Below are 72089 nucleotides of genomic sequence, written 5' to 3' on the forward strand. Positions count from 1 at the left end.
TGACCATAAGCGCAAGGCCACGCAGTCGGCTTCCACAAGCTGGCCGGTGGCAACAGTTGAAGACTAGCAGCCAGAAGGGCAGCCTCCTCCCAAACGCCAAAAGGGCGGCAAGACCAACAGGTTGCCTGCCTTCTCGTATGAGCAGAATCTAGATGCACCCTGCAAGTTCCACAGCGGCGCGAAGCCGTCCAACCACACCACTCGGAAATGCCACTGGCTCACCAGGATCGCCAAGGGCGACGGACTCCAGCCTCCTCCGCCTGCTGGCCCACCGCCTCCTCCTCCCCAGCAGCCGGCATTTCGGCCAGTCGGTGCAATACAAGATGAATATCCTAAAGAGCATGGAGCTTATGTCGTGTTTACGAACGTGGCCGACGATAAGCACAGTCGACAGCAGCGGCAACAAGAAGTAAATGCAGTGGCATCAGAGACCCCCGAGTTCATGCATTGGTCTGAAAAGCCCACAGCTGGAGCAGAGCTGACCACCCGGAGGTGATGCCTTCTCCCGGATCGTATGCTCTGGTGTTGGATGCCACCTTTGCCATGGAGAGGCGGCTGCTCGCTTCTCCCAAGTTCTGATAGATGGCGGCAACATCATCAACATCCTGTACAAAGATACTATGGAGAAGTTGGGAATCAAGCAGAGACAGCTCCAGCCCAGTCGAACTGTATTCCATGGCATAGTTCCTGGCCTTTCCTGCTTACCAATCGACAAGACACAGATTGACATCCTCTTTGGAGACAAAGATCACTTTCGTGTGGTTGCCTTGCCCCCCAAACCCTAGGCGCGCCTAGGGTTTGGGGCGCCCCCCTTGTCTTGGGGGGCAAGACACAGGTTGCCTTGCCCCCCAAACCCTAGGCGCATGGGCCCTAGGGGGGAGGCGCCCATCTCACTAAGGGGCTAGTCCCTCTCCACACACAGCCCATAGGGCCCTCCGGGGCAGGTGGACCCTCCCGGTGGACCCCCGGAACCCCTTCGGTGGTCCCGATACAATACCGGTAACCCCTGAATTATTCTGGTGACCGTATGATGACTTCCCATATATAAATATTTATCTCCGGACCATTCCAGAACTCCTCGTGATGTCCGTGATCTCATCCGGGACTCTGAACAACATTCGGTAACCACATACATCTATTTCCTATAACCCTAGCATCATCGAACCTTAAGTGTGTAGACCCTACGGGCTCGGGAGTCATGCAGACATGGCCGAGACCAGGTTGGTGGGACGAACTGGGATCAATGGGCCTCGCTCCTGGCCCACCACCATTGGTCCCGGTTGGTGGCTTGAACCGGGACCAAAGGCTCCCCTTTAGTCCCGGTTCATGCCACCAACCGGGACCAATGAGGTGCCTATATATACCCCCTCGCGCAAGAGCAGAGCACAGTGCTCTGTTTTTTCTGGCCGAGGGGGAGAGGGCTTTGTGGTGCTCTAGCTCACCTCCTATGCACATGAGGTGTTCGATGGAATGCCCGAGCCACACTACTTAAGCTTTCTCTTCTCGAAGCTCGACCTCCAAGCTCCATTTTCCTCGAGATTTGTCTAGATTTAGCGGTCCGTCACGCCCCGTCCCCGTCTTCACCGCCGTCGATCACCCGCGCCGATCTCATCACCGACACCACCGTGGTGAGCCTCTTGTTCTTATCTTCTTTCTGAAAGGAAAAATATTCTTACTTGTATGTTTAGATAGATAATTGTATCATTTTCTTACATTTATTATTGCATCTTATATAGTGCGATGGTTTTGGTATCCGCCCCGTCGGCCCTCGTCCTGTCCATGATTCGGATTTGGTATGTATATTATCTTTATAACTATTGGTTCATTTATTGTTTATGAAAATTATGCCGACCAACGTGACATAGATTTTATTTATCTAGGATGTATGTGAATCGGAAATGCCAACCGACCCTATTGTCGAGAGGTTAAATTTAGTTGAAGAAGAAAACAATTTGTTGAAGGAAAAAATAAAAAAAATTGAGGAGGAGAAGATGATATTGGAGTTGCATGTTGCGGATGTCGTCGATGATCACAAGATCAAGATTGATGCAATGCGCTTGAAGATTAGAAAGATTAGAAAATATGCCATTCATACCGAGGCTTGGTATCATTATGCCGTTGGATCAATTGTTACCTTGGTTGCGATTATGATCGCATTTGTTTTTGCATTGAAATGTTTTACATAGTTTCAATGTATGGTTTAATTAATCAGATGCTCTGGAGAGCTATATGTTGTTAGATGAGAACTATGTATGCACTTTGGTTTTAATGTGATGATGAACTTCTATTAATTTGGACACTTAATTATATATAATGCACGTAGATGAACCAGCAATGGATGTACGGTGACAGACACACCCGCGAGTACATTAAGGGCGTGCATGAGTTTCTCGATGCGGCTGAGGCAAACAAGCAGAATGGTTTTATGTGTTGTCCATGCACTGAATGTGGGAATACGAGGTCTTACTCTAACCGGAAAATCCTTCACTCCCACCTGCTTTACAAGGGTTTGATGCCACACTATATTGTTTGGACGAGGCATGGAGAAATAGGGGTTATGATGGAAGACGGCGAAGAAGAAGAGTATGATGACAACTATGTGCCCCCTCAATACGGTGATGCTGCAACGGGGGGAGCTGGTGAAGATCAAGAGGAACCAGACGATGTGCCCAATGATGCTGCCACGGGTGAAGCTGCTGAAGATAAAGAAAAACCAGACGATGTGCCCGATGATGATGATCTCCGCCGGGTCATTGTCGATGCAAGGACGCAATGCATTAGTCAAAAGGAGAAGCTGAAGTTCGATCGCATGTTAGAGGATCACAAAAAAGGGTTATACCCCAATTGCGAAGATGGCACCACAAAGCTCGGTACCGTACTGGAATTGCTGCAGTGGAAGGCAGAGAATGCTGTGGCTCACAAAGGATTTGAGAAGCTACTGAAAATATTGAAGAAGAAGCTTCCAAAGGATAACGAATTGCCCGACAGTACATACGCAGCAAAGAAGGTCGTATGCCCTCTAGGATTGGAGGTGGAGAAGATACATGCATGCCCTAATGACTGCATCCTCTACCGCAGTGCATACAAGGATCTGAACGCATGCCCGGTATGCGGTGCGTTGCGGTATAAGATCAGACGAGATGACCCTGGTGATGTTGACGGCGAGCCCCTCAGGAAGAGGGTTCCTGCGAAGGTGATGTGGTATGCTCCTATAATACCACGGTTGAAACGTCTGTTCAAAAAAGAAGAGCATGCCAAGTTGATGCGATGGCACAATGAGAACCGAAAGAAAGATGGGAAGTTGAGAGCACCCGCTGACGGGTCGCAGTGGAGAAAAATCGAGAGAAAGTACTAGGATGAGTTTGCAAAGGACCCAAGGAATGTATGGTTTGCTTTAAGCACGGATGGCATTAATCCTTTCGGGGAGCAGAGCAGCAATCACAGCACCTGGCCCGTGACTCTATGTATGTATAACCTTCCTCCTTGGATGTGCATGAAGCGGAAGTTCATTATGATGCCAGTTCTCATCCAAGGCCCTAAGCAACCCGGCAACGAAATTGATGTGTACCTAAGGCCATTAGTTGAAGAACTTTTACAGCTGTGGAATGGAAATGGTGTACGTACGTGGGATGAGCACAAACAGGAGGAATTTAACCTTAAGGCGTTGCTGTTCGTGACCATCAACGATTGGCCCGCTCTCAGTAACCTTTCAGGACAGACAAACAAAGCATACCACGCATGCACGCACTGTTTAGATGACACTGAAAGTATATACCCGGACAAATGCAGGAAGAATGTGTACCTGGGCCATCGTCGATTTCTTCCGACCAACCATCAATGTCGAAAGAAAGGCAAGCATTTCAAAGGCGAGGCAGATCACCGGAAGAAGCCCGCCATGCGCACCAGTGATCATGTGCTTGCTATGGTCAATGATTTACACTACGTAATCTTTGGAAAGGGTCCCGGTGGACTAGCTGTTCCGAATGACGCTGAGGGACACGCACCCATGTGGAAGAAGAAATCTATATTTTGGGACCTACCCTACTGGAAAGACCTAGAGGTCCGCTCCTCAATCGACGTGATGCACGTGACGAAGAACCTTTGCGTGAACCTGCTAGGCTTCTTGGGCGTGTATGGGAAGACAAAAGACACACCTGAGGCACGAGAGGACCTGCAACGTTTGCACGAAAAAGACGGCATGCCTCCGAGGCAGTATAAAGGTCCTGCCAGCTACGCTCTTACGAAAGAATAGAAAGAAATCTTCTTTGAATGCCTGCTCAGTATGAAGGTCATGACTGGCTTCTCATCGAATATAAAGGGAATAATAAATATGCTAGAGAAAAAGTTTCAGAACCTAAAGTCTCATGACTGCCACATGATTATGACGCAACTGCTTCTGGTTGCATTGAGGGGGCTTCTACCGGAAAACGTCCGATTAGCCATTGTGAAGCTATGTGCATTCCTCAATGCAATCTCTCAGAAGGTGATCGATCCAGAAATTTTACCAAGGCTAAGGAGTGATGTGGCGCAATGTCTTGTCAGTTTCGAGCTGGTGTTCCCACCATCCTTCTTCAATATCATGACGCACGTCCTAGTTCATCTAGTCGACGAGATTGTCATCCTGGGGCCCGTATTTCTACACAATATGTTCCCCTTTGAGAGGTTCATGGGAGTCCTAAAGAAATATGTCCGTAACCGCGCTAGGCCAGAAGGAAGCATCTCCATGGGCCATCAAACAGAGGATGTTAGCCGGTTTTGTGTTGACTTCATTCCTGGCCTTAACAAGATAGGTCTCCCTAAATCACGGTATGAGGGGACACTGACTGGAAAAGGCACTCTTGGAAGAGACTCAATAATATGTAGGGACGGATATTCTTGGTCTCAAGCACACTACACAGTTCTACAACACTCTACCTTGGTGACCCGTATGTCAATGAACACAAGAACAGTCTGCGCTCCAAACACCCGGAGCAGTGCGACGACTGGATTACATGTGAACACATCACGACTTTCAGCAGTTGGTTGGAAACACGTCTCAGAGGTGACAACAATGTTTGTGATGAGTTGTACTTGTTGTCCAGGGGACCATCTTTGACTGTGTTGACTTACAAAGGATACGAGATAAATGGGAATACATTTTACACGATCGCCCAAGATCAAAAGAGCACCAACCAAAACAGCGGTGTCCGCTTTGATGCAGCAACCGAGAGCGGAAAGGACACATATTATGGTTACATAGTGGACATATGGGAACTTGACTACGGACCTGATTTTAAGGTCCCTTTGTTTAAGTGCAAATGGGTCAATCTGTTAGGCATTGGGGTACAGGTAGACCCATAGTACGGAATGACAACAGTGGATCTGAAAAATCTTGGGTACACTGACGAACCGTTCGTCCTAGCCAATGATGTGGCACAGGTTATCTATGTGAAGGACATGTCTACCAAACCGAGAAAAAGAAAAGATAAGGAAGCGAATACATCATACGATGAGCCAAAGCGCCACATAGTTCTTTCAGGAAAAAGGGACATCCTGGGAGTGGACGGCAAGACAGACATGTCTGAAGATTATGAAAAGTTTCATGAAATTCCTCCCTTCAATGTCAAGGCTGACCCAAGCATCCTGATAAACAATGAAGATTATCCATGGTTATGGCGCAATAAGCAAATGACACAAGCGAAGAAAAAGTGAAGACTTTCTCCCGCAATAAGCAAATGCTATGTGGGTGAAATTATGATACCATCCCAACTTTCAACTTTTTCAGAGTTCATTTGAAATGCTTTCATGTCTTATGGTTCGAAACTTTGATACTTCGAAAGTGATTGTCCATTTTGTACACAAAGTGCATCAAGTTTTTGTCGTAACCCTCTCTACTTTTTGGAACATGCTATGTGGGTGAAATGATGATACCATGCCAACTTTCAACCTTTTCAGAGTTCATTTTGAAATGCTTTCCAATTTCAGAGTCATTTAGCTCAAAGAATGAATTAATAGCAAACAGAATGAACTACAAAACTTTTATGAAAATAAAAACAATCAATTAAAATATTATGTTATGATCAACTAAAATAAAACTATAATATTCTTCAATAGCAAAAAGAATATAATTTTTGTGACCTAAAATCAAACTATAAGTATTTAATTGTAAGTATAAATAAAAAATAAATAGCAAAGAAGAAGAAAAATTCTATTTTTATAGTAAAGTTATTCACACAAATTTTATAAAATTCCAATTTAAACTATTCAAAATTTTAAAACTAATGGCACTAACAGAAAGTTTATAATTTTTGTGACCTAAAAGCAAAAAGAAATCACTAAAAAACTATAAGTATTTAGTTGTAAGTATAAATAAAAAATAAATAGAAAAAAATTCTATTTTTATAGTAAAGTTATTCATAAACTAGTGATTCACAAAAAATTTTAAAAATTCAAATTTAAACTATTCAAAATTTAAAACTAATGGCACTAACAGATAGTTTATAATTTTTGTGACCTAAAAGCAAAAAGAAATCACTAAAAAACTATAAGTATTTAGTTTTAAGTAGAAATAAAAAAATAAATAACCAAAAAAATGTAGAAATAAAAAAGAAAAAACCAAAAAAATGCCACCTACTGGGCCTCCACGGCCTGAATACGACTAGAAACCCTACATGGGCCAGGATTCAGGCCCGCAGAGGCCCAATAGGCCCATAAGCAGTAGCAAGTTTAGGCCCGTAAGCCTGCATTAGAGAGGAGCTCGAATGGGGAGGCACAGCAGCGCTTATAAGCAACTGCCGGCGCCCTTCAGCTAGCGATGTGGGATTAAACTTTTGGGCGCGGGTAGCACAAGGGCATTGGTCCCGGTTGGTGGCACCAACCGGGACTAAAGGGGGCATTGGTCACGGTTCGTGGCACCAACCGTGACCAATGCCCCCCTTTAGTCCCGGTTGGTGCCACCAGCCGGGACCAAAGGCCGCCGCTTCCCGCCCTTTGGGCTGCTGAAAATTGGCCTTTGGTCCCGGTTGGTGGCACCAACCGGGACTAAAGGGGGGCATTGGTCACGGTTGGTTTCACGAACCGGGACCAATGCTCTGGCTATATAAGCCGACACTTGTGAAATTCTCGATTCAGTTCGATCGATCTCCTCGTCCTCTCCTCCGACGACGCTGCCAGGCTGCTCCTCGTCCTCATCGCCGACGAGCCCTCCGTGAGCCCGCGCTGTCCTCGTCGCCGGCATCCCTGAGCCTGCTGCCCTCGTCCCCGTCGCCGCGTGCCTCCCCGAGCCCGCCTCCTTGTCCCCGGCCGTCATCGCGTGCCGCCCGGCCTGAGGCTACCGTCCCCGTCACCGCGTGCCGCCCCGAGCCCGCCGTCCTCGTCGCCGGACTCCAGCCGTCGCCGCCCCCCTCAAAGTGAGCCCCCCTCTCGAGTGCCACTCTTGCGCCCGAGCGCCCTTGCTCCGCCCCTGCTCCATGGTCACCGCCGGCCCCGATGCATTCAAGAGTAGAAGGAGAGGAGAAGTAGAGGAGAGGAGAAGTGGAGCAGCAGCAATGCGCTGTCCACTTTTCTGAATTTTTTGGAACAGGAGGAATTTTTTTGTCAATATAGAAGGTGTTTGATGAAATGCTAGATGGCTTTGGGCATTTTTGGAATTTAAAAAAAATTGTGGTGAGGTACTGATGCAAGACAAAGGCGATGGCAAAATTTCAGAATTTTTGGAGAGGTTTAGAATAGGTTTTCAACAAGTTATTTGAATCCGATTCAAATTTCATTTGAATGAAATTTGAAAATTTTGAACTATGGATCAGAATATGCTAAATATGTCAAAAATGTTTTTATATGATGTTTTTTTTTCATATATGTATTCATTTTTTTATTTAGGTTGTTAATTAGTAGATATCGATTTTAGGTTAGTGTAGAGGAAAAAGTAAAATAAGGAAAAGGAAGAAAAGAGAAAGAAGGAAGAAGAAGAAGAAGAAAAGGAAGGAGTGGAAAAAGGAAAATAAGAAGAGGAAGGCTTCTTCTTTTTTCTTCGATCTTCTCCTCTATTTTGTTCATGGATATATGCTAAAGAAAACGAGGGGGGTGATAGATGATGATGAGGGGTCGAGAGTGGGACGAGAGGTCGAGAGGTGTCGAGGGGAGAAAAAATATGTTATCAGGGACGAGGGTCATCGAGGGGTCGAGAGAGGGACGAGGGGTCGAGAGAACTAAATAAGAAGAAGAAGAGGAGAAAATTAGAATATATATTCTATTTTCTCTTTTCTCCTCTATTCCTTTCTTCTTCTCTTCTTTTTTTTCTTCTTTTTTTCTTCTTTTTTTTCTTCGACACATGGGGGGGGGGGGTCGAGAACGTCGGACATTCATGAGAGAGGCGAGGAAGAAGGGGAAGAAGAGGGAGAAGAAGAGGAGAGGAATAAGAGGAAGTCTTCTCCTCTATTATTTCTTTTCTTCTTTTTTCTTCTTCTTCCTCTTTATTTTATCGGGAACGAAGGTCGTCGAGAGGTCGAGGAGCGGTAGAGGAGAAACCCTAAATAGAAAGTATCGTCGGTGTGAGATACATGTACCGTCGGTGTCCGACACTACACCCACATCCCACAAGTGGCGCGGGCTTCGACGCCCACGTCACTTGTGGGACGTGGATGTAGTGTCCGACACCGAAGGCCACATGTATCTCACACGCACGATACTTGCTAGCTATTTAGGGTTTCCTCTACCGAAAAGAAGAGGAGAAATAAATAAGAAGAAGAAAAAATAAGAAAAAGAAGAGGAGAAGAAGAAAGGAATAGTGGAGAAGAAGAGAAAATAGATTCTATTTTCTCTTTTCTCCACTATTCCTTTCTTCTTCTCCTCTTTTTTTTATTATTTTCTTCTTCTTCTTCTTCTTCTTCTTCTTCTTATTCTTATTAGCCGGAAGTAGAGAGAGGTTTCCTAGTGTCAAAGTATTGAAGAAATCCATGCCTTCATCATTAGCCGGAAGTAACCAGGGCATGTTGGTACGAAGTTCTGCAAAGTTGTTCTGGAATGGAGTCCCGGATAGAATAATCCGCCTTTTGGTACGAATTCAGCAAAGGCCTTCCAAATAGCGATATTCGGAAGGCTCTTGCTGAACTTTGTACCAAAAAGCGAATTATCCTATCTGGGACTCCGTTCCAGAACAACTTTGAAGAGCTTCGTACAATCATGCACATGTTACTTTCGCCTAATGATGAAGACATGCTTTTGTTGAATCCCTTGACACTAGGAAACCTCCCGACCCCTCGGCGATCCTATCGAACATGAGAGGAAGAAGAGGATAAAAAAGAAGAGGAAGAAGAAAAAAAAGAGGAGAAGAAAGAATAGAGGAGATCTTCTCCTCTATTCTTTCTTCTCCTCTTATTTTTCTTCTTCTTCCTCTTTTTTTTATCGGGAACGAGGGTCGTCGAGGGACATAGATGTAGTGTCGTCGTTGTCGATATATACCCCCTCCCGATAGCTTACTATGATTAGGTAGCTAGTTCTACGTTTGGCACTAATATATCCATCTGTCATGTTTGAATAATAATTGCCATGTTGTAAATATTTGTAGAAACTATGGACACCGCCCTAGACGAAGTAACAAAAGAAGCGTTGTTGAGGGACATAATCACAGAAGGAAGTGATGCCATCTCGTTGTTTCTCAACGAAACCGATGGTCTGGAAGGAGAGGGTGAACAAGCTAGCTACGGTGACCTAATGCCGGTGCAAGAAGAACATGAGGACGGCTCCGGTGACCCAATGCCGGTGCAAGAAGGAGACCGTGATGACGGCTCCGGTGACCGAACCGAGTCTGGCCAGGTATATATATTAGTTAAGCCTATGCTGACTAGCTGATTGATGCATTCATTGTTTTGGTATGTACACATATTAATTAAGTCTTTGTTCTTTTTTCTAGCCCTCCGGATCGAGCACAACTTCGGTAAAGAGACGAGGCCCGAAGAAAAAGTTGAGCTCGGATGAAAAGTTTGAGATCATAGCAATCGCGCCCGACGGCCAACCTATTGAACCCCTCCAGACAAAGAGCACATTTGTTGCTCAGTGCGGGGTTCTGGTTAGGGACAAGATCCCGATAAGCATCCAGCAATGGTTTAAGCCGGCTACAGAAGACCCTGAGGTCTCTTATGTCAATGATATGCAGAAAAATGATCTTTGGATTGAGCTGAAGTCAAATTTCACCCTGCCGCCTGAGGATAATCCAGAGAACCCGGTTAAAGAGAAATTAATCAAGTCTTTTGCTCTGAAGAGGATGGCAGAACTATTTAGGAGGTGGAAGAAAGAGCTGAATAAGTTTGTCGAAAATAATGAGACACCAGAATTCAAGGGCAGATATGAGAATATCAGAGATCACTGGCCCGCATTTGTGGCCCACAAGACATCGGAAAAGAGTGAGAAGATGTCGGCGACAAACAAGCAAAATGCTGCGAAGAAGAAGCTTCACCATCGCACGGGGTCAGGTGGCTACCTCGTAGCCCGGCCTAAGTGGTCCAAGACTGAGAATGATCTGGTTCATAAAGGGATCGAACCAGAGACAATTAATTGGCCAGACCATTGCCAGACTTTGTTCTTCGGGGCTGGCGGAACACTGGACACTGTAATAGGGAAGTGCATTTGGACGAACGATCAAATGGACATACCAGTCAGTAAGCTTAAGTAGTATATCGAAGCAGCGCAGAAAGGGACGTTCTTTCCAGACAGAGAGAACGACGAGCTCACAATGGCCCTCGGGAATCCTGAGCACCCTGGACGGACACGAGGCACGCCAGGCTCCATTCCGTGGAAGGTTGGGTTTCCGGACGCAGGCGGTTACAAATCCCATGAGAGGAGGAAAAAAGTGCAGCAGACCGAAATGCAGGCGCTGCAAGCAAGGGTAGACGCGATAGAGGAACGAGAAGCAAATCGCAGCAAACGTACTGCCGAAGCCTCCCCCGAAGCTACCCCTCCATCTCAGCGCAGAAGCAGCGTGGCTTCCACCGAGCTGCTTCAGCCGGAGCATGCCTTGACGGCTCCTGCCAGCTATCCCGTGGATGCTATAACAGAGTCTCAAAATTGCCACCTTATGACGCAATGGATGAATTTGAAGGTCAAGGCGGCTGTTGGCTCTGTTTTTCCTACTTAACTCGGCGCAACTTTTCACTGTCGGCCGATTCCAGAAGGATATGCTAGGGTGATGGTGGATGAGATAACGGAGGGATTTGAGGACCTCCAGCTTGACCACCCTACCGATGAAGGGGAGACTCGGCTGGGGTCTGCTCTGAAGACTCCATGCCTATGGCGAAAGGAGCTCATCAACCTTCCGAACTGGACGCCACCGCCTCCTCCTCCTCCTCCGGCGAGTCAGGGCACTCCGCCTCCACCGCCTCCTCCTCCGGCGAGTGACGATCAGGGCCCTCGTCCGGCTCCTTCTCCGGCGCGCGGCGGCACTCCGCCTCCTTCTCCACCTGCGCCGACGCGCCCGAGCAGCCAGCCTCCTCCTTCTCCGCCTCGTCAGCAAGGGCGGAAGAGACCTGCCGCCGCTCCAGCGGCTCCGGCGCGTCGTAGTCCTTCTCCTCCGCCTCTTAAGCAAGTAAAGAAGACAACCGCTACGTCTGCTCGGTCAGCGTCTAGCAGTACAACCAGAGGCGGGAGGACATACAGATTAGGTCCTTCTCTGAAGACTCCAGAGAAGTTACCATATGAGAGGACCCTGGAGGAGAATGCCGAGATCGCGCGAGAAGAAGTGAGGAGCTTCTTTGAAGGGGTGAAAGCAAAGAAACATCCACCTCCGGAGGAGAAGGTAGATCGGGTGAAAGTGAAGCGCACTCTGGCTGCCCTGACAAAACCACCGAAGTCTGATCCGCCGAAAGGAAACTATGACCGCATTATTGGAAAGGAATTTGCCGAAGCGGAGCGGTCGGGAAGTATTATCAGTGATCAAAGGCTGAAAGAATGATGAGCTAGGAAACAAATTGCCCAGCTCGGCGAACAAGCGAAGCAATCGTGCCCCCCGCTCAAGGTGCCTAGCCACAACGTCGATAATGATCCGAGGATGGTGCCCGATTATAGCAATCTTGCAGATTACCTGCCCGACGAAGTACATTATGAACCCATGGAGGTGCAGATACAAAGATACGAGTATGGGAAGCCTCTCGTCAAAGATGAAAGATCTCTATCAACGATGATGCGAAGATTGCATGATTGGTACTTGAAAATCTGCAGAGACTCTGGGGGGAGGAGTACTTTGTATGTGAAAGTTAAAAAGGAGCATGACCTCGTTGGAATTGATCTGTTGCCTGTTCCATTTGAGGAGTTCTATCAGTTTTTCAATCAATTGGCCCTCGATAAAACAACGGTTGCCTGCTACTGTCTGTATGTAGTACTACTTCTGTCATTAAGTTTCTCTATATAGCTTAGCTCTTTCATTGCATGTATTTATAATCATCCTCACTATATTATGCAGATTGAAGATTGCCGAATTGAAGAAAAGACAAGTCGGTGATATTGGGTTCATTAACACATATCTCATAGATGCAACTCAGGTTAAACTTCATGCCGCAGCTACCGAGGCCAGCTTGCTATGATCGTTCGTAATAAATCAAAACAAAGATATAATACTCTTTCCTTACAACTTCAGGTGAGTGTTACTGTCTTGTGCGTATTCGGTTTCCCTTATATATTAGTCAAGGTTATAGTAATGTAATTCATGAGTTATGCATGTGTGTGTGTGCAGTTTCCACTATATTCTCCTAGAGATTAAGCTTGAGCAGGGAGTAGTAACCGTCTTGGACTCTAAACAAAAAGATCCCAAGGAGTATGCGGACATGACTGAAATCCTCAAGAAATAAGTTAAATCAATCATTATCCACCATATCAGCAACTTTGTTCATTTCCTGATATCAAGTAATTGTTTTCTTTGTCCGGCAGGGTTTGGAGAAAATTCACCAAAACAGTTCCGGGATTGCCGAAGGAGCTGGAATTTAGACACCCGAAAGTAAGTACTATAGTAGCATGTTCCGCGCATCTCCTAGTGATTCAAGCGCTAGTTTCATCAATACCATTTAGCATTCTTGCTTATCAGTTTGATTGACCTCTATTTCTTGTAAAGTGGTTGTGGCAGGAACAAGGGAATGATTTCTGTGGATACTACATCTACGAGTCCATCCGCCACATGACCTGTGAGCGGGGCGGGTACTCTAACGAACAATATGAAGTATGTAAATAACAACATTCACAATTTTATTTTATTACCATCATTTGTGTTGAGTTTCATTCATTTATATATATATATATGTATTGACCCCCTTCTTCAAATTAGATGTTTCAGAAGCGGGATGAACTCCTAGCACCAGCTCGCATGCGAGCAATTCAAGAGGAATTGGCCGCATTCTTTCTTGACCACGTGATCCCTGAAGACGGAGAATTCTATGTGGACCCTGAGTCCATATGATTATATTTGTAAGAGATAATTATTGTATATATGTAGCCAGTAGTGTCAGATAGATATACGAGAACTTGTTGTTCGACCAATCTCTCGGAGAAGGAGAGGTGGTCGATATCACTTCTCTCTGTATATATGCATATATGTTCATGATGATCTTCTGTTTCCTTCGTTTGCTTACTAGCTTGCTAGCGTGTCTAGTCCTCTCTATATACGTATGTATAGTACGTAGCATCGACCAAGCACGGACATAACAGAGGACACTTCTCTCTATTAATTATAACTAGCTAACACAATATATGAAACACCTAAATTAACCCCCCAAAACCCCCAACCCCCCCCCCCCCCTTTCAGAAAAAAACAAAAACCCCAGCCACAGAAGTGCTGATGCGTGGATGCCTATTGGTCCCTGTTGGTGCCACCAACCTGGATCAAAGGGTCTCCTGACTGGGCTCTGCGCACTGCCCACGTGGAGGGCCTTTAGTCCCGGTTCTGGATTGAACCGGGACTAAAGGGGGGAGGTATTAGTACCGAAACTTTAGTCCCGGTTCCGGAACCGGGACTAGAGGCCCTTACGAACCGGGACTATAGGCCCTTTTTCTACCAGTGTTCGGAGATACCCGCAGTACACCCTTATAGTCACCCAGTTATGTTGTGACGCTTGGTACACCCAAAGCATTCCTACGGTATCTGGGAGTTGCACAATCTCATGGTCTAAGGAAATGATACTTGACATTAGAAAAGCTTTAGCATACGAACTACACGATCTTGTGCTAGGCTTAGGATTGGGTCTTGTCCATCACATCATTCTCCTAATGATGTGACCCCGTTATCAACGACATCCAATATCCATGGTCAGGAAACCGTAACCATCTATTGATCAACGAGCTAGTCAACTAGAGGCTTACTAGGGACATGGTGTTGTCTATGTATCCACACATGTATCTGAGTTTCCTATCAATACAATTCTAGCATGGATAATAAACGATTATCATGAACAAGGAAATATAATAATAACTAATTTATTATTGCCTCTAGGGCATATTTCCAACAGTCTCCCACTTGCACTAGAGTCAATAATCCAGTTCACATCGCTATGTGATTAACACTCAAGGTCACATCCCCATGTGACTGACACCCAAAGAGTTTACTAGAGTCAACGGGTCTGAACCTTTCAGATCCGTGTGTGCTTTGCAAATCTCTATGTGATCTTTTAGATGCAGCCACCACGCTCTATTTGGAGCTATTCCAAATAACTGTTCTACTATACGAATCCGGTTTACTACTCAGAATCATCCAGATTAGTGTCAAAGATTGCATCGGCGTAACCCTTTACGACGAACTCTCTTACCACCTCCATAATCGAGAAAATTACTTAGTCCAGTAGTTACTAAGGATAACCTTAACCGTTGTCCTGTGATCCATTCCTAGATCACACTTGTACCCCTTCAGGTGCGGTACAACATAGCATACTTTAGAGCCTATGTCTAAAGCATAGGGGACGACCTTCGCCATTTCTCTCTCTATTCTGCCGTGGTTAGTTCTTGAGTCTTGCTCAACACTTATACCTTATAACACAGCCAAGAACTCCTGCTTTGCCGATCTATTTTTGAACTCCTTCAAAATCTTGTCATGGTATATGTTCATTTGAAAGTACCATTAAGCATTTTTGATCTATCCTTATAGATCTTGATTCTCAATGTTCAAGTAGCTTAATCCAGGTTTTCCAATGAAAAACATTTTTCAAATAACCCTGCATGCTTTCCAGAAATTCTACATCATTGCTGATCAACAATATGTTAACAACATATACACATCAGAAATTCTATAGTGCTCCCACTCACTTCTTTAGAAATACAATTTTCTCATAAACTTTGTATTAACCTAAAATCTTTGATCATCTCATCAAAGCGTACATTCCAATTCCGAGATGCTTACTCCAGTCCTTAGAAGGATTGTTGGAGCTTTGCATACTTGTTAGCGTCTTTCAGGATTGACAAAACCTTCCGGTTGTATCACATACAACCTTTCCTCAAGAAAATCATCGAGGAAACAATGTTTTGACATCCTATCTACAAGATTTCATAAATAATGCAGTAACTGCTAACATAATTCCAACAGACTCTTAGCATCGCTACAAGTGAGAAAGTCTCATAGTAGTCAACTCCTTGAACTTGTCGGGAAACATCTTAACGACAAATCGAGCTTTCTTAATGGTGACACTTACCATCATTGTCCGTCTTCCTTTTAAAATCCATCTGCACCCAATAGCCTCACGACTATCAAGTAGTTCTTCCAAAGTCTACACTTTGTTTTCATACATGGATCCTCTCTCGGATTTTATGGCCTCGAGCCATTTTTTTGGAATCCGGGCCCACCATCGCTTCTCCATAGCTCGTAGGTTCATTGTTATCTAGCAACATGACTTCCAAGACAGGATTATTTACCACTCTGAAGTAGTACGCATCCTTGTTTGTCCTACGAGGTTTGGTAGTGACTTGATCCGAAGTTTCATGATCTCTATCATAAGCTTCCACTTCAATTGGTGTAGGTGCCACAGGAACAACTTCCTGTGCCCTGCTACACACTAGTTGAAGTGACGGTTCAATAACCTCATCAACTCTCCACCATCCTCCCACTCAATTCTTTCGAGAGAAACTTTTCCTCGAGAAAGGACACGTTTTAGAAACAATCACTTTTGCTTCTGGATCTGAAATAGGAGGTATTCCCAACTATTTTTGGGTATACTATGAAGATGCATTTATCCGCTTTGGGTTCGAGCTTATCAGCTTGAAACCTTTTCACATAAGCGTCGTATCCCCAAACTTTTAAGAAATAACAGCTTAGGTTTCTCTAAACCACAGTTCATACGGTGTCGTCTTAACGGAATTGTGTGGTGCCCTATTAAAGTGAATGCGGTTATCTCTAATGCCTAAGCCATAAACGATAGTGGTAATTCCATAAAAGACATCATGGTATGCACCATATCCAATAGGGTGCAGTTATGATGTTCGGACACACCATCACACTATGGTGTTCCAGGCGGTATTAGTCGTGAAACAATTTCCACAATGTCTTAATTGTGTGCCAAACTCATTACTCAGATATTCATCTCTATGATCATATCATAGATATTTTATCCTCTTGTCATGACGATCTTTCAACTTCACCCTGAAATTACTTGAACCTTTCAATAATTCAGTCTCGTGATTCATCAAGTAAATATACTCAGCATTTACTCAAATCATCTATGAAGTAAGAACATAACGATATCCACTACATGCCTCAGCACTCATTGCACTGCACACATCAAAATGTATTACTTCCAACAAGTTGCTTTCTTGTCCATCTTACTGAAAACGAGGCCTTTCAGTCATCTTGCCCATGCGGTATGATTTGCATGTCTCAAGTGATTCAAAATCAAGTGAGCCCAAACAATCCATCTGTATGGAGTTTCTTCAAGCATATATACCAATAGGCATGGTTCGCATGTCTCAAGTGATTCAAAATCAAGTGAGTCCAAAGATCCATCAACATGGAGCTTCTTCATGCGTTTTATACCATTATGACTCAAATTGCAGTGCCACAAGTATGTGGTACTATCATTACTATCTTATATCTTTTGGCATGAACATGTGTATCACCACGATCAGGATTCAATAAACCATTCATTTTAGGTGCAAGACCATTGAAGGTATTATTCAAATAAACAGAGTAACCATTATTCTCCTTAAATGAATAACCGTATTGCGATAAACATAATCCAATCATGTCTATGCTCAACGCAAACATCAAATAACAATTATTTAGGTTTAACACCAATCCCGATGGTAGACGGAGCATGTGATGCTTGATCACACCAACCTTGGAAACACCTCCAACACATATCATCGTCTCACCTTTGGCTAGTCTCCGTTTATTCTGTAGCCTTTTATTTCGAGTTACTAACACTTAGCAACTGAACCGGTATCTAATACCCTGCTACTACTAGGAGTACTAGTAAAGTACACATTTAATATAATGTATGTCCAATACATAATTATGTCAGCCTTGCCAGCCTTCTTATCTACCAAGTATCTAGGGTTGTTCCACTTCAGTGACCGTTCCCCTTATTACAGAAGCACTTAGTCTCGGGCTTGGCTTCAACTTTGGGTTTCTTCACTAGAGCGGCAACTGATTTGTCGTTTCATGAAGTATCCCTTTCTTGCCCTTGCCCTTCTTGAAACTAGTGGTTTTACTAACCATCAACAATTGATGCTCCTATTTGATTTCTACTTTCACGGTGTCACGAATAGCTCAAGGATCACCATATCTATCCCTGATATGTTATAGTTCATCACGAAGCTCTAGCAGCTTGGTGGCAGTGACTTTGGAGAACCATCACTATCTCATCTGGAAGGTCAACTCCCACTCGATTCAAGCGATTGTAGTACTCATACAATCTGAGCACATGCTCAACGATTGAGCTTTTCTCCTTAGTTTGCAGGTTTAGGAAACTTGTCAGAGGTCTCATACCTCTTGACGTGGGCACTAGCCTGAAATCCCAATTTCAGTCCTTGGAACATCTCATTTGTTCTGCGATGTTTCAAAAAACGTCTTTGGTGCCTCAATTCTAAACCATTTAGCATTACACAGTGAACTATCATGTAGTCATCAAAACGTGTATGTCAGATGTTCGCAACATCCACAACCGACGCTCGAGGTTCAGCTCACTGAGCGGTGCATTAAGGACATAATCCTTCTGTGCAGCAATGAGGATAATCCTCAGTTTGCGGACCCAGTCCACATAATTGCTACTATCAAATTTCAACTAAATTTTCTCTAGGAACATATCTAAAATAGTAGAACTAAAGCATAAGCTACGATATAATTTGCAAAGTCCTTTTGACTATGTTCATGATAATTAAGTTCATCTGATTATTTAATGAACTCCCACTCAGATAGACATCCCTCTAGTCATCTAAGTGATACATGATCCGAGTCAACTAGGCCGTGTCCGATCATCACGTGAGACGGAGTAGTCATCATCGGTGATAATCTTCATGTTGATCGTATCTTCTATACGACTCATGTTCGACCTTTCGGTCTTCCGTGTTCCGAGGCCATGTCTGTACATGCTAGGCTCGTCAAGTCAACCTAAGTGTATTGCGTGTGTAAATCTGGCTTACACCCGTTGTATTCGAACGTTAGAATCTATCACACCCGATCATCACGTGGTGCTTCGAAACAACGAACCTTCTCAACGGTGCACAGTTAGGGGGAACACTTTCTTGAAATTACTGCGAGGGATCATCTTATTTAAGCCACCGTAACCATCTATTGATCAACGAGCTAGTCAACTAGAGGCTTACTATGGACATGGTGTTGTCTATGTATCCACACATGTATCTGAGTTTCCTATCAATACAATTCTAGCATGGATAATAAACGATTATCATGAACAAGGAAATATAATAATAACTAATTTATTATTGCCTCTAGGGCATATTTCGAACACATGGCGGTCCCCCACTATGCTTACCTCAAGATGAAGATGCCGAGTTCCAAGGGAATCCTGACCATAGCAGGGGACTACAAGAAGTCGTCCGCCTGTGCAGCAGACAGCAGCCGGCTAGCCGAGTCCCTCATGATCGCGGCTGAGAAGCAGCTCCTTGACCGGGTTGTGGCGATGGCAGTAAGCAGCCGAAAATGTCACCCGACCCCAAGGAGTCGGAAGCCGAGGGCTCGTTCAAGCTGGCGAAAGAAACGAAGAAGATACCTTTGGACCCGGAGCACCCGTAGAGGCACGCTGTCATAGGTGCGAACCTTGATAGCAAATAGGAAAGCGAGCTCGTCGATTTCCTTCATGAGAATCGGGAAATCTTTGCATGGTCTCCCAAAGACATGCCAGGTGTTCCGACGGATTTCACCGAGCACAAGCTACATGTCTGATCTGATGCCAAGCCAGTCAGGCAGCCCTTGTGCCGCCTGTGAGAAGAAAAGAGAAGAGTTGTTCGAGAAGAGATAGCTCGGCTTCTAGCAGCTGGCTTCATCATGGAAGTGTTCTCTCCGGAATGGTTAGCCAACCCAAACCTTGTACTGAGGAAGAACATGCAGTGGCGCATGTGTATTGATTATACCAGCCTCCACAAAGCTTGCCCCAAAGACCCATTTGCTTTGCCAAGAATCGACCAAGTGATTGACTCCACAGCCGGATGTGAGTTGTTGAGCTTTTTGGATGCATACTCAGGGTATCATCAAATCAAGCTGAACCCGGCCGACAGGCTGAAGACCGCCTTCATCACGCCATTCGGAGCCTTCTACTACCTGACCATGACGTTCGGCTTGGGAAATGTCGGTGCCACGTTTCAGTGTTGCATGCAGAAGTTTCTACTCAAACAACTCGGCAGAAACGCCCATGTCTATGTGGACGATGTTGTGGTGAAGACAGAGAAGCATGGAACGCTTCTATAAGACCTGAAGGAGACCTTTGAAAACTTGCGCCGCTTTCAGATCAAGCTCAACCCGGAGAAATGTGTGTTTGGAGTACCAGCCGGCCAGCTACTTGGCTTCCTGGTCTCAGAGCGCGGCATAGAATGCAACCCTGTGAAGATCAAGGCCATCGAGAGGATGGAGGTGCCCACCCGACTGATGGACATGCAAAAATTTACCGGCTGCTTGGCATCCATCAACTGTTTCATCAGTCGGCTGGGCGAGAAGGCTCTTCCCCTTTACCAGCTAATGAAGAAGACCACTTCTTTCGAGTGGAACGACAAGGCAGATGAAGCTTTTCTCCAGCTCAAAAAGATGTTGACCACTCCGCCTGTCCTGGCGGCTCCGCTTGATAAGGAGCCCATGCTTCTCTACATCGCCGCCACCAGCCGGGTGCTCAGCACAGTCATAGTTGTGGAACGCAAGGAAGAAATACCCCCAGGCAGAAATATTGTCCGCCTCCAGGCAGAAATATTGTCCTGAGTGAAGTATTGTCCGCCTCCAGGCAGAAATACCCCCACTATCAAAAGATGTGCTACGGCGTATACTTCGCCGCCAAGAAGCTGAAGCCATACTTTCAAGAACATCCAATCACCGTGGTCTGCACTTCTCCACTTGCCAAGATCATTGGAAGCTGAGATGCTTCAGGCCGAGTGGCCAAATAGGCCATAGATTTGGCCCCCTACACCATCTACTACCAGCCTCGCACCGCCATCAAGTCACACGCACCGGCCGACTTCCTCGTCGACTGGGCCGAGACCCAGTACCTGCTGCCAGTGCCAGACTCCACTCATTGGCGAATGCACTTTGATGGTTCCAAGATGCCCACCGGTTTGGGAGCCGGCATCATTCTCACCTCTCCCAAAGACGATAAGCTCAGATATGTGCTGCAAATCCACTTTGCCGCCTCCAACAACGTTGCTGAATAGGAAGCACTCATTCATGGGCTCTGGCTTGCCAAGGAACTAGGCATTCGCTGGATCCTATGCTATGGTGATTCTGACTTGGTGGTCCAGCAGTTGTCAGGCGACTGGGACGCCAAGGACACAAATATGGCGAGCTACCGCTTCCTCGTACAGCAACTCAGTGGATACTTTGAACGGTGCGAGTTCCTCCATGTGCAAAGAAATTACAATGAGCAAGCCGATGCTTTGGCACGGATTGGCTCTACCCGGCAAGAAATACCAACCGGCGTTGCCCTGAAACGCCTCTTCGAGCTGTCTGTCAAGCCATCGCCAGAGTCAGATTCCATCTTCGTGCCGGCTCCTCCTGAAGCAGTCGGATTCGACTTGAGGACCGCAGCAGCTGGCGCGGGGAATTCGGCAGGCGGCCCGGGACTGCAGCAGTCGGCCCAGGGACTTCATCGACTCAGCAAGCGGCGGTCGACTCCAACCCACCGCCTCCCGGCCCAACCGCCCTCGTGCAAGTAGTAGTCCTTGCAGTAGAAGAAATAGCAGCACCTTCCTGGGCTCAGCCCATCCTCAATTTTCTGGTGAATAAAGAGCTGCCAACTGATGAGATCTCGGCCCTACAAGTACAACGTCGGGCGGCAGCATACACCATTGTCAACAGAGAACTTGTGAGGCGCAGCGTTACTAGTGTGTACCAGCACTGCGTGGAGCCAGAGCAAGGCCAAGCAATCCTCAAAGATATCCACCAAGGCGAGTGTGGCCACCACGCGGCTTCAAGAGCACTCGTTGCCAAAGCTTTTCGCCATGGGTTTTTCTGACCGACTGCTCTAGAAGACGCCAAAGACTTGGTCTAGAAATGCAAAGGGTGCCAGAAGTTCCGCTCCAAGACGCATCAGCCGGCTTCTACACTCAAGACCATCCCCATTGCCTGGCCGTTTGCTATCTGGGGGGCTGGTCATGGTGGGACCATTCAAGACAGCACGCGGTGGCAAGACCCACCTGCTTGTCGCGGTGGACAAGTTCACCAAGTGGATAGAAGCAAAACCAATTAAGAAGTTGAAGGGTCCGACTGTCATGACTTTCATCTCAAACATCACCATCCGGTACGGCATACCACACAGCATCATCACCGACAACGGCACAAACTTTGCCAAAGGTGCCTTGGCTCGTTTCTGCGCGACGCAGGGCATCCGAATGGACCTAGCGTCGATTGCCCATCCGCGGTCAAACGGTCAAGTGGAGCGAGCAAACAGCCTCATTTTGTCCGGCATCAAGCCCTGACTGGTCGAGCCCCTGGAGCGTTCGGCCGGCTCCTGGCTCGACGAGCTGCCGGCCATCCTCTGGAGCATGCGTACAACTCCAAACAGGTCAACCGGCTTCACACCTTTCTTCCGCGTCTACGGTGTCGAAGCTTTCATCCTGACGGACATAGAATTTGACTCCCCTCGAGTCACCATGTACACCGAAGAGGAGGCAAAAGAAGCACGAGAAGACGGCGTCGATCTGCTAGAAGAGGGCCGGCTGTTGGCACTCAGTCGGTCCACCATCTACCAGCAGAGCCTACGCCGATACTACAATCGGAAGGTCAATCCAAGATCCTTCCAAGAGGGAGACCTTGTGCTTCGGCGGATCCAGCGAACAGCCAGCCAGCACAAGCTCTCGGCACCTTGGGAAGGCCCCTTCATCATCAGCAAGGTATTGGGCAATGACTCCTACTACCTAATCGATGGTCAAAAGCCTTGAGCATGCAAGAGAGACGACTCCGGCAAGGAGACGGAGCGGCCATGGAATGCAAACCTCCTTCGAAGGTTTTACAGTTGATGCAGTATGTACCACGCTACCTTTTGTATTAAGTACGAAGACTCCGGGTCCCCCGAGAAGAGCTCGGGAACTACCCTCCTTTATCTATATGATAAATATTATGCCTATGAATGTGTTATTTCATTTTTCCGCCTGCCACCGGGTCCGACCAGTCGGCCCGGGGGGCTCGCCGCCTTGCACTATGCGGTGCTTCCTGCAGCCGGACAAGTAGTGTGTTGGCATCCAAGCCTTCTCCTTCCAGAAGCCACATCTTGTAGAGCGACTGTCCGGTGGGCAGGAGTTAAAGGCAGAAAGGGTGTCCGCATGAAAAATGGCTAAGGACCCAAAGCATGCACATAGTTCAAGCTGGCGTCCTGCATCACCGACCGGCTGTTGAGCAGCCGGTCAGCCGGCTTCTACCTAACTTGCCAAAAATACTCTAATCGGCTAAGTACTTACCCTCCCAACGCAGCCAAGTACTTGACACAACCGCAGTCCACAGAGCGGCTGTTTGGCTAGCAAGACGGTAGCCCGGGGAGGGCGCCAAAGGAAAATAGCCAAGGAGCAGAAAGCAAGGAAAGATAGAACTCGGAAAATATATTTACACATCAAAAGGCACTTGGCCAACACTCAACAGAAATTTGGAATACACCCCGCGGGTGGAATTGAGCGAAGTTAACATGTTTGTCAAGACTGATAAGCAGGAAAAAACAAAAGATAAATTGGCAGCCTAGGGAGCAGCAGACGGATTCGGCGGAATGGTGGAGTCGATGGTGCCGGTTGGTGGAGCGGTCGGCTTGTCAGTCTCCGCTTGGTTGCCTTCAGCAGCAGTCGGCTCGCCCGGGCGTGGCTCGTTGCTGGAGGCGCGGTCGAGCTGGGGCTGGCCGTCCGCTTCAACCTCTGGCGCTTCCTCTTCACATTCCTCGTCCTCCTCATCTTCTCCCTCGTCGCTGGAGTCGATCACTTCGGCTGAGTCCTCGCCATCCTCCGGGTTCAGCCAAAACCACTCTGGTGGCGCCTCGGCACCATTCTTAGCCAGCTCCGGGACGAAGATGCTGGTGTTGGTGTACTCGGCGATCGCCACCGCCCGCTTGATAAGATCATGCTCCACCGCCACCAGCTCCTCCTGGGCCTCCTGTCGAATCTTGGGGACTACAGCTCGCGGGTGCGCCGGCGCGACCCTATAGAGAAAGAAGTTATCAACATCAGCAAAGAGAAAGTATAGTTGCCGGGGAGATCAGGCCCGACTGCTTAGCAGTCGGCCCGAATCTCGGGGACTACAGCCCGCGGGTGCGCCAGTGTGCCCCGTAGAGAAAGGAAACAAAGACTTACTCCGACTTTCTGACAAGTCGGCGGTCCGCTGCTCCAGCTCTTGGACGTTGGAGTTGAAGGTGGCCGCGCGGAGGTTATGATAATCCTACAGTGAAGATATCATACAATGTTAGTACTCGAAGCTTGCCAATTAAAGTGGGTGCGCTGGCGCGGCCCCATAGAGAAGTACAAAAAAGACAAGGATCAAAGATGAAGAAATGAGAAACATACCCGGATGGCCGCTCGCGAATCCAAGAACGCCTTGTTGCAATGCTTGAGAGCGTCGGCCTCTGCTCGGAGCCTGGTGTCGGTGTCAAAACTGGCGAATCTCGGGTAGGGGTTCCCAAACTATGCGTCTAAGGCGGATGGTAATAGGAGGCGGGGGACACAATGTTTACCCAGGTTCGGGCCCTCTCGATGGAGGTAATACCCTACTTCCTGCTTGATTGATCTTAATGATATAAGTAGTACAAGAGTTGATCTACCACGAGATCATAATGGCTAAACCCTAAAAGTCTAGCCTGTATGACTATGGTAATGTGTGTATCCTCTCTGGACTAACTACTCCAGTTTATATAGACACCGGGAGGATCTAGGGTTACATAGAGTCGGTTACATAAGAAGGAATCTTCGTAGTCAGTCGCCAAGCTTGCCTTCCACACCAAGGAGAGTCCAATCCGAACACAGGTACAGTCTTCGGCCTTCATGTCTTCACAGCCCATCAGTCCGGCCCTAGAAGCTAGCCTATGATTATGATTGTTGTTGGTCCTACAGACTAAACCATCACTACTAGAAACAGGGAATTTGCCATCAGCCAGCTCTTTGCCATCTGCCAGCTGATGGCATAGAACGTCTTTGCCATCTACATATAAAAAACAGATGGCAAAGAACTGACAGACGGCAAAGAACATGGTTGCCATCAGCCAATTCTTTGCCATCTGCTAGTGGATGGCAAATAATCTTTGCCATCTGCCAGCAGATGGCAAAGAGGTTGGCAAATCCTATGGCCGTCAAACGTGTAACGGCGTACCAGCCCCACCTCTTTGCCATCTGCCAGCAGACGACAAAGATTCTTTGCCATCTACTGGCAGATGGCAAAGGGATGGGGTTATTTTTTTACGTAAAAAAAACTGTGGGGTTATCCCCTCCCTCCGTCCCCACCCATCCAGGTAAAAAAAACGATGTTGGCATCTCATCCACACACCACCACCTACCTCCTCCCTCTCCGCCTCCTGCGCCCCTTCCTCCCACCCCCATCCCCATCCCCATCCCCCTTCGCCTTCCCCCACCACCCGACCTCCTCGACCTCTACCTCCCCGCTGACCCCTTCTTCGCCCCGCCCCCCATCCCCTCCCCGCACGCCTTCCTCCTGCACGACCTCACCGACCGCGTCGCCGCGCTCGAGCTCGCGGCCCGCGCGGCCGCCCCGCAGCCGGTGCGCCGCAAGTACACCTACGCGGCCACGGAGCCCGGCGGCCGGAAGGTCAAGCGGACGGCGGAGGAGAAGCCGCGCGGCAGGGGCCAGGCGCTCAAGTGGGAGGCGGAGCTCGCCTCCCCCAATGACGACGGACTCGACCGCAAGTGGAGGTGGGAGGCCAAGTCCAAGGGCGGCGCCGGAGGCAAGACCAAGACCAAGTGGGGCGCCGAGATCAAGGGCAAAGGCTCGCTCGAGCCATGGTCGCATGCCTACACCTGGGAGGAGGACTTGACCGCCTCCGACGACGACGACGATGAGCTGGAGGTCGAGGAGCGCAGGCCGGAGAAGCCCAAGAAGATCAAGGCTGCCGCCAAGGACAAGGACCATGACAAGAAGAAGCCGGCGAGGACGTGCGTCCAGATCGAGGAGATCCCCGAGGACAACACCGCCGGCTGCGACGCCATCCGCAAGGTTCGGTACTCAGCACAAAAGATGAGATTTTTGCGAGGGTTTGGGTTCTGTGGCCCGATCTGAACGAAATGTGTGATTTCCAGTAGAATTTCCAATAGATCCAAGTTACCTCTCTCTGGATTTGAGAGAAAATTTGGAATTTTAGAGGATGCTAGTGTCCACACTCTTGATCTGTGCTTAGTACTGGCTACAGATTGACTGAACTCTGCTCTGAATGATATCAGCTTGAGGATTCTGCTCCCATGCAATGCACTACTGTCATATGTGTGCTGACCGCCTGACATTTGTCTCTCTTTCTGATGATGCAGGCCTTTGCCATGGGGAACGGAAAGGGGAAGGCCAAGGAGCTGTCGCCGCAGGATGCCGCGCTGCTCATCCAGATGAACTACAGGGCGCACCTCGCCCATCGCTCCCAGGTGCTCAGCTGCCTGCGCGATCTCGCCGCCGCCAAGGCCAAGCTCAAGGAGCTCCGGTCCTTCTTCTACAACCTCTCCTACAGGCGCCGCCTCTCGCACGACCACGAGGAGCAGCAGAGGTTCTCCGAGAAGATCATTGTCCTGCTCCTCATTGTCGACGCGCTCGAGGTGAGCTCCGTCACGGCCTGTTTACGATTGCCGATTGCTGATTGCTGATTGCCATTGCTGTGTTGTGGACTTCAAATTCAGTTACTGCATACAGTGGTTAACACTACTAGTCGTCAAACCCGTGCGATGCACGGGCTAGTCTTTCTACTATATTTTGCCATAAGAATTGGATTTTTTGGGCACTTAATCCATATATAGCAATAAGTGATGTCCTAACCAACAGATCCTAAGAATGAACCTTTTCTAAATTATGATTTTCTAGTGCAACGTGTACGCTACTGACCAACAGGTCAAATGGAAAGCACTTTATTCTCTACATCATATACTCACGCCGATGTAAAGAACCAAAGGGTTCATAGTTCACATATATAGACTATGTAGAGGAATCATCTTCCTCAACAAATTCTTTGAGAGTTTGACCTATGTCTCTCTCACCGTAAGAATATCAATAAAATAATCTTTTAGAGCATGTGCCTCGGGGAAAGTGAAAAATGAATACTGAAACTGGTTTGTCACATGCATTATATATGGTTTAATTTAAAAATATACAATTCAAATCAATCTGGATATTTTCTGCATGCATTACGTAGTACAGGGCCAGGTAGTAAGCATTCCGATCAAAAAAATGTCGTAAGATAGATAATTTGAACGTACAGACCTTATACAAATAGTAGGTATGAAAGAAAAGAGAGAGAGACAACATAGTGGTAGAACATGGATAGAGCAGATTTGGAGAAGTGCGATGATCATCTCGTATTACCTTTCCTCCTATAGTCCCCTTCAGAATGAAAATAATTACAGTATATGTGCTAAGTTAATTCATAAAAAAGGTAAAACAAAAAGAACTATACAAAAGCCAGATTCAGGTATTGCTTTCGAAAAATCTTTAAGCAATGTAACATACAAAAACAACCATATATTTATCATTGATATTGTTAGTAAAAATTTATCATATATTTCAAAGTTCTCATAGCATCACTTCAAGATGCGAAACCATTTGCAGACATCTTATTATTTATCAAAAGCACAATTTCCTTTTTTGCAGGAATTCTATGCTATTTAGTTTCATAACGTTTTGCAATATGAAACTGCCAAAATAAAACTTAGGCGCCACAAATTGGGAAAAACTCAATATTTTTATTTACAATATATTGTTGCTTATTAACCTCAATCAGCCAAAACAGGTACCAGTGAAACACATCCTTATTAAATAGGCATATGATGTGTAATTTCATAAGCTTCTCTGAATATGAAACTGCCGAAATAGGATAACCAAGAAAAACTCGTATAGCTCAGAAAGAACGGGCTGCTAATTGTACACCTCACCCATCTCATATTCACATATATATGGACTACACGGATACATCGTTAATGATATTACAATCAGGTTACAAAAGAACTACTATGTACAGAAGATATCCTACCATCTATATGAGGCTTGGCGTGGACGTCAAGATCAGTGGCAGCTGATGCGGCTGATGTGGAATTATTAGAAGAGCAGTGGATGCAGCTGGTCATACTCTCACTCAGTATTTCTATGTAACAATATTATGTTGCTAATTATCCCAATCTGCAGTCAATAGGTATCAGATGAACACTTCTTATTTATAGAGCTGCAGGTAGGAACCAGTTAAGAGCAGTCGATGCAGCTGGCCATGCTCTATTTAACCTGTAGTTATCAGAAAAATATAGTTGTTGTCACATGTGATTCACAGAAAATCAAGACCGTACTTAGGAAACCGCATCAGCAACAACACTCAATGCTTTATAGTAATCACATGCCATTGCTTTTACAAACCAATTTCCTAGGAAAATTATATTGATTTATAACAGACACATCAATGCTCAAGTATTTCAGAATCCAACTTTCTGACTAAAAATGGGTTGGAATAAAAGTTCATGAGAAATCAGTTCTCTAACCAACAACAGTAAGGAGATGACAACTTGGCAAGGAACTTCCCTGGCCAGGAGATTGTAGCGGACCAGCAATGAATAAAACCATGTGACGACATCAGCCATAACTGGAGGCTGGGGTAGGCTCTTGATGATGTTAATGCTCCCATAAAAGTTACTAGACATGATTTTTTCTTGGTCAAGATTTCAGCCAAGGATTACATGGATTAGATAGAACGGCTCTTATTTTCTGATTAATGTGTAATTTGTTGGGAGTCTATATATAATTAGTATAGCTATAGATAGATACATATAGATAGATAGATCGATAGATGTATACAAAATTACAAATAAAATACAGTATATTATGTTCTCTCTATCATAGTCATATCAGGTATACTGAATAGTGTACATTAAATCTTGATTATATAGCAATATATGTTTCAAACTGTCACAGTAATTACAGAAACTATACTCCCTGAAATCAATCCATTGATTGCCATGAGCTTCATAGTATTTCAACCTTATCAGATCAAACTAACACATGGTGTGTTATAGAAAATACTTCTAGATCTGACATAAATAGCTGAGTGGCTGAGTGAATAGCTTACTTGAAGCTGGAGAGACTGATCCCAGTAGCGCACACTCCAAAAGTTGATGCTGGTGACTGCATGCATCTTCTGCCCTTTGTAGCAGCCATTTATCTATAGATGCTGCTAAAATCACATCCCTGGTAATGCTCCTTTCCTCAACTCCACCATAATGTACGGATGGTTATGAATATAGTGGTGCAAACCTCTCTGCATCTAAACTTGAGCACACCTTTTGCACGAAACGTTTTCTAAAATACTCCCCACCATTGACATCAAAATCCATAACGTGTTGGTTCATGATCATCTCCACGCGCCTGCCTCTGCTCAGTCTAGGAGATTCAGAAACAAAGAGCACATGAGAGCGTTCTCAACTTCCAATTCCTTTTTTATGTGAACATAATGACCTATACAGTGGTAGTTCTATTAGTGAGAAACTAATAGATGACATGCTCCTTTGCATCAAGTGTTCACCAGTTCATTACTAATGGGATCAATTTATTCTACTGTCCGAAGATGTAAAAAACTATAACCGGATATATGATATATGGCATCCAAGATTGCAGGTGAGTATATTCGGGAATTAATCCTTGGAGTGAACAACACAATGATAGGACACGATAGAAAACAAATTGAACTCGGACATCATAATAATCTTCACATTTTAGTTGCATCATAATAATCTTCTTCTTCTAGTCTTCTTCTTCTAACTTTCTTCTTTCCCATTTTACAGATTTGCTTAAGATCACAGAAGCTTGGGTTGATGGAGTGCTTGTATTTAGTTTTTTTTGACCTTGTGAAACTTGCTACCTATGGATGAAACTGTGTAATATTGATGAAACTATGTATATGTACGGATGAAACTTGCTACTATTGGTAACATGTATTGGATATATGTGTTCATGACTATTGGTAATATGTGTTGAATATGCTATATTGGTCATATAAATATATTTGTGTTTGATTTTCTATGAAAATGAATTGATATAAGAAAAAACAAAATTAAATGGGGCAATATAGTCACTTTGCCATCAGCTGGCAGATGGCAAAGAGGCCACGTGTCATCTACATATAAAATTTGGGCTGGCCTATTTGGGCTTTTTGCCATCTGCCAGCAGATGGCAGAGCTCTTTGCCATGTGCTGGCAGACGGCAAAGCATGCAGCCTTTGCCATCTGCTGGCACACGGCAAAGAGCCTGCATACTTTGCCCTCTGCTGGCAGACGGCAAAGAGCCTGCAGCCTTTGCCATCTGCTGGCAGACGGCAAAGAGCCTGCAGCCTTTGCCATCTCCGGGCTGACGGCAAAGTATGCCGTTAGCCTTCTAATGGGGCTAACCCCGTTAAGAGGCTTTGCCATCTGCCAGCTGATGGCAAAGCCACAGGCTCTTTGCCATCAGCCAGCAGACGGCAAAGAAGCCTTTTTCGGCAGGTTTTCAGACAAACTGTTTGCCATCTGCTGGCAGATGGCAAAGCCTTTGCCATCAGCCGACCATGCCTTTGCCATCTGCCATGGCAGATGGCAAAGTGCCAGATTCCAGTAGTGCATCCGGTTTATATAGACACCGGAGAGGGCTAGGGTTAAACAGAGTCGGTTACAAGGGAGGAGATCTACATATCCGAATTGCCAAGCTTGCCTTCCATGCCAAGGATAGTTCCATCCGGACACGGGACAAAGTCTTCAATCTTGTATCTTCATAGTCCAACAGTCCGGCCAAAGGACATAGTCCGGCTGTCCGAGGACCCCGTAATCCAGGACTCCCTTAGTAGCCCCCGAACCAGGCTTCAATGAAGATGAGTCCGGCGCGCAAATTGTCTTTGGCATTACAAGGAGGATTCTTCTCAAAATTCTGAGTACCTGTCGAGTATTGTCCGGCTTCCCATGAATGTTGCACTCCTTGGCTTCCGCGCCTAATAATGGCTATCCTCCACATGTCGAGCGAATGCGAGAAGTCGGGGAATTTTTACACTTGCCACCCTAACCATGTAAGTAAATCGTCTATTTAAAGAGGCGGGGATCCTTATATCCAGATCACACCATCCTCCCACAGTGAGTATCCATCGGAGCACGCTCGGAAAAGTCCATCACATCATGGCCGGCCATCGCAGCTCCTCCTCTCGCTCCTGTAGCCCTAAGCCAGGCAATTGGAAGAAGTGTTCCATCCCTCATAGCCAATTAGTAGAGTTACAAACCGAGGGATTCCTCCCTCCAGCGTATATGGTCCCCGTTCGAGCCGGACTCGCGACCTACAATGGCGGGGAGCAAGCGGAGAGCTTTCCCAATCCATCCATGGGGGAGCGGGTATGCCTTGTCCCTTACTTATTAATGGGCTCGGATTTCCAATCAATCCGTTCCTCCGCGGGCTCCTAGAGTTGTACGGCCTCCAGCTGCACAAATTTACTCCCGCCTCCATATTACACATAGCTAGCTACGTTGCCCTTTGCGAGCTGTTTTTGGGTTGTGAAGCTAATTTCAAGCTATGGAAGACGCTATTCTGCCTCGTACCCCGTACACAGGAGGGGTCAATATATCAAGTGGGCGGAGCCGAGATATGGCGCATCGCCAGGACCGGATACCTGTCCGGTACTCCGAAGAAGACATCCGAAGACTGGCCTTCGGAGTGGTTTTATATGGAGGATGTCCCCTTCCGGAACCTTTTCGGATGGGCCTTCCTGAGTTCGACAACGCTCCCTTGAAGAAACGCCACAGCTGGCGCCCTCGGAGCCCCTAGGAGGAAGTTAACGGAGAAGTACTTTACCTGATGGGCCGGATAAAGACGCTGGCCCAATCAGGATTGACAATAATCGAGGTTATGCCAATATGTATAATGCGGGGGGTGCAGCCACTTCAATATCGGGGGCAACCCATGTGGCACTTCAATGGAGAAGACGATGCTACCCGCTACGGTCGTAAGGGACCAGACTCAATCGCTGCTCTAGCGAAATTCTATCCGATTTGTACAAAGGAGAGGAAGAGGAGTTCATCTGCATTAAGCCACGGGATGGATTCTCCATGTACAACCCCCCAAGCTGGGTGAGCTGCTACTTTTTACTCCAAACCTTTCCGCATTCTTCGTCATAAGTATTTACCTTGCCATTTCATAGCAGGGACTGTGAAAACCTGTGAGGGAGGTCCATAGCCCGCCTCCACAACCAGAGGACCTTGACCGGGCCCTCGACCCCGGACTCGTAGAAGATCCGGACACATTTGTGGAGCTTATTGACAGGACGTTCTATCAATTAAGCTGCGACGGTGCCATGGTGGCCATCATCGCCGATTATCCTGGACTACTCCCTGCATCGCATTTAAGTAAAACCAGAGTCCCAACTTTCAAAAAGGATCCCTTTTTCTGCACTTCACCTACCGCACACATGTGGTGTCTTACAGGGAAGGCCCTCGGGACGCCATGTTGAACCCGCAGTGACTCACCAACAAGGGGCACCGAAGCCGGGTAGGCTTAAAAGGAAGGCAGTCAGGACTGAGACGCCATCGCAGAGGTACGAAAAAGAACCCCGCTCCGTGGTTGTCTTCTTTTAAAATATAATAACACCCATGTTTCCTAGTAGGAAAAACGCTCGCCGGACTATATCTGGAGAGGTTGCCGGCCACGCCTCCACCAGTCGGGATCCAGAGCCGGACTTAGAGGCGGACGCTAACATGGGGCCAACACCGAATGTTCCTCCTATAGAGGATGTGGATAGGCTGTCTACTACGAATTCCGAAGTGGAGAGCGCCATGAACCACAGGCGTCGTCGGGCCATACTCCGCGACGCTTGTACATCCGAGCTGCTCAAAATGGTCTTGCCAGAGCCACGGACTAGTATGTAAAGGATATACGGGTAAGAAAATCTGATACTTATGTATACTAGTAGCCCCTAAGACTTGAAACAGTTGACACAGCTGATTTAAGGATCATTATTTGTGTAGGTTCTTATGGATAAGAATACCCAGTTGTCTCGACAGCTGGAAGAGTGCAAAGCCTAGCTACGGGCCGCAGTTGCCGCAATGAAGGAGTCCGAGAAGGCCCCATCTGGTAACACTTGTTTCTATTGCAAAGAATGACATGTACCAGGTAGTATGTGGCATGCATGTAAATCTAACAATAGATTCTGTAGATGATCCCAGGGTTAATCCCGAGGTAGTGCAAGGGGATGAGCAACATGCTCAACGACAGTTAAAGGCTGGAGAGAACGTGCTTAAGCAGGTTAGGCGGGAGAAAAACGATCTCCAAGATGCCAATATCCGGCTGAGTGGTGAACTGAAAGATGTTCGGTCCCAACTTGCTGACTCCATAAAGGAGAATAAGAGGCTTCGACGCGGCGTGTTTAGTAAGTGCTTGAATGAACTTTTTATTCAGTTTGGTGAAGAAACCAGCTAACAGAGTTATATCTGTAGGTATGCTGACGGGTCGTCCCGCAGAGGAAATGCCCGGGTCTGCAGGTGATCTTCTACCAGAGCTCTCACAACTGCACGAACAAGTTCGGCAGGTGATGCAGGGCATCGCCCAAGCCTTGTGGCCATCCGCCTCCCTGCTAGGAGGCATGGGAGAGCTTGTAGAAAAGCTCAAGGGAGCACGGCGGTGCTTCCAATTATGGAAGATATCAGCCTGCTGACAAGGTGCAAGGGAAGCCTGGGCCATGGTGAAGACGCGATATACCAAGGCAGACCCGAACCACATGGGCGAGGTCGGACCTGTGGGGTCTGATGGGAAAGCGATCCCCATCCGTTTGGTGTATGACCAGGTAGAATTAACCACAAAGTATTCCCAACAGGATTGTAGGCTAGACAGCCAGTTGGATGTATAGAAGAAGAATTTAGTCAGTCTAAATGACAGTGTACTTCAAGTGACATATATTGTCCCTAGCCGGGTTGTGAATCATTTGTCATGACAAACCTTTTCGCTTCGACCTCTGGACCCCGACAGTCCGGAGTGTATCCAAATACCCGCTCAGTTATGTAAAAATCGGGGCACCCGTGGAAACCAGGCGTAGGGGTCATAAGTGCTTGAACAGACAAGTACCCAACTAGCTATGTTATATTACATGGATAGTAAGAAACATCTTCCAGGGAGAATAGTTCCGTTAAGGGTTCCTTTCCCTGGGTACGTATGCATTAATGTGCATGTCCGAACTGCGAAAAGAGACGCAGAATATAAACATCTGGGGGCATGTATTACAATAAATAAGAGTCATCTTTTGTTCACAGACCGAATATTCCCTTAAGAATGCCAGCTTCCGTCTTCACCCAGTCTGAGGTACACATCCGGTTGACCCGGCAGTAACAATCGCAGAGGTGCTCCCCTTATGCCCTAGATGAATTAACGGGAACGTAGGGCATAAACACAAGAGCCAGGCAACCCAGCTTGGCCAAAACGTAAGTCATATCGATGCATATAATGGCAAAAAAAGGCACATGTGGAAAAGTAACACATGTGTGGGGCATAGAGCCCAAAAATAGTTATATTAAGCTTCTGTATAAGAAGCCTCCCAAGTATAATGAGCACGGCTAGCACGTCAAGATTTTGTAGTCAAGACACATTTTAGCCTTTTAAGGCCTTGAAGAAAAAGGGAAGAAAGAAAGAAAAGAAAAGACAGATAACGGATATATAAAAAATTGACGGAGGTAAGGAGACGACCATAGAGTTCGGCACTAGGCGTAGAACCTTCGGAGTCTGGCTGCGTTCCATGGATTTGGCTCGAGTCGATTGTCCGACGTGTCTCGCAGACGGTACACTCCCCCGGTCAGAACTTTGTCAATAGTGAAGGGACCTTCCCATTTGGGCTTGAGCTTGTTCTTTTTCTTCTCCAGTAGGCGTAGAACGAGTTCGCCAACGTTATATGTTTTGGCCCGTACTTCTCTGCTTTGATACCGTCGAGCCTGTTGCTGATAGAATGTGGAACGGGCTTTTGCCATGTCGCGCTCCACCTCCAGGGCATCCAAACTGTCCTGCCGATCAAGCTCGACTTCTTTTTCTCCGTACATGCGCACTCGAGGTGAGTCATGAATTATGTCGCAAGGTAGTACCGCCTCTGCACCGTACACCATAAAGAACGGTGTGTATCTGGTAGTTTGATTCGGCGAGGTCCGCAGCCCCCATAGTCATGAATTTATTTGATTTTTAGAGCACTTGTAAACAGAAGTGAAACATTCAATCAAAGCAAAGACAACACACTCAAAAGTTTTTGTCAAACCACATTTTATCATGATTTATTAGCTTAAGTGTTGTGGCATGAAAATCAGGGTGTGACAGACCTACCCCCCCTTACAAGAATCTCATCCCCGAGATTCGCAGACTAGGCGCGGAAAGGGATACATAAACTTGGATCTGGGGTAGTCTTCAAGTCCTCATGTTGCTTCTGCTTCCGTGTGGTGCTCCATTGAACTTGAAGTACTTGATGGTGTGGCTTCGTGTATGACAATCTTCTTGATCCAGGTTGCTAATGGGTAGCTCGCGGTAGGTTAGATTGGGCTAGGGGTCGATGGCTTGGTGGTCGATGCCCTCGTAGAGATTGGGCTAGTTAGGAAGTTGGAAACACTTCTGGGGGTGTGTCGCGTGGAAAACGCTGTGCACATTGGGTAACTGAGGTGGTAACTCCAGCTGGTAACTGTCTTCTCTTCGTCTCGTAACAATCTCAGAGGGGGTTGTTAAATCTTGGAGTGAGCTTCTGCTTGACATGGAAATGCTTGGTTCTTCTGAGAGGAATGACCCGTTGGTACACATGGTCTTCGACGCAGGAGTTTACTTCTTCATGATGGCGGTTGGTTTACTTCTTCCCTCTTGACATGGCGGTCTTCTGATGTTCCTTAACCAACTGAATAGCTCTTCTTCTGTCTTCGGGTAGAAAAGTATGTCATCATGTAATGAAGACACCCAAATTGTCCAAGTACTCCGTGATGATTTGTTCACGAGGTACATAAAGTAGGCTGGGGCATTGGTGGTGGTCATGGTTGAGTGTTTGCCAAGGTCTTCTTGACCTAGAACCAAAGCCCGTGGTCATGATCCGACCATGTTGTGGTTTGGTGGGGCTTAAGAGTTTTAGGGATTCTAGGGTGCGAGTGAACGTTTATCATCTTATCATTAAGCACAGTTTCTGAGATGCCAATAGTTGTCTCTAGTCCTTCAAACAAATCCCATTAGATTACCGAAAGAATCATCTCGCATAGGTAAACTCCAATCATTACTCATGCTATTCAAATCCTCATGACTACCAAGAGGAGTCCTAACAAAGCTATACATCTCAACAACCCCCAAACTCATATCTATACAAAAATAAACCATGGGCAGAACGTACAAGCTGCTAAGCTTGAATTAAACATCACAATCCAAGTGCTCAGCCCATTCTTCCAAGGTCCAAGGTAGTGCATCTCTATACTAAGGAAACACGTCGTATGCCACTCCAAGATCTTGTTGCCTTCCTATAAATCAACCCCAACAGTCCATTAACTTCCATCAATAACTACCTAATCCATTAATTCTACAAATCCAATGTCTATGGTGTTGCACACCATCTTCTACTGTCCTATAATCCCCAAATACTTGAAAGGGTTGTCTCTACTATAGTAAGTCCACCAATTTCCATGGTGAAGTAAACTCCAAGGTCAAGCTTATATCAACTCCGACAATTAATCCAATCTCCTAGTTTACCGTCCACCGAGAAACATGGTATCATGATCGAGATCATCAGTCTAAATCCAATTTACTCAAAACCATGTAGACTTACTCACCACCTATACTCCACTAGGCTCACCTATTTAAATCCAAATCTCATGTCCAACGAGAATTCCTACATGTTTCCCCCAAGTCATTTACGTAATATCAACTGTCTCCTATCAATATCCCATGCATGGCTAAGTTAAATCCATATACTTCCAAGAATTCCAGCTTGCGATCATAATTGTCCTACGAAATCCAGTTTACTCAAGGGTAACGAAAGTTATGCTACTCCATCAACATGATCCCACCAAGTTCATCTACCAACATGAAAGCCTCATGATCTACCGAAGTCTCAGATAATTCCTCAAGGTCACTCATATAAACTCATCAAGTCATTTGTCCTGTATTCCTATATCCTCAAATCGGTCTTCCCTGTGGCATCGTCAGTTCTTGTGCTATATTAGGGTGATAATGTGCTTGTTCACTATGTCCACTAGTTCCATAATGGACCCAGTGTTGTGCAAGGTTACTGAGGCTTAACTGGTTCGCTTGCAATTCTGTGGGTTAAGCACATGGTTAAGGACTCGAGCTGGGGTATCTTGTGAAGTCTCGAAGGGTTCTAGGAATGGGTTTCTAGTTTCGAGGGTTAAACATAACTCTACGGGGTTTCACCTGGTCGAGGAGTGTCGTGGTTTTGTCACGGCAGATGTCCTCATGAAAGGACTTAGTCGTGGAGCCATCGTAACGGGTTAGCTTAAAGGGGTTAAAGCGAACAAGGGACGCAAGAGAGTTTTATACTAGTTTGGCCCCTTACGATGAAGGTAAAATCCTATGTCTAGTTGTGATGGAACTGATGGGGTTCGATGAATAGGGAGCAAATACGCTTTGCCTGGCTCTCGAGTTATTGTGTGTTGTTCTGAACCGCTGCCGGGTCGTCCCCTTATATACATGGGTTGACGCCCGTCAGTTTACAGAGTCCCGAGGCCGGTTCATAAACTTGTCCGGCTCGGTCTCCGCTCTTTCTACCTTACAATGCAAGTTACATATCAATACCGGTTTATAGCTACATGCCTTAAACCGGTTCTGGGCCCTGGGCCTTTACACAATGTCTCCATCTGTCTTCATGGGCTTCAAGTATAATGAACTACTGATAATGTTAACCCGGCCTCTCCTGGCCGGTTTACGCCCAGTAGTAATATCCCCAACATTAGGCCCCAGACTGTTTTGAACCGGTTCATGTCATACCTCAAGAAAACTTCGTCTTCAACATCTTCACAAAATTTTGTAAACCACCGTGACGTCATCTTCCCAGGCCGTGGTAAACCGTCGTGACGTCATCTATTATTAAAAACTGAGTATGACACATCTTCATTAATGGATCTCCGACAATCGAGGCGACAGCTCCGCCTTATCTCCAAATTTCTGGCTCCTCGATTTTCGCGCCTGACACTTATCCCTTGCCTTTATAAATAGGGCCGAGGGGTCATTTTCAGCTTTCCCCCTCGTGCCTCTTCGCGTCATCGTCTTCCTCGCGCCGCTCAACCTCTGGAGCTCCGCCGCCACCGTCGACTGTCGCCTCTGCTTCAACTTTGGCCGCTGCATCAACCTGAACGCACCAGAGAACTGCGGTGCTTCTCCGCTCCTTCATCAGTACTGGTAAGCTCTCTGCTCTTCCGCCATGGATCTGTTCTAGGGTTTCGGTGTTCTTTGGTGTTCATCGGTGTTCATTGCTTGCATAGTAACTTTTTATTCCAAACCTTGATGTTCATCCTGTTCAATGATAGCCGTAGCCCTTCTTTTCCATCTAATGCACCTCGTTAAAATAGTAGATCCCATCTGAACCTTCATCCAATGTTTCGGTACTGCTTCTTAGGTCTGAATATATTTTCCTTTTCTGATATGCGGCAAATCCAAAATTGTAATACCAACTTGTGAAATCTGTTTTCCTTCACTTATACATCTGTAGACTTGTATCTTCAATGTCAGACTAGGCGGTTTAACTTTTCGAAAAATGACGACCCGGTATATACCATTAGTCCCCTTGTTGAACCGCCAATGTACTTGAACTTATAGCCTTTGTTTAGTAAACTCCGGTTTATGGTTAACCAACTCCGGTTTAACAACATGCTTTCATCCTTGTACCTCCGCATTGTTGTCCAGTGTAAATCATAAACCGGTAATTATCATGTTGTAGATCATTCATTGCCATGGCCAAGCAAGTGTATGAATGCAACTGGGTCCCTTCTCGAGTAACTGAAGAACAGTTAGACAAACTTATCAAAACGGGCGCTTTAACCCAGAAAGATATCATTCACTGGAGGGTCCGTGGCCCGGAATGTCCTCCTACACCCAAGGACGGAGAGGTTGTTGTATTTGCTGACCACTTATGCCGGGGTTCCAATCCTCCCGGTTCAAAAAATTTCCGGGATGTAGTGGCCAGCTTTCAACTGCGCCCACAAGACATTGGTCCTAACTCTGTGACCAACATCTGCCACTTCCAAGTTTTTTGTTAGGTTTACCTTCAAGAGGAACCCACAGTAGAACTATTCAGGGATTTCTTTCACCTAAACAGTCGCACAGAGTTCAAAGACAGACCCAACACAGAATTGGGTGGAATGGCGGTTCAGAAAAGAAAAGAAGTCACTTTTCCTCATCCCAGTCTCCACAGTCACCCCGAAGAGTGGAACCAGACCTGGTTTTATTGCAAGGACACGTCTCCACTGATGAAACCCCCCTGCCGGGTTACCGTCCAGAACGTCTGAGCAACACACATCCTCTTCCTCAAAGGCTGACCGCAAAAGAAAGGGCCAAATATGCTCCTCAACTATCAAAGCTCAGGGCCTTTATAGTAAATGGTTCGACAGGAGTTGATCTTGCACGCTGCTGGATAAGCTGCAGCGTTTTGCCCTTAAGCCGGCGCCCCGGTTTGATGTGTGAGTATACAGGTAACTTGAAGGATGCTCAGCGGCACATTGACATTCAGCTTACAGATGACGAAGTCACTGAAGCTCTAAAAAAGATGTTGAATGAAACGGAGGATGTGTGTGCCCAAACCGGACTACTCCCTTTCTGCACCACCAACAGACTGCTAGTTGTAAGAATCATATAACTTGTTTATCTGAAATTGCTTCTGTCCCAATATTCTCTGAAAGTGTGATTATTTTCTTGACAGGGCGATGATCCATTCTGGAACAAGAAACCCCCGCAAGACAAACCGGTGAAGCCAACTCGTCAAAAAACTAAAGTTGTGAAGAACTGCATCTTCCGATCCACCAGCTGACGATGATGTGGGTAACTTGGAACTAGAGTAGAGCTTGACTCACTTGGTTCATTTTTCGTTCGCCTTATTGATGAAGATTATGGTCAGGACGATGCTGAGACCAGCCAGGCCGAAGATGTAGAGGCCATTACTCTTTCCTCCGATTCAAATCCTCTGCCGACACAAAAAATTTGTCGAGCAAACCGGAAAGTTAAATTTTCTCATCCTCTTGCTTACTTGGATCTAAAGTTTCTTGTGAAGACACAACAGCACGAGGCTCACCGCACAACCCGGCATAGCGGCCAGGTAGTTACCTCCGCCAGTTTAGCGAATAGTCCGGTTCAGAAACGCCGATCAGAGGTCTCTTATTCACTTGACATTTCATGCCCCAAAGCGGGTTGTTTTTGTCAACCTCTTAATCCGTCTGACTCAAATTATCAGGGCACTTCTCATTCATCCTCTGGCGAGTAGTCTGCCACAAAACTTCCACCACTTAAAACAGTGTTTGGGTGAGCCATACTCTTACTTATATCCTTGATATGTTACTTAATATATACTGTACTGATCCTTATTTTTATTTTTCTCATGGCCAATCCCAGACCCAGCAAGAAGGCTCGTCTGAATAAACTGACAGAGGAAGACGCGGCTGCTGAACCGGAGAAAACTACAGATCCTGAAGAGGCCAACATTGATGATATGTTGAATGATCCACCGCCTCAAGATCATGACTTCGTTGCTGAACAGGCAGAAGTTAATGCAACCGGCCATGCCGACCAACCAACAAGCCCTATCCGGACTGACAAGCCGGTCAGTCCAGCAAAAAATACTGACAAACCGGCAACTCCAGTACGAGCTGTTGAGGAGAAGGATGATGACGTTCTGATTACTGGCATTGGCCATACAAACCCATGAAATCATGTCGCTTTGTCAAGGCATACCGCCAAAGAGGAATTCTCTTCAATTGGCAAAGGCAAATGGAATGCCAATCTGTCCACTTACGCCCATTTGAACGCTCAAGAAGTTCATTCCGGCTACCTGAACCGTCTATATACCAGTCGTGACTATGAAGCCGACTTGGTAAATATGATGAAGGAGCGATATGAGGTAACTCCACAAATGTTTTTTCCCTTATGTTTAATTTCGGTTTATCAACTTCAGTAGCCCCCAAGTGATGGTTTAAGATATCAATCCAAACCGATACTTAGTAAAAAAAATTACGGTTTGCAACAATGCATCTGAACTTCACTGAAGTAGCCCCCAAGTGCTGGTTTAACTTTATGAAGATGAACCTGGGCTATGTAGAAAAAAATTCCTGTATCAACATTCTTTGAGAAAATATCCATTAGCCCCCAAGTGCCAAGTTGAATACTTGTATTATGCTTGGGACTTGTAGAAAATGTATGATGAAGAGCAAATATGCATTAGCCCCCAAGGTATCTAGGGCATAACTTGTTATGTTCTTGGTACTTCAAGTATGTACTGTCACCTCATCATACGAGTGTCTCTTTGTAGGCTAAGCTGAGCAAGAAAGAGAGCCAAACCGCTGATCTGCACACTACTAGAAAAAGGGCTATAGATGATGTGGCCACTAATGGCGCACCAGACATGTGGTGTGCCATTAGTATATACTAATGGCGCACCATGTGTTGGTGCGCCATTAGTGCCCAAATACTAATGGCGCACCACATCCACGGTGCGCCATTAGTACCAATTTTTTTCCATTTTTTTTCAAAACTAGTAATGGCACACCAGTGGATAGTGCGCCATTACTAGTTAAACTAGTAATGGCGCACCAGTGGATAGTGCGCCATTACTAGTTAAACTAGTAATGGCGCACCACATCCACGGTGCGCCATTACTAACTTTGACCAAAAATTCCACCGAATGCACCCCCCCATGGACCGCCTTTTTAGTTTAAAAAAATAAAAGAAAATAAGTTTCCTTGTGATATGTGCTCTAGTTGTTGGGAAAATTTACAAATATGAATTTCGACTTTATTTGCAAAATCTCTCTGTAATTTGTAAAATGGGCATAACTTTTGCATACGAACTCGGATTAAAAAGTTTTATATATGAAAAATCATCTACTCGAAAAGTTACATCCGAATTTAATCGGGGGAACCCCGTTAAACATTTTCAAAATCCCCAAAAACCTAACAGAAAAAAGTTACATGGCTTTTAAGATCTAGAGGGGAAAAATGGAAAAAATTTCAAACTTACTAGTGGCGCACCGTTTGCTAGGTGCGCCACTAGTAACAGAAAAAAAATTGGTTTCGAAAAAAATTGAATTATTTTTCAAAATATGATACGTAATATGACTGGGAAGTTTGAAATAGTTTTTCAAAATTTCATCATACTCATGAACATGAACAAAGTCCTAGACATCAGCAAGGTTTAATAGGATTGATATGATAGATATATCAACAAGTGCCTGTGAAGTGAGGTGGTGCTGGGGTTGGTTAGAACTACGAAGTTAAGCGTGCTCGGGATGGAGTAGTGTGAGGATGGGTGACCTTCCGGGAAGTTTGACCACAGAGTGTAATTTGACCTGAGATTAAGCATATTGACCCGATATTAAGCCATAGTGACCCAGTGGTTGCCATTAGTAAAAAATACTAGTGGCGTGATACTAATGGCGCACTACTAGGCAAAACTGGTGCACCATTAGTAGGCCTTTTCCTAGTAGTGGCAGGAGAACCTGAAATCGCAACAAGCTGAAACCTCCAAGGCGAAAGAAGAATTGACCAGCGCTCTAGGCACTATGGAGAAACTGAAAGAAGACCTTAACAAGGAGCGGATGGATTGGGAGAATGAAAAATCCGATTTGATCAAAAGGGCTGAGAAAGCAGAGGCCGCTCTTAAACCGGTGGTTGATGAACAGACCAGCGTAAAGCGGTAGGTTCATGCCATGACTACAGCTGTGTTTGGTAAGCATCCTTGACTCCCGATTTGACCATATCCTTTCATGTAGTTGCCGGTTTACTAATCCTTGCAATGATACAGGAACTCGTATTAGCCACTTGGGATCGGATGTTCGGAAGAAGTTAAAGGCGACCTACACTCTGATAGAGCAACTGTATACCGGCGCACAACGGATCATCTACACTGCTTCCCACAACAATCAGCCTCCCACTTTGATCAAGGATACCATTGAAAGGTTATCTATGCTTCCTGCCCGAGTAGACGAGCTAAAAAAGTCTGCCACTAGAACGGGCGCTTTGGCCGCACTAATCCGGAAAAAAGCAAAGGTGCCTGACTTTGATCCTGTTGGAGCGGCCCAAGGCTATCCCAGTTTGAAGGAAGACGGAATAGAATTTAGCGAAGATGATCTCCAAATCATAAACCGGGAAGTACGCCCACTAGCTTGTCAACTGGTTGAAGAAGCGGATCTTTCCCACTATCAAGCAAACTATGATGACAAGAACAAACGGGTTGCTGCGCCGATTCCTGAAGCTCAAAATCTTATTCCACCAATCCGTAAGCACACTTATGCCCCTGACATTGAACCGTCCACGTTGATAAGTGATGAAGCAGTATTCCAAGCCCTAACTGGGATCGACTGGGCAACTGTTGATTTCCAGCCGCTAGGTAGAACAGAGGAAGTTGAACCGGCGCGAGATGATCCGCAATCGTCAGGCCAAGCTGGTGACCAACCATGAACCGGAGGCCGGTTTAATCTTCCACATGCTGCAACATGTATTTGAGAAAACAATTATCCTTTTGGGCACTGGAAAGCCTTGTAATAGGCTTAGTTAAAATACTTGTTCTCATATGCCTTCGCGCATATTTATCTGCAATTGATGCTTGCTTGATTCGTCCTACGTAAGATATGATATCCATATTCCTTTGTTCAAGCTGTTCCTGCAGACAAGAAACTTAAAGCGCCCTGGCGGTTTACCGCCGGGCAGGTCATGATACCCATATATATATGACCAAGGATTATAACCTAGGTTGTGAAATATAACCAAATATGGAAATATATAATACCTGCAACCTTTAGGCATGATGTTGGCTGACCAATCCAACCCTTGGAGGATAAATAACTCTTGTTTATATAAGGCCGGTTTATAGTAAACCGTTCCGGGTTATGATAAACACCGGTTTAATCCATACTGGGATTTCGATTCAAAACCAGACCGGGCTGATAGTCTCCGGATTATGATTTGATCATGTAATGTCAATTTGTAATTGGCAGTCTAACCGTGTTGATAACACCGGTTTAAAAAACATCATAAATCTTATCAAAAGAGAGCAAAATTCAATCAAATGCAAAGAAAACCGTTGTAGTCGAGGCTTTTCACGGGCTGCCAGGCCCCAAATTCAAGGCATTTCATGGGCTGCCAGGCCACTGAGTTAAACCATTTTTGCAAAGCCTTTTAAGATGGTCCGCAATCCTTAGCCAATCATTGTTTTAACTTGACAAGTTCAGGGTCTGTATTTTAGAGTAACTTGTCAAAGTTCGAATGGTCATACCAGGTTTACCTGGGCGGCGTGACTTACTTAAAGAGGCAGGTTAACCCGGGGTCTTAGGTGTATACACCAGGCTTCCAAGCCACGGCTTGATAGCCCAATTACAAGCATTGATTCTAAGTTCGTTGCGATAGCAAAGAATCCCCAAGTAATGTTTTGAGAAGTGCTCAGTGGGTGCCTATGTTTGAGTTGTTGTTTTCACAACACTCTCTTCTGCCCTGGCTTAATTTGGCTTTAAGCCGATCAAGAGGTGTGACTGTGGTTAAGAGACAACCAAGCCCCCAAGTGATGTTGTGGCATTATGCCGATCAAGAGGTGTACCTATGGTTTGAATACGACCAAGCCCCCATGTGATGTGATAGAAAGCTTTATCAAGCTAAATCAAGGTGTAAACCAGACGCCGTTTTAGAAACAGAAGCTCCATGTAACCACACATGATGGAAGAAAACAACGGATACCCCGCTTTAACTGAGGTTCCGGTTTATTGTATTGATCATAATATATACATTGTCATAATATGTACATAAGCAGAGCCTATAGCTCAAGTATAGTAGGGCCGAAGATGAGCAATGTTCCATAGCCGGTTGGTCTCCTCCTCTGATTTACGTGAGTCTTTGCGCTCTCGAACATCGATTAGGTAGTACGACCCATTGTGCAGATTCTTGCTGACCACAAAAGGTCCTTCCCAAGGGGGGGATAACTTGTGCATATCCGTCTAATCCTGGATGAGCCGAAGCACAAAATCTCCTTCTTGAAAGGTTCTGGTTCTAACCCGGCGGCTATGATAGTGACGCAGATCTTGCTGATAAATCACCGAACGGGCTGCCGCTATGTCACGCTCCTCATCTAACAGGACAAGAGCCTCTTGCCATGCCTTCTCATTGTCAGCTTCAACATATGCCGCTACACGAGGTGAGTCATGACGTATGTCACTAGGAAGAACCGCCTCTACTCCATAAACCACGAAGAACAGCGTGTATCCTGTTGACCTGTTGGGTGTGGTGTTGATGCTCCATAACACAGAAGGTAGCTCCTCAACCCAACAACCCTGCGTCGGTTGCAAAGGAACCATAAGCCGGGGTTTGATGCCTCTCAAGATCTCTTGATTGGCCCTCTCCTCTTGACCATTGGACTGTGGGTGAGCCACTGATGACACGTCAAGCCAGATGTGCTCACGTTGACAGAACTCCTTCATGGAACCCTTTGACAGATTGGTACCATTGTCTGTTATAATGCTGTGTGGAAAACCAAACCGGAAGATCACCTTTTTTATGAATTGAACCGCCATGGCCGCATCACACTTACTGACTGGCTCTGCCTCCACCCACTTTGTGAACTCGTCAACTACCACCAAAAGGTGGGTCTTCTTGTCCTTGGACCTCTTGAAAGGCCCAACCATATCCAGCCCCCAAGTCGCAAACGGCCAAGTGATTGGAATCATCCTCAATTCTTGAGCCGGTACATGAGCGCGCCTTGAAAATTTCTGACAGCCATCACATCGTCTGACTAAGTCCTCGACATCAACATGAGCTGTCAACCAATAGAAACCATGACGAAACGCCTTGGCCACCAAAGATTTTGAACCGGCGTGGTGACCACAGTCTCCTTCATGGATTTCACGCAAAATTTCACAGCCTTCTTCAGGAGACACACAACGTTGAAACGCCCTTGTCACACTGCAATGATGCAATTCTCCATTGATAATGGTCATGGACTTGGACCGCCGGATTATCTGCCTGGCCAGAGTCTCATCCTCTGGTAACTCACCCTGGTTCATATACGCCAGATAGGAAACCGTCCAATCCGGGATAACATGAAGAGCCGCCACCAACTGAGCTTCCGGGTCAGGAATAGCCAGATCCTCTTCACTAGGGAGCTTGATGGATGGATTATGTAGAACATCCAAGAAGACATTAGGCGGAACCGGTTTACGTTGGGAACCCAGGCGTCTTAAAGCATCCGCCGCTTCGTTCTTCCGACGGTCCACATGATCCACCTGATAACCTTTAGAGTGACCTGCAACAATATCCACCTCACGATGATATGCTGCCATGAGTGGGTCTTTGGAATCCCAAGTGCCAGATACTTGTTGAGCCACCAGGTCCGAGTCACCGAAGAAGCACTTAACTCGGCTCAGGTTCGTCTCCTTAGCCATACGAAGACCATGGAGTAAGGCCTCATATTCAGCTGCATTGTTAGTGCAAGGGAACATTAAACGGAAAACATAACAAAACTTATCACCTCGCGGGGAAGTTAATATGACTCCAACCCCCGAGCCCTCCAATTGCCTGGACCCATCAAAATGAATAGTCCAATAAGTGTGATCCGGCTTCTCTTCTGGTGCTTGTAGTTTCGTCCAATCGTTGATGAAATCCACAAGTGCCTGAGATTTGATCGCCATTCGGGGTATGTATTTCAACCTGTGAGACCCGAGCTCGATAGCCCACTTGGCAATCTGGCCAAGTGCTTCCCTGTTTGGATTATATCTCCCAAAGGAGCAGAGCTGACCACCGTGATGGGATGACCTTGGAAATATTGCTTGAGCTTCCGGCTTGCCATGACAACCCCATATACCAGCTTCTGCTAGTGCGGGTACCTCCGCTTGGACTCAATAAGTACCTCGCTGATATAATAAACCGGATGCTGAACCGGATATTCCTTTCCTGCTTCCTTGCACTCCATCACAATAGCCAGACTGACTGCTCGAGCATTAGCTGCCACATATAGCAACAATGGCTCTTTGTCAACCAGAGCAGCAAGAACCGGTGGGTTAGCCAGCTACCGCTTTAAGTCCTCAAATGCCTCATCTACGACAGAGCTCCAGACGAAGTTATCTGTTTTCTTCAGCATCTGATACAAAGGAATGCCCTTCTCGCCAAGGCGGCTAATAAACCGGCTCAACGCGGCAATCCGGCCTGCCAAGCTGAAAGCACAAGTGCTCCCTAGGTGGTTTTGATAATTGATGACAACATATCTCTTGTTGGACTAACATTTCTATCTAGCATGTTTCAGATAAGTTCAACAATGGAGTGGCATGGACTAAAGGTTGTGGGAACTCCTTCAAGATGCTAAGGACAAAGGATTGGCTAAAGCTTCAAGCTCAAGATTCTTCACTTTACATTTTAGTGATCCAAGATCACATTGAGTCTTTAGGAAAAGCCAATACTATCAAGGAGGGATGAGGTGTTGCTTAATGAGCCTCTTGCTTCATGTTCTTAAAGATATGCTCCAAAACCCTCAACTACTTTCCCATATCCACATATGACCTAAACCCTAAGCCAAACTCGGTCCTACCGATTCTTCCTATCCGGCGCCACCGAGTTTCACTTGTCATAAGCCACTGCCAAACCCTAATCAGTTCGGTCTCACCGATGGGATCTCGGTCTCACCGAGATGGGCTTGCAAACTCTCTGTTACCCATTGCAATATTCTCGGTCCCACCGAGATATGCAATCGGTCCCACCGAGTTTGCTTGACCAAATCTCAGTTTCACTTATTACCCAAATCGGTCCCACCGAGTTTGAGTAATCGGTCAAACCGAGTTTTGGATTTACCCTAACCCTAGCACATCGGTCCCACCGAGTTGATCCAGTCGGTCCCACCGAAATCACTAACGGTCACTAGGTTTACATTTTCGGTCCGACCGAGTTTATTGATTCGGTCCCACCGAGATTGGAAAACTGTGTAACGGTTGGATTTTGTGTGGAGGCTATATATACCCCTCCACCTCCTCCTCATTCGAGGAGAGAGCCATCAGAACACACACACCATTCCAACTCATATGTTCTAAGAGAGAACCACCTACTCATGTGTTGAGACCAAGATATTCCATTCCTACCATATGAATCTTGATCTCTAGCCTTCCCAAGTTGCTTTCCACTCAAATATTCTTTCCACTAAATCCAAATCCTATGAGAGAGAGTTGAGTGTTGGGGAGACTATCATTTGAAGCACAAGAGCAAGGAGTTCATTACCTACACACCATTTGTTACTTCTTGGAGAGTGGTGTCTCTTAGATTGGCTAGGTGTCACTTGGGAGCCTCCGACAAGATTGTGGAGTTGAACCAAGGAGTTTGTAAGGGCAAGGAGATCGCCTACTTCGTGAAGATCTACCGCTAGTGAGGCAAGTCCTGTGTGGGCGATGGCCATGGTGGGATAGACAAGGTTGCTTCTTCGTGGACCCTTTGTGGGTGGTTGCTTCTTAGTGGACCCTTCGTGGGTGGAGCCCTGTGTGGACTTGCACAACCGTTACCCTTGGGTGGAGCCCTGTGTGGACTCGTGCAACCGTTACCCTTCGTGGGTTGAAGTCTCCATCAACGTGGATGTAGGATAGCACCACCTATCCGGACCACGGGAAAAACATCCGTGTCTCCAATAGCGTTTGAATTCTCCAAACCCTTCCCTTTACATTCTTGCAAGTTGCATGCTTTACATTCCGCTGCTCATATACTCTTTGTATGCTTGCTTGATATGTATTGTGTGTGCTGAAATTGTGCCTAAACTCCACTTAAACCGAAAAGGTTTAAAAATTGCAACTTTAGCACTAAGTGTCTAATCACCCCCCTCTAGACACATCTACTTCTAGATCCTACAAGTGGTATCAGAGCTTTGGTCTCCATTGCCTTGGTTTAATCACCATTGGAGGAAGATGGATGTGTCTACATTAGGGAGTCTTAGACATAGAGTGCCTATTCTTGAGGGAGAGTATTTTCATGAGTGGAAAAATGAGATGCTTGTAATCTTCAATCAATATCATTTGAACAAGTATATTGCTAGCCCTTGTGCACCCCATATTGATCCCTTGCATCCTACCCTAGATGAAGATACTGACATGATTCGCAATCTTAGAACTATTGAACTCATCATTAGAGGATTGCCCAAAAATTTGATTGCTAGTTTGCCTACTCACAATTGTGCCTATACCATATGGAAATTTCTTGAGGAACGATTTCCCGATTATTCCTTGAAAACTTTGGATGAAATTCTCCATAAATCTATTGCCTTGAGTAAGATGAACTCTAGTGATCCTAGTTTTGGTAAATGTCTTTTTCAACTTGCCAATCTTAAGCATGCTAAAGGAGATGTTGGATTCATTAATGATATCATATTCAAAGCTATAAGAATTCATAAAAGTGACCACTTTGATAATCATTTATCTAATGAATTACCCTCTCTAGGAAATGATGAGTCACAAGATCATGATGAACATGAATATTATGATGATGATGATAGTGACTTCGATCTTGATGATGCAATGAGACATTTTGTTCTTATGGCAAATCTTCGGGGATATGAATCAGGAAGAAAGGAATGGGTTCTTGATAGTGGATGTACTGATCATATGACCGGAGATGAAGAGATGTTTCGTGAGCTTGCTGAAAATGACGGCCCTCGAAAATATGTCACCTTTGGTGATAATTCAAAGGGTAAAGTGGTTGGCCTTGGTAAGGTGGCCATCTCACATGATAGTTCCATTCAAAATGTCATGCTCGTTGAATCTCTTGGCTACAACTTACTTTCAGTATCTAGACTTGCTGATTTCGGTTTGAATGTCCTATTTACTGAAGTAGATTGCCAAGTATTTCGTCGAGACAATCATAAAATGGTATTTACGGGTATGCGTAAGGTGATCTTTACATTGTCGATTTCTCTAAAAAGGCACAACCTAAAACTTGCTTTGTTGCTAAATCCTCAAAAGGTTGGTTGTGGCATGGACGACTAGGTCACGTTGGCATGAGAAACCTTGACAAGCTTATTAAAGGAAATTATATCCTTGGAGTTAACGATGTCATATTTGATAAGGATAGACTTTGCAGTGCTTGTCAAGCAGGTAAACAGGTTGGAGGAAGACATCCCGTGAAGAACATCATGACCACAAGGAGGCCACTCGAGCTACTTCACATGGATCTTTTTGGTCCCAACGCCTACAAGAGTCTCGGTGGAAATTCTTTTGGTCTAGTTATAGTTGATGATTTTTCAAGATTTACGTGGGTGTTCTTTCTTAATGACAAATCGCAGGTCCAGAAGATCTTCAGAAACTTCGCTAGGAAGGCCCAAAATCAGTTTGATGTGAAGATCAAAAAGGTTCGGAGTGACAACGGAACGGAGTTCAAGAACGCAAATGTGGACACCTTTCTTGACGAAGAAGGGATTTCACACGAGTTCTCGGCTACGTACACACCTCAACAAAATGGAGTTGTTGAGAGGAAGAACCGGACGCTCATCAAAATGGCAAGAACGATGCTTGATGAATACAAGAAGCCAAAGCACTTTTGGGCAGAAGCGGTTGAGACAGCTTGTCACGCAACAAATCGCTTATATCTTCACAAGCTACTCGGCAAAACGGCATACGAGCTTCTCACCGGTAACAAACCCCAAGTTGGATACTTTCGAGTATTCTGCTCAAAGTGCTACATTCTTGATAAGCATCATCGTTCAAAGTTTGCTCCTAAATCTCATGAAGGTTTTCTACTTGGTTATGGCTCAAACTCTCACACTTACCGTGTCTAAAACAATTTCACCCGAAAGGTTGAAGAGACGGTAGATGTGCAGTTTGATGAATCTAATGGCTCGCAAGTAGAGCAACTGCCAATTGATGTAGGAGACAAAGACCCTTCAGAAGCAATTCAAGACTTGTCCATTGGCAAAATTCGTCCAACAGAGGTGAAGGAGAGTACTTCATCCGTCCAAGTGGAAGCTTCTACTTCACGACAAGGTGAACCAAGAATCAACACGGAAGCATCCACAAGTGGGACACATCAAGATGAAGAAAACGAGGAAGTACGTCAAGATGAACATCAACAACCTCCTTCTCCACCACGACAAGAGAACGACGACATCAACAATGAAGAAGGCCAAGAAGAAGAACAAGATGAAGAAGATGTTCAACGAAGACCCAAGCAAAAGCTCTCACGAGTTCGAGCAAGAATTTCCAAAGATCATCCCGTCGAGCAAATCCTCAATGATATACAAACCGGGAGAATCACTCGCTCAAAAACTCGTTTAGCTAACTTTTGTGAAAACTATTCATTCATCTCTAGTATTGAACCTATGAAGGTTGAAGAAGCATTGGAAGATCCGGATTGGATAAATGCTATGCATGAAGAGCTACATAACTTTGAGAGAAACCAAGTTTGGACATTGGTCGAGAAGCCCGACAACAACCAAAACATCATTGGTACCAAATGGGTGTTTCGCAACAAGCAAGATGAAGATGGAAAAGTGGTTCGCAACAAAGCACGTCTCGTCGCCCAAGGGTACACACAAGTCGAAGGTATGGACTATGGTGAGACATATGCTCCCGTTGCTAGACTTGAGTCCATTCGCATCTTACTTGCCTATGCTAATCACCATAATATCACCTTGTACCAAATGGACATTAAAAGTGCTTTTCTAAATGGTGAAATAGAGGAGGAAGTTTATGTCAAACAACCTCCCGGCTTTATCAATCCTAAGAAACCAAATCATGTTTACAAACTTCACAAAGCTCTTTATGGTCTTAAACAAGCTCCTAGAGCATGGTATAAATGCTTGACCAAGTTCCTTGCTACAAGTGGTTTTGAAATTGGTAAAATTGATTCTACTCTTTTTACTAAAAGGGTTAATGGAGAACTATTCGTATGCCAAATTTATGTTGATGACATCATATTTGGTTCAACTAACCCTCTCTTTAGTGAAAAGTTTGGAAAGCTAATGTCAGAGAAGTTTGAGATGTCTATGATGAGTGAACTCAAATTCTTTCTCGGGTTGAAAATCAAGCAAACTAAGGAAGGTACATTTGTCTCTCAAACAAAGTACACCAAGGACTTATTCAAGAAGTTCAATATGCAAGAATGCAAAGGTATGTCTACACCCATGCCTACGAGTGGACATAATGATTTGACCAAAGATGGTGAACCGGTTGATCAAAAGGTTTATCGCTCTATGATTGGTTCATTGTTATACCTATGTGCTTCACGTCCCGATATTATGCTAAGTGCGTGCATGTGTGCACGATATCAAGATGCTCCTAAAGATTGTCATCTTAAGGCTGTGAAAAGGATAGTGAGATACTTAATCCATACACCAAATTTTGGCATTTGGTATCCTAAGAGGTCTTCTTTCGATCTTGTTGGCTATTCCGACTCGGATTATGCCGGAGACAAGGTTGATAGAAAGTCCACTTCGGGTACTTGTCAATTTCTTGGTAGATCTCTTGTGTCTTGGTCTTCCAAGAAACAAAACTCGGTATCCTTATCCACCGCCGAAGCGGAATACATTGCCGCTGGTTCATGTTGTGCTCAATTACTTTGGATGACCCAAACTCTTAAAGATTATGGGATTTATGTGAAACATGTTCCACTGCTTTGTGACAATGAAAGTGCTATCAAAATTGGTCATAATCCTGTACAACATTCTCGAACTAAGCATATTGAAGTTCGTCATCATTTCATTCGAGATCATGTTGCTAAGGGTGACATCAATCTTAAGCATGTTCGCACTAATAAGCAATTAGCGGATATATTCACTAAACCACTTGATGAGAAAGCGTTTTGTAGGTTGAGAGGAGAATTGAACATCATTGATGCTTCGAACTTGGAGTAGAAACTCCATTGGATACATGCAAGACATGAGCTGATGACTAATCCATGATATATCTCTTATGATAACTATCCTATGTCTTGGATTTATTTGCACCTTGCATGTTGTCTAACCCATGTAGGTGCTTGGTTGAATCTAATTCCATGAGATTGCGACTCACTCATATCTTGAGCAATCTCTACATCACCAAGACTCTACACAATGGTGGTTGAAGACAAGGAAGCACAAAACCATTCAAACATATCCTTTGACAAACTCTATATTAAGCTTCATGATTGTCATTTTTGGATGCACAAGTGCTTTTCCTTGCAAGAACTAACCCATGTAGGTAGATGAACTCAAACTCCAAATGGTGCTCCCAACTCTCGATGAGCTACATCAACCTTGAGCACCCACACAAGTTCAACTACATGAGCAAGAACCACATCACCACCCAAGGTATGTTATTCCGTCTTAGAGAAGCTTTACTCCAAGACATGATTCAAAGCAACTCAACAAGATGTGAATACATCAAAATGCTTAAACAAAAAATGGTAACCCCATTTTGAGCTTAAACGATGAGTATGACCTATGATCAAGTGTTCTCACTAGACTCCTAAGTCAATATACTCTAACATAGGTGACTATGTCACCGCCCAATTCTAGATGAAGTTCTCTTGTGTTCTTTTCTGAGTTATTGCATTTGTCCCTTGCATATTTGTCTCTTTCTTTTTCAATCAAAAAAAACTTCATCTAGAAACTTTCACTCTCTTCCTTTTGTTTTTTGTTCTGCATATTTCTGCATCAAACTCCTTGCAAATCTTTCAGCTAATTCATTGCAAATCTTTGTGAGATCTTACTTTACTAGTGAGCTGAGGTGACAAGTGTTTTTCTCTGTGATGAACTCGGTTTCACCGAATTGCCATATTCGGTCCAACCGAATCCCTTCGGTACTACCGAAACATGCCACTCGGCGCCACCGATTTCGCAACAGGAAAAACGGTTTGCCACATATTCTATATTTCTTCTGATCCAGCTCCACTCAATGAATCTTGTCCTCCACAAGCATCACAGTTTTATTCCCTGCTTTGTACTGAATCTCAAGGACCAAACCTATTTGACGGATTCCAGGAAAAACCTTCTTGGAAATTGATGTCAAAGGGGGAGAGAGAGATCACATCAAAGCTTATCATCTGGGAGAGAGTGAGATCACATCAAAAGCTTATCACCTACAAAGGAGAGAAAGTACTAAGGGGGAGAGAATACTCAAGGATCCCATATATTAAGGGGGAGAAAGAAATCCCCAAAGGGGGAGAGAACACTCAAGGATCCCAGATGCTTGATGTTCAAGAGGAGAGATGCCACATGTCTCTTTGGGGGGAAAGACATGTTTTGAATTTAGTTCTATTCATATCTTTCAGCTCTGATTTTCTGTTTCCTATCTTCTCCCAATATCCCATGTCAGATTCAGGGGGAGCAAGACACCTAAGGGAAAGAAATCAGTCAAATTCATTGCATATCTTTATTCTTGGGGACATGTTGAATTCTATGTGGTACCTTGTACTCACTCTCTACATGTCATCCCAGTCTTGGTATTCTTGTGGTTTCTTTTGTTTGCTCTGGCTAGTGGATGTACCTGTGTTATCTAACCTTGTTGTGCAGGTTCATTCCATCCTAAACCAACTCAAGACCACAAGGTAAGTATATGCATCAAAATCATGAGTATGAGGAGTTCTTGCTTATGTACATACTGTTTGCAAGAAGGACTCATGAGCATGAAGGTATTTTCCTTGATAATCTTTTGCTCTGATGCATATGGCCAAGATGCATGTAACACATTGCCTACTCTGTCATGGTTATGCTCTCACATGTCTCTATATTTCATATTTACATGAGTGCATACATGTAGGGAGAGCCTATCCTTGTTACATGTCTTTCCAAAGCTTTACTAGCTGTTCTTCATATCTTTATCTAAAGCTTTGATGTATGTTGCCATCAATTACCAAAAAGGGGGAGATTGAAAGCACAAGTGCTCCCTAGGTGGTTTTGATAATTTATGACAACATATCTCTTGTTGGACTAACATTTCTATCTAGCATGTTTCAGATAAGTTCAACAATGGAGTGGCATCGACTAAAGGCTGTGGGAACTCCTTCATGATGCTAAGGACAAAGGATAGGCTAAAGCTTCAAGCTCAAGATTCTTCACTTTACATTTTAGTGATCCAAGATCACATTGAGTCTTTAGGAAAAGCCAATACTATCAAGGAGGGATGAGGTGTTGCTTAATGAGCCTCTTGCTTCATGTGCTTAATGATATGCTCCAAAACCCTCAACTACTTTCCCATATCCACATATGACCTAAACCCTAAGCCAAACTCGGTCCTACCGATTCTTCCTATCCGGCGCCACCGAGTTTCACTTTTCATAAGCCACTGCCAAACCCTAATCAGTTCGGTCTCACCGATGGGAACTCGGTCTCACCGAGATGGGCTTGCAAACTCTCTGTTACCCATTGCAATATTCTCGGTCCCACCGAGATATGCAATCGGTCCCACCGAGTTTGCTTGACCAAATCTCAGTTTCACTTATTACCCAAATCGGTCCCACCGAGTTTGAGTAATCGGTCAAACCAAGTTTTGGATTTACCATAACCCTAGCACATCGGTCCCACCGAGTTGATCCAGTCGGTCCCACCGAAATCACTAACGGTCACTAGGTTTACATTTTCGGTCCGACCGAGTTTATTGATTCGGTCCCACCGAGATTGGAAAACTGTGTAACGGTTGGATTTTGTGTGGAGGCTATATATACCCCTCCACCTCCTCCTCATTCGAGGAGAGAGCCATCAGAACACACACACCATTCCAACTCATATGTTCTGAGAGAGAACCACCTACTCATGTGTTGAGACCAAGATATTCCATTCCTACCATATGAATCTTGATCTCTAGCCTTCCCAAGTTGCTTTCCACTCAAATCTTCTTTCCAATAAATCCAAATCCTATGAGAGAGAGTTGAGTGTTGGGGAGACTATCATTTGAAGCACAAGAGCAAGGAGTTCATTACCTACACACCATTTGTTACTTCTTGGAGAGTGGTGTCTCCTAGATTGGCTAGGTGTCACTTGGGAGCCTCTGACAAGATTGTGGAGTTGAACCAAGGAGTTTGTAAGGGCAAGGAGATTGCCTACTTCGTGAAGATCTACCGCTAGTGAGGCAAGTCCTGTGTGGGCGATGGCCATGGTGGGATTGACAAGGTTGCTTCTTCGTGGACCCTTTGTGGGTGGTTGCTTCTTCGTGGACCCTTCGTGGGTGGAGCCCTGTGTGGACTCGCGCAACCGTTACCCTTGGGTGGAGCCCTGTGTGGACTCACGCAACCGTTACCGTTCGTGGGTTGAAGTCTCCATCAACGTGGATGTAGGATAGCACCACCTATCCGAACCACGGGAAAAACATCCGTGTCTCCAATAGCGTTTGAATTCTCCAAACCCTTCCCTTTACATTCTTGCATGTTGCATGCTTTACATTCCGCTGCTCATATACTCTTTGCATGCTTGCTTGATATGTATTGTGTGTGCTGAAATTGTGCCTAAACTCCACTTAAACCAAAAAAGTTTAAAAATTGCAACTTTAGCACTAAGTGTCTAATCACCCCCCTCTAGACACATCTACTTCTAGATCCTACACAAGCGTTGAACGTCATTGATACACTTTGGTTTAGCCAAGGAGGTGATGGCCTTGATCTTTTCCGGATTAGCTTCAGTGCCCCTATTAGACACCAAAAAGCCCAAGAGCATGCCTGCCGGTACACCAAAAATGCACTTGGCTAGATTAAGCATCATCTTGTAAACCCGCGGGTTATCAAAGGTTTCCTTCAAGTCATCAATCAATGTTTCCTTCTTCCTTGATTTGACCACAATATCATCCACATAGGCATGAACATTACGACCGATTTGTTTATGTAGACAATTCTGCACACACCGTTGATAAGTCGCCTGGGCACTCTGGAGCCCAAAGGGCATGGACACATAGCAGAAGGCTCCAAAGGGAGTTATGAAGGCCGTCTTCTCCTGGTCCTTCACTGCCATTTTGATCTGATGATTACGAGAATATGCATCCAAAAAGCTCAAACGCTCACAACCCGCCGTAGCATCAATAATTTGATCAATACGGGGAAGAGCAAAAGGATCTGCTGGACAAGCTTTGTTGAGATCTGTGTAGTCCACACACATATGCCAAGTGCCATTCTTCTTAAGGACTGGCACCGGATTAGCCAACCACTCGGGATGGAATACTTCAATGATGAATCCGGCCGCCAAGAGCCTGGCCACTTCCTCTCCAATAGCCTTGCGTCTTTCTTCATTGAACCGGCGGAGAAACTGCTTGACCGGTTTATACTTAGGATCAACATTAAGAGTGTGATCAGCGAGTTCTGCCGGTACACCTGGCATGTCAGAAGTCTTCCACGCAAAGATGTCCCGATTCTCATGGATGAACTCGATGAGCGCGCTTTCCTATTTCGGATCCAAGTTAGCGCTAATGCTGAACTGCTTGGACGAATCACCAGGTACGAAGTCAACAAGCTTAGTCTCATCAGCCGATTTAAACTTCAGGGCCGGATCATGCTCTATAGTCGGCTTCTTCAATGAAGTCATATCTGCCGGATCAACATTATCTTTGTAAAACTTTAACTCTTCTGTGGCACAAACCGACTCAGCATAAGCCGCATCACCTTCTTCACACTCCAGAGCGATCTTGCGGCTCCCATGGACGGTTATAGTTCCCTTGTGACCCGGCATCTTGAGCTGCAGATAGACATAGCAAGGTCGTGCCGTAAATTTAGCATAAGCCGGCCGTCCAAACAGGTCATGATACGGGCTTTTGATTTTCACCACTTCAAAGGTCAAAGTTTCTGATCTCGAGTCATGCTCATCTCCAAAAGCCACCTCCAGGGCTATCTTACCAATAGGGTATGCCGATTTACCAGGCACCACACCATGGAACACCGTATTGGACGGTTTAAGATTTTTATCTGTTAACCCCATGCGACGGAAGGTTTCATAATAAAGGATATTGATACTACTCCCTCCATCCATGAGTACCTTCGTGAACTTATAAACTCCCACCTAAGGTGCCACTACCAGCGCCAGATGACCCGGATTGTCCACCCGAGGTGGATGATCTTCCCTGCTCCACACAATCGGTTGCTCGGACCAGCACAAATAACGGGGCACCGCCGGTTCAATAGCATTCAATGCCCTTTTATGAAGCTTCTGATCGCGCTTATCCAAGCTAGTGGTAAAGACATGATACTGTCCGCCGTTCAACTGCTTTGGGTTGCCCTGGTAACCCGAATGCTGCTGCTGCTATTGCTGGTTTCCTTCATTGTTGTAACCACCTTGATTGCCCTGGTTACCTTGATTGCCATGCCCGCTCCGGTTACCATGAAAACCTGAACCGGAGCCGCCTCCTCCATAAACCGACCCATGAGAGCCGTGGCCTGATCCGCCACTCGGTCCATTATCATACTAGAAATAATTAGAGTTTTTGAACTCCTGCATGATGTAGCAATCTTTCCAAAGGTGTGTGGATGGCATCTCCTTCGTCCCATGTTTCGGGAAAGGCTGGTTCAATAGATAAGATAGGCGGTCCGGGTTAGGGCTTGGCGCTCCACCGCGCTTGAGCGGTTTACCCTTGCGTCGCTGGCCCTTGTCCTGTGTGCTGGTATTAGCCACAAAGTCCAATCTGTGATCCGCTTTACTCTTACCGTCGTTTGCATGACCTGCCGGGTTGTGGTGCTGCCCCTTGGCGTTGCCGCTCCTTTTTCCCTTCCCTGTCTTATCATCATCAGACTCGGGATCCTTGGTACTATCAGAGTCAGCATACTTCACCAGAGCAGCCATGAGGGTTCCCATGTCATTACAGTGACGTTTGAGCCGTCCCAACTTCAACTTCAGAGGTTCAAACCGGCAATTGCCTTCCAATGTTAACATTGTGGTATCAGCGTTGATGCGGTCCGATGAATGCAAAATTTCCGGGACCTGGCGCACCCATCGGGTTGTTGACTCTCCTTCCTCCTGGACACAGGCAGCTAAGTCCACAATTGACATGGGTTGCTTGCATGTATCTTTGAAATTATGGATAAACCGGGTTCTCAATTCGGCCCATGACCTAATAGAATTCGCCGGTAAACTCTTCAGCTAAGTACGGGCCATCCCTTCCAACATCATGGTAAAATACTTTGCACATGTCGCATCATCCACATCCAGCATCTCCATGGCCATCTCATAGCTTTCAACCCATGTCTCAGGGGATAAATCGGCAGTGTAATTCGGCACCTTACGTGGGCCTTTCAAATCCTTGGGCAGGCGCACGTTGCGCAACGCTGGGATGAGACACAGCACCCCCAAAGAACTAGAGGTAACTCCTGGATGTACCCACGTGGTTGGATGAACCGGAGTAAGCTGACGGGCTTCATGCTGCGCCGCTAACTCGGCCTCCCTGCGTGCTCAAGCCCGATCTACCACCTCCTGAGCTTCACCCGCCTGGTTATTGCCACGGGGCGGATCACGATTCCGCACGTTGCTTGACACTGCCAGTTCATCCATACGCCTGCTGTAGCTCCGGCTTGAACAGGGAGTCGAATGAATCCGATCGCGACTATATGAGTAAGCCTCCTGTTGGACCAAGGTTGTCTGAAGAAGCTCCTTAACCCGGTGCGTCTCAACCACCGCCGGAGAATCACCTTCGATCGGGATGGCTGCCAGCCGTGAAGCGGCAGCAACAAGGTTGTCCATTAGGGTAGAGTAATGACCCGGTGGTGTTGGGACAGGCTGTGTCACAATATTGTTCTGACGAGGCGGATCCATCAAATGTGGCTGAACCGGCCCCCCTTCTCCAGGAGCCTCCACCCGGTTCGCTACCGGCGGGTTACTGGTCCCCGCTCCTGGGGTGTTAAAGAGGTTCCTAGCATCATAAACCGGAGGCAGGCGAGACCGGTGCCTCCTCTTCAGGACTTCGTGTGATGCATTCTGATCCAACATAAGCCGATAAGCCTGTGCATCCAAAGAGGCCCGCTCTGCGGCCATCCTGGTATCTTCAGCCGCCAAGTCGGCTTTTGCCTAAGTAATCTGATCCTTTACTTTCGCGATTTCCGCATTGTGGGCCTCCTGCTCCGCCGGGTTAGCCTCCGCCATCAGTGTTGCCAACACATCAAATAAATCAGATAAAACCTGAGCCGGCGATCGCACAGGGCCTCCTGCCCCGGCTGCCGTCACCGCTGCTAATCCGGAAATCATCGCTGCTGCAGTCGAAGAGTGGAGCGTCGGCTATGTACTGGCCATAAAGATTGCAACCCAGTTTGGCAGATCAGAGGGGTCTGAAATACTGTTGCCATCAGAACAGACCCCAATCTGGCCATCTTGTAGCTGATATAATGACTCGGTCTCTCTGGTCGATAACTCGTCGCCGGAATAAACGACGGTCTCACCACCAGATTCCGATATGTCCTCGTATTCCCCCCCATGGATGACTCCCATGAAGGCACGCCTCATGACAGGCTTGACCCGGGCAGACCTCGCACGCTGAGCCATTTTGACGAGGTCGGTGCAGATGTCCGGCACAGGGCCTGGTTCGCCGATCTTGCCAATGAAAACGTGTATGCCACCAAAGGGGACCCGATACCCGTACTCAATTGAGCCGGCCTCGGGGCCCCAGCCTGCATCGTCGATGTAGAGCTTGCCGCGACGATTCTTGGTCATCCGGCCCACAGCGTAACCCTTGAGTCCTTCGAAGTTGCCCTCCAAGAACTTGAAACCATTGTGCGATAGCCCCGCAGTGGGCGCCAACTGTCGTGGTTTTGTCACGGCAGATGTCCTCATGAAAGGACTTAGTCGCGGAGCCATCACAACGGGTTAGCTTAAAGGGGTTAAAGCGGACAAGGGACGCAAGAGAGTTCTATACTAGTTCAGCCCCTTACGATGAAGGTAAAAGCCTACGTCTAGTTGTGATGGAATTGATGGGGTTGGATGACCAGGGAGCGAATACGCTTTGCCTGGATCTCGAGTTGTGTGTTGTTCTGAACCGCCGTCGGGTCGTCCCGTTATATACATGGGTTGACGCCCATCGGTTTACAGAGTCCCGAAGCCGGTTCATAAATGTGTCCGGCTCGGTCTCCGCTCTTTCTACCTTACAATGCAATTTACATATCAATACCGGTTTATAGCTACAGGCCTTAAACCGGTTCTGGGCCCTGGGCCCTTACACAGCGTCTCCGTCTATCTTCATGGGTTTCAAGTATAATGAACTACTGATAAAGTTAACCTGGCCTCTCCTGGCTGGTTTACGCCCAGTAGTAATATCCCCAACAAGGAGGCTGTAGAAAAGTTCTTTAGTGCTAGTTGGTCGCCGAAGTACAACCCTTGCTGTATCTTGTCTTACTAGTCTTCAGTTGAGGAGAGAGATGAGAGGGAAAAGTAGCATAGAGGATGTGGGATGCCTAAAGGGGGTTCTATAGCGCAAGTGCAAACAAAGAAGTGCCGAAAGGGCCAAACAAAAGAAACAAGGTAAGGAAGGTGATATAGTCGCGTACTTGTTGCCTAGGGCAAAAGTGTGAACTATATCAACACACAAACAAATAAAAACAAGCAACGCACAATCATGGTTCTATTCGAACCATCATACGGACTCGACTATGCATAGGGGGGTACAAGACTCATCCTACCCTAGGGGTTCTCGGACTTAGTAGTCGTGCCTTGTGCCTCGTGCAGTCTTCTGAGTTTTCCTCAGGTGATGCTACGTCTCAGGTTCGATGAAACGATCTGGGTTGAGCCTGAAGAATCTTCAACAACTTCTCGCCTCATGAGGTGATGGGGTGATGGTGGCTCCTCGTGGCTGGCATTGACTTGGTCTTCTCTTGTCTTCTTAATCATGACGATCACTTTTTCCTTTTTAAGGTGTCGGCGGTTCCAGGTGGCAATCCTTTATGCAATGATATTAACAAGGCATAATAGAGGTCCAATCCGTCGGACACATTGTTGACAATATCGTCACTGAGAGCGGGGGATGAAGAGAACCGTTTTCCTGCTCACTATAGTAAGGCAGACCAAATGGCTAGGTTCTCATCCACAGGTGGTTGCCGATGCAACAACGATAAGGGAATGGTTGCTCTATTAGCGATGTATATCATGATCTTGCATTTCCAATTCCCTGATCATCATAGGCTAAGGTCGCATCATCATGGGGCAGTGTCAAGGGTGTCACCATCTTTCGAGTCTTGGTTTCCTCAATCATTGAGAAGGTATTTTCCATCTTGTCGTGGGGTTGCCAAGCTCGTATTCAGAAGGTGTGGGTGAATGTCTGGCAAGACGTCTTCAGTTGTCAGGGGCTTAAAGGTACTAGTGACCATTTGCAAAAGTTTTGAAGGGAAAGAGAGCAATAAGGAAAATGTATCTTAGTTTTTGAAAAACTCAGAAGGGAAGAGAAGTGTGGATAGTTTTTCAAAGTTAGTAATAGTTTTGAAAATAGTTTTAACCTAACTAACGACCATGCTAGCTAAGGCTTCCTACAGTCAACCTGGCTCCGATACCAGCTCTGTGGGGACCCCGACTCATAAGTTGAGATAATCGAATGCACGTGTAAAGTGATCCCAGAGATCAATGCTCACTAAACACGCCGAAGCTGAATAAAAAGAGTCTTACATCCATACATATCATCTTACACAAATTATGACCATTATGGTCATGTCTTGAGTATAACTTTGTAGCGGAAATCTTCATTGACATCTTGGACCCATGCCATCTGCCTTAACCCTACAGGCATTCTGACTGGGAAAGCATCCTAGTTCGCATGTTCGTCTCCGAAGAACTCTTCTTTGAACTCCTGTTCTTCCATGCCTGGCCAATTAAATAACCATTGGCAAGCCAATGAGTACATTGAATGTACTTGCAAGCAACCCATGTTTTGGCTCAAGATACAACAATGCATGGCATAGGTAAATTTCTGCAGAAAGCTAATTTTATTGTGCTATGACATGTTCAACAATGGGTAAATCATGCATCATATGAATTCGAGTAACCATAGGGACTGGTTACAGATATCAACATAAAGGGAGTGGGCTTCAACCCAACTCAATCATGTCAAGTCCTTTGACTTGACCCAAGTAGTTCTTCCCACTTATCCAAACACACACACTGGTCTGTAAACATGTGGACGTAGCCCAAGAGCGGTTACCCAACTGTCCTTGACCGTGGACACGGCTATTCGAATAGTTTGACACTCTGCAGAGGTTGCACACTTTACCCACAAGATCCGAGGAACTTCCGTGTCATCCACGAGCCGTGGTACCTCAAGTACCTGGGGTAAGCACCCGATCACTATCTTTCCCTAGACGACACTAACAAGGAGTCCACTCATTGCTCCATATCCTCACGATGTACATCATATGAGACTCACTCGAGATCGTAACATCCGAGAGGGCACACAACGGTGTATCCGGTGCCCTGTGAAAACAGTCATGGCCGCCCTACCTGGCACGACCCCGTCTCGAGAGAGCGCAACAACGACTCTCCCGTCACTAGTAATGTGGGCTCCAAGCTAGTATCGGCCTAGGTAATAAATAATGCCCTTTCCCATATAAAGGTAGAGTGGTTGCGCATGTAAGGTTGGAATAACGGTCGCAACTTAAACCAATCCGTTTTGAAAACAACACACACACTTGCCTCGGTACACCACTTCGTCATCAAGTGGTTACCCAACTCATTATCTCCTTCGGGCATAAGTGGCACCCGACAGTGTTTTCAAAAAGTCTTTTGAAAGTACTCTGCCTCCTTCACCATGCATATACCCATCACATATGCGTAGCAGCAACCATAGCATCCTATATACTCCCATCAACTTAACCCTCATAGGAAGGTAGAGGGTTACGCACAATGCAATTATCAACAGGGAGGAAACGAAGGCAACCCACCGAAGTGGCTACCATCTCATCATGATTCCGATGCAACAATAATGATGTGCTATATGACATGCGTAAAAAGGGGTTTCATAGACAACGTCAAAGGGATGCTTGCCTGGTTCATCAGAGTCTTCAAGTCTTCTGGTCTGTCTCCGAGTATTCCGTCTACTTCGTCAACTAATGTCGGAAACAATCACAATAAGCAACAGAACAAGGCAAAAAAAAGTGCTCTAAAAATGTGAGTTGGACTTTTCTAGGATACCTTTGGTCATATGAGGAATGACCAAAGTGGTTTCATTGTGATTTGATCAATGGATATCTCTGAACATTTCAATATGATGGAAACAAGGGATTTGTGGATTTGCAAGCAGTGTACAGGAAAAATTATTTTGCAAAATGAGAAAAGGAACCCATTTATCAAGGAATGATATTAGAAGCATTTAGGAATTGGTTTCACTGGATTTGGAGTTCAAATGAATTTCCTATGAATTTGCAAAGTTGGCAATATACGGAGAAATGGGCCAATATTTCATGTGGCACAGAAAGTACTGGAAAAAATGTTCAAAAACTAAGGTTTGAACTTACAAGTATACAGGAATTGAATCATGACATTTGGATAAAAAATGGGCTCTCTGTGTTTTTCTAAAGTTTATCACAGAAATGGAAAAAGGGGATTTCATAAATATTTGCGAAGGAGATGCTTATGGAAAAATGTGCAAATAGCACCATGTGATAGGGCATGATTTTAGGAACTGCTAGAAATCTGAATCATCAAGTTTGGAATCCATTTGATTTATTTATGGACTTTTTAAGTTTTACAGGAAAAAGGAAAGGAAAAAGGGTTTTACCCTTATCATGCGCGTAGGCAAGATGTTGACATGGGCCGGCCCAGTGGCATCAGCTGCGCGGAGTGTCCAGGCGACGTTGATGGCGTACTCCGGGGAGTACGCCTTCCATCAGGGCAGACGCCTTGCCCGTAGGCCGTCTCAACTTAACCCGGGGCCCGAGGCCTTAGCCACTTACAGGAGGGCCCTGCTGGCAGGCCCTCCACCTACCTCCCGCTCAAAAATGAGGAGGAGCAGGGGATGCCGGCCGAGCAACGTGCCGGTGCCCTTCCCGGTGACTCCGGCCGTCCCCGGCAGCGTCCGGCATACCGATGGGCTCGGGGGATCGAGCCGTGCCCATCCATGGGCCTCACGCGTCCGAGAGGAACGGGGCCGACGGTGACCTTGGCGTCGGCGGGCAGCTTCGGGACGAGACGAGCGTGACGACGTGGGCACCGTAGCAGATGAAATAAGGAGCGGGAGGGATCCTATGGCCTGCGGTGCTTCCCCTTGTGTTCAAAGGAGAGGACGGGAGGCCCTGGTTCGCCGGAGCCAGGAGGAGGCCGACGGCGACTATGGCGGCCATGGAGAGGAAAAGAGGGAGTGAGGGGAGATGGGACTTGTCCGGGAGATGCACGGGAGAGAGGTGGTTCCAACCAAGACGAGAGAGGGAGAGAGTCGGGGATGGCTTAAATAGGCGTGGCCGTGGTACACCGTGGGCAGCATCCACGGACGCGCTCGGTGATCTCGCAGAGGGGGGAGGAGAGAGGGTCAGGTCGGGGCCGGCAACGTGCCGTGTCCTGGACGTCGAGAAGACCTCGGGAGACATGCTGGGGAGGCCCGAGGTGGTCGGGTGGCTCGAGCAGTGAGCGGCTACAGTGCTCTGGTGCACTGTAGCGCGCTCCAGAGCATGCATATGGTTGGCATTGGCATCTTTTTCGCGCCCAGGGTGTGACCACTAGTGTCTAGGGGGGTGAGGGGAGGAGTAAACAAAGGGGCGGTGTCCTTGGATGCCCTAGTGACCCAATGGGAGAGAGGTGGGGTTGAGAGAGAGTGATAATTGGGCTGTCCAGAGAGGACAAATGGGGTTCTACCCCCCTTAATCATGTCTCCTCGGGCAGGGAAAGATGCAGGAGGTAGAGGGGGGACCAGATGAGGCTTTGGTAAAAATTTGGACTCAAGGAGATTAGTGAAAATGGCCAGAACATGCATTTTAAGTTTCTGCCAGAAGGTGTTTGATGTAGGTTTGGGCAAGTAAACGAATTCCACTTGCCATGAGACTTGACATGATGAAATGGCATATAGAAATAGGGTGTTCCACAAAATTTGAGTTCATTTGGGTAAAGTAGCCAATATAACTTTGGTAAACCCTAGAAATCTGCAGAAATGGCATTACCAAGATTTAGTCATGCAAATCTATTCTCCTTGATGTACCACTTGGTTTAGTGTCATTATTTGATGATTTGAACGAGTCCACAAAAATTCAGATCAAAAGGACACACTTGGCAATGTAGAGTTGTTCAAATTTCAAAATGGACAGAAATGGTTTTGAGGGGGTTTGATGATGTTTTCTTGATTTTCAAGGCACGAGGCTTTGCAAGATCATCAAGTATATCCTATGTGACATGCTAGAATTTTCTTGGAATTAATTAAGAAAAATTCCTTTGTAAATATTTCAAAAGCTTGAAATATCTAGAAAGGGTTTTTGAGGGGTTTGACAAATAATTTGAACATGACCATGTGTTGAAACTCTTATATGGAAAATATATGTACACTGAGTTTCCCTGATTTTTCTCAAATATTTTTGAAGCTTTAAAATAATTTTAACCTATTAAAGACCATTTCTGGACTTAAGAAAAGGCCTTTAAATAATATAGGAAAATAAGTTTTAAAATTATATTTTGTGGTTTCTAAGTGTCCTATATCTAATAGGAGTCAAAAATATTTTTTTGGAAAGATTTTTACTGCCCTTAATTAAGTACTTGCAGTGCAAATCTCAATTCAGGGGTTTTTGGAAAACTAATTTTTGAAAATACTATTTAGCCAAATTATTTTTGTAAGAAATTATTTTTATGTCCTATACACATGGCATGATCATTGGGAAAGGTTTTGGATCAAGGAGAAGGAGTATAAGAGTTGGAGAATTTATTTGATTTTTAGAGCACTTGTAAACAGCAGTGAAACATTCAATCAAAGCAAAGACAAAACACTCAAAAGTTTTTGCCAAACCACATTTTATCATGATTTATTAGCTTAAGTGTTGTGGCATGAAAATCAGGGTGTGACATCCTATGCGTCTGCTCGGGCCGTCGGCCAGTAGAAACCTGTACGGAAGGCCTTGCTTACAAGGGCCCGAGCTGCGGCATGGTGGCCGCCAAGTCCAGCACGAATTTCTGCCAAAAGTTGCCGTCCTTCCTCTTCGGAGATGCACCTTTGAAGGACTCCGGTAGCGCTTTTCTTATAAAGCTCTCCCTCGTGGACCTTGTAGGCTTTAGACTACCGCACAATGCAATGTGCCTCGTTTGGGTCCTCAGGTAGTTCCTGCCTAGTTAGGTAGGCCAAGAAGGGTTCTGTCCACGGGGCGATGACAGCCATAATCACGTGGGCCGAAGGTGTTATTTCGGTGGCAGAGCCTCCGATTATGTCAGAGTGTTCGGTATCTGGTGTTGTGGCCAAGTCCGGACTAGTGTTGCTGGTCTCTCCCTTCCTTACCACGGATGGCTTAAACAACCTTTCCAAGAAGATATTGGGTCGGACAAGGTCTTGCTTAGCGCCGATGCGAGCGAGGATATCTGCTGCTTGATTGTTTTCTCGGACCACATGGTGGAATTCAAGCCCCTCAAACCGAGCTGACATTTTGAGGATGGCATTGCGATAAGCCGCCATTTTTGGGTCCTTGGCATCAAAGTCTCCATTTATTTGAGATATTGCGAGGTTTGAATCGCCCGCACCTCTAGGCATTGAATGCCCATGTAGACTGCCATCCGAAGACCATGCAATAGGGCCTCATATTCTGCTGCATTGTTGGAGTCTGTGTATAATATTTGGAGCATGTATTGGACCGTATCTCCTGTGGGGGACGTCAGGACGACGCCTGGCCCCAGACCAGCCAGCATCTTAGAGCCGTCAAAGTGCATGATCTAATTGGCTTAAATCATCTATTAAGGATTCGACGTGTCTGGTTTTAATGACCACATCGTCTACATATGCCTCCACTATTTTGCCGATCTATGTTTCCAGGCATGTCTGAATCATGCTTTGATAGGTTGCACCGGCGTTTTTGAGCCCGAAAGGCATGGTGTTGAAACAAAAGGGGCCGTATGGAGTGATAAATGCCGTTGCGGCTTGATCGGACTCCACCATCTTGATTTGATGGTATTCGGAGTATGCGTCGAGGAAACACAATGAGTCGTGTCCTGCGGTAGCATCGATAATTTGATCGATGCGGGGGAGCGGGAAGGGATCCTTAGGGCAAGCCTTGTTGAGGTCCTTGAAATCGACACATAGGCACCAAGATTTATCCTTATTTGGTAACATCTACAGGTTTGCTAGCCAATCCGGATGTTTTATTTCTCTAATGAATCCGGCCTCAAGTAACTTGGCTAGCTCCTCTCCCATGGCTTGTCGCTTAGGTTCTGAGAAACGCTGAAGAGTCTGCTTGACCGGCTTGAACCCCTTTAGAATGTTAAGGCTATGCTAGGCCAGCCTGCGTGGGATTCCTGGCATGTCTGAAGGATGCCAGGCGAAGATGTCCAATTCTCGCGCAAGAACTCCCGTAGTGCGGCATCTACTGTGGGGTTCAACTATGGCCCGATGGATGCTGTTTTCGTGGGGTCCATTGGATGGACCTAGAATTTGACTATTTCATCCGTTGGTTTAAAAGAGGTGGACTTAGATCTTTTGTCGAGTATCACGTCGTCCCTGTCCACTATGGAGCGCAGGACAGTTAGTTCTTCGGCCGCGAGGGCTTCGGATAACGCCTCGAGGGCTAGTGCGGTAGTTTTATTTTCGGCACGAAGTGCTATGTCTGGATCACTAGCTAGAGCGATGATTCCAATAGGACCGGGCATTTTGAGCTTCATGTACCCGTAATGGGGTATAGCTTGGAAGATCGTGAATGCCTCCCGCCCTAAAAGGGCGTTGTAACATCCCAAATTTTCAATTCGGAATGTTATAAATAGATCATCCGTGCATATCATGATTTGTTGCATTTCCGTTCCGCAATCCTCGAAATCCTAAGCAACTCAAGGACCCACGGAGAGAGTTGGGGATTTTCCGGTTTTCATATTTGATTTTTATCAAATAATGAAACGAGGATTTCGATTTTAATAATTTTTCTCTCTGAAAAATATTTCATATTAAATCAAATGAGAGGAGATAATATGACTTCTCCAAAATAATTGAAATATTGGAGGAAAAATATTAAAATCATTTATGGGATTTTATTTGGTTTTATCCGGATTTTATTTGAATTAGAAAAATTGCACGTTTTCAAAGTTGCATTTTACTTAGACAGTGAAAATTTGTTTTGGCATTTTTAGATTTTTATTTATTTTTCTAGGATTTTATTTCTATCGGTAGAATTTAATTAAAAAAAAGATCCCGCGCCCGACTGGGCCTAAGGCCCAGCCGAGCCAGGCCGGCCCAGCCGCCGCCGCCGCCGACTCGGACGAGGAGTCCGAGCCGGACTCCGCCTCCGCCCCCGTGGCCCCTCCTCCAAGCCACCCCGCCCCGCCCCCTTATATACGCGCCGCCCGAGCCCCGCCACCACCACCACCGCCGCCTCCCGCACCCCGCCCCAAGCCACGCCGCGCCTCCCGTCGCCGCCCGTGCCGCCACCGAGTCCCGCCGCCCCGCGAGCTGCCGCCCAAGCCGCCTCGTCGGAGCACCTCGCCGGAGGTAGCCACCGGATCTCGTCGCCGGTTTTAAAAAAAACGGTTTGGTATTTTTTTTGAAACCCTAGTTTCCATTTTTTTTAAATAGATCGGTTTTTCTCCTGTTTGTTTAATTAGCGAGCGTTCGGTCGTTCGTTCGTTTTAATGAACGTGTTCTTCGTTTAGATTCAGATACCAAACGTTCGTTCGTTAATCTGTTCATCGTTTTTCTTTTTCACGGATTTATTCCGCGATTTTTCTGATCGCGATTTCTTATCCAATCTTAGTTTCTGTTTATCTTTTCGCTCGTTTATCGGAATTAGGCGATTCAAGCGCCTGGAGTTTCGTCTCGAAACCCTCTTTCCGGTTAATCAACTCAAACAAGTTTTTGCTACTATAAAATTTGACCTAAGTTCAGATTAGTAAACGAAACTTCTTTCATTTGCCGTTTGAGTTTCGTTGCTCCATTTGATTTGATTCTTTTTGCAAACCGGAGTTCTTAAGTTAGACTTTCTGGTCAACCTCTCTTATTTGATTTTTGCTTGTGCATCGCTGCTTGTTGCTTATGTATGCTATTGTTTGCTTGTGATAGAATTCCCGGAGTGCGAAACGTGTTACTACGAGTCTCTAGGATTCGTGGATCGTCAGCAAGGCAAGTAACACATTGATCATACTCTTTCCCTACCCAGTTTTTATGCATTAGTTCCAATCCTCAAACAATGCATGATTAGGATGTCATTAACTTGTGGGTCGGGAAGTAGTTGCTGAGGTAGAACCTATTGCCCTGTTATATTCAAACCCTAGGGAGTTACTTCTACGTATTGCTTATACTGCTATGCTATGCTCGTAGACGTGGTTCGGGTTTGAGTGAAATCCATGACAGATGTGAGATTCTTAATTAATGGTTCAACTTAAGGTGGCAACTTAAATTAACATCTGGGTGGATTGAGGCACCTAGGGAACCCAGTGTTGTCTGTTTTTATTTTTGGAAATCCCGGGGTACCCGTCTGATCTTCCTATGGACCGCCACCCAGGCTCAAAGGGAACTGAGATGATTCATGCTAGAAACTTCCGTGTGCAGGCACAAGCTATTATGGGCTCTAGCATAGTTGAGTAAGTTACGTGAAGCTCTTGAAGAGGTAGGTCAGCAGGTAGTGGGTTTTGTAGGTTTGGTATGGTCTACCCAGAGTAGAGAGTTAATGTTTCTGAAAGATTGTGTCTCGATCATCCGTTTCTCAAACACCATGTAGTGCGAGAAATCCAACGGAGGCGATCGAGTCTTGTGGGGAAAAGTGCGCAAACCTCTCCAGAGTGTACAATCTAATCATGGTTAGCCGTGTCCCCGGTTATGGACAATTCTTGAGTATCTAGTACTTGGGTTATCGCATGTATCTCACCATGTTTAATTAATACTGTTGGGTTGTTAATCAATTTAACTGGGATTGAGTTGGGTGTACCTTCTCAATAATGTTTCAACCACCATGATAGTTAAATAAAAAAAATCTATTCCATTGTTGTAGGGAAAAATTGGCTTTTCGCAAAAACCATAACTATACAGCTTTCCACCAGCCATATATGCATGTAGTGATAGCATTATTCTGTCTTTGCTCTACTTTGTTATATTGCCAGCATATTCCATGTGCTGACCCGTTTTCGGGCTGCAACGTATTATGTTGCAGACTTTTCAGACGAGGAATAAGGTTCGTTAGGTCGTTGCCGTGCAGCTCAGCTATGCCGTTGGAGTTGATGGACTCACTTTATCTTCCAAGCCTTCCGCTGTTATCATATTAGATGGCCTTAAGCCATATCATTGTAATAAGTTCTCTTTTGAGACATTCGATGTAATAAGTGTGTGATTGCTACTCTTTTATAATTCCTTCGAGTACTGTGTGTCAGCATTACCAATCCAGGGATGACACTGAAACACAGAGACTTGACCATCTGAGGTCGGGTCGCTACAAGATGGTATTAGAGCACACGCTGAGTGTAGGACACGACCACTAAGATAAACCCTAGGTCACACCTCTCTACTCATTTCCGACTCCTCTCTATTTTCTACTCTTTAGGATGGCGGAGATGAAGAACAAGTTTGCACAACCGGATGAAGACACACCTTTTGGACGTCACCTGAAGGAATCACTAGGTACTTGAACATTGGAATGCCAAGCTTCACCGGGACGTACAACACCACTTTACCTGAAGAGGAGCGCTGGACGATTCAAGTACAAGTTCCAGGAAGGACGTTCTCACCAACTTCTAAACCCATAGAGTTTTCTTTTGAAGCACCTACCTGGAGTCTAGGCAAGAGCATGGCAGCCCACATTACAATGGGACACATTGGAGAAGTTTACAACAGGGAGCTTAAGGACACTATCTACCAAATATGTGGGTGCCGAGACGAGCGGTGGGAAGTAATCAGCACCAAGAAGGATAGATCCATTGCAGCTTTTATCCAGGAGTTAAACCAGCACATTCGACGTCAGGAGAACCAGATGTGCGCGGAGATGATGGACCTGAAGAAGGCGTACACTAGGATCATCGAGCTGGAGGAAGAACTCAAGTTTACACGTGATGGATATGAGGAGGAAATCAAGACACTACTGGAGAAGAATGACGACCTAGTCAAGAATAATGATACATA

General features: G+C 45.9%; 1 pseudogene; it reads left to right on the plus strand.

Moving 5' to 3' along the window:
• Positions 1-25104: 25104 nt before the first annotated feature.
• LOC147974953 (uncharacterized) lies at positions 25105-26421 on the plus strand (annotated as a pseudogene).
• Positions 26422-72089: the final 45668 nt, after the last annotated feature.

This window comes from Triticum urartu, chromosome 4A, assembly GCF_056163025.1.
Source record: "Triticum urartu cultivar PI428250 chromosome 4A, HENAU_Tu73, whole genome shotgun sequence".
Classification (NCBI taxonomy): Eukaryota; Viridiplantae; Streptophyta; class Magnoliopsida; order Poales; family Poaceae; genus Triticum; species Triticum urartu.